The 72,089-nt window shown below is 34.0% G+C and overlaps 2 protein-coding genes, 1 long non-coding RNA gene and 1 pseudogene across 4 annotated transcripts; 3 read left to right on the forward strand and 1 right to left on the reverse strand.

Moving 5' to 3' along the window:
• Positions 1 to 7,089: 7,089 nt before the first annotated feature.
• LOC120139835 lies at positions 7,090 to 18,973 on the forward strand (annotated as a pseudogene).
• A 2,517-nt stretch (positions 18,974 to 21,490) lies between these two features.
• On the reverse strand, positions 21,491 to 24,279 carry LOC120139806 (auxilin-related protein 2-like). 2 transcript variants are annotated; one of them, XM_039154935.1, is made up of 8 exons: positions 24,117 to 24,245; positions 23,852 to 24,048; positions 23,624 to 23,759; positions 23,420 to 23,517; positions 22,523 to 22,588; positions 22,270 to 22,359; positions 21,956 to 22,132; positions 21,491 to 21,700 (listed from the first exon to the last, which is right to left on the reverse strand). In XM_039154935.1, exons 2-8 carry the CDS (start codon positions 23,999 to 24,001, stop codon positions 21,662 to 21,664), a joined length of 756 nt encoding a protein of 251 aa, XP_039010866.1. In that variant the 5' UTR covers positions 24,002 to 24,048; positions 24,117 to 24,245; the 3' UTR covers positions 21,491 to 21,661. The 2 variants fall into 2 exon arrangements, with proteins under 2 accessions (XP_039010866.1, XP_039010865.1); XM_039154934.1 differs by having other exon boundaries at positions 21,494 to 21,700; positions 24,147 to 24,279.
• Positions 22,556 to 23,044, forward strand: LOC120139807. Its single transcript, XR_005517672.1, has 2 exons — positions 22,556 to 22,688; positions 22,908 to 23,044. It is a non-coding gene; the product is annotated as an uncharacterized LOC120139807 (long non-coding RNA).
• A 20,630-nt stretch (positions 24,280 to 44,909) lies between the features above and the next one.
• LOC120139855 (LRR receptor-like serine/threonine-protein kinase EFR) lies at positions 44,910 to 48,533 on the forward strand. The gene is made up of 4 exons (XM_039154970.1): positions 44,910 to 45,791; positions 45,875 to 45,946; positions 46,025 to 48,019; positions 48,154 to 48,533. Exons 1-4 carry the CDS (start codon positions 45,074 to 45,076, stop codon positions 48,525 to 48,527), a joined length of 3,159 nt encoding a protein of 1,052 aa, XP_039010901.1. The 5' UTR covers positions 44,910 to 45,073; the 3' UTR covers positions 48,528 to 48,533.
• The last annotated feature ends 23,556 nt before the right edge of the window (positions 48,534 to 72,089 follow it).

Here is a 72,089-nt window from a genome sequence, read left to right on the forward strand (position 1 = left end):
CATTCACTTATCACATAACTTTTCACTTTTACTTGTATTCTTTTTCACATAGCTCATAGTTATGATTCTTATCTCATAACACATGTTCACATATACATATTCTTGCTTTCACATGGTCATGTATCTCATGTTAATTAATCATTTATATTCATATACCACCTTCATATCACATGATCTTATTTCATATAAACTTATATTCATATATATTATCATCACAGAATCCTACATCTTATTATCACATAAATCATGGCTATCAAATTTATCACACAATATACATTCATATAAATCATATATATATATACAGATGCAGTTAACTTCTAAATGCATATATGTATATCCATCTACTCATAAATATCTTATGCAACATGTTTGTATCTTTGTACTCATGTAATCTAATATCGGAATTAGACTCATCGCAAGTCTAAATTCCCTATCATAATATATACTTACTATCATATACTCACCTGATCACCAATAACACTACCAAGCTCTTTCTCTTTCTTGCGCATCTTACTCTGACGACCTATCTGAACTTTGCTTTCGATCGAATCTTAACTTGATAATCGTTCCAGAACTTGTTCGTGCTTGATATCTATATAATCGTACATTGATACATATCAGTATCCAATTGATATATTCTAATCTATCATTTCTTAGACCAAAAGAAATGTCTATTTCAATTTCCCCTTGAAGTGCATCGATACATTCTACAGTGCATCGATGCATTATTTAACATGTGCATCGATGCACTACCCATGCATCGATACACAAATTACCTTCAATATTTTCATTTTAAAGGGATGCATCGATGCACTCCTTATGCATCGATGCACCAATTGCATTCGATGTTTCTTCTTTAAAGAGTGCATCGATGCACATTGAATGTGCATCGATGCACCTTGCCCAGAATTTGCATTTTAAGCCCGAAAATCATCAATTCTTCATTCAATTCTTCTATTTTAAGGCCCTATTATGTCATTAAATTCAACTACCATTACTTAAACCAACATATATCCATGTAAACCATCTTTATCTTCCATATCTCATCATGATTCTTAAGACTTAAGAATCTTACTAAACTTTCAACTTTGTTATTAATCTTTCTAACTTCATATATCTCTTATTCTTAGTGATGACAAGTCAAATTCCTTCTCAAATTCCACTTATTAACTCTTTTCCAGAAATTCATCTAAAAACTCATTTTCTTTAATCTCTTCTATATCATTCATCTTGTTGTTTTAAAACAAATTAAGCTTTATTTAAGCTTAATTATCATCTAATGATCATAACCAACCTTAAAATTAATAATTAATCAACAAAAAAAGAAACTCACCTTTGAGTCAAGCCTTCACGTATGAAAAAGGAAGAAGAGAAAGGAAGAGAACTCTGGAAACCTCTAAACTTTGTTTCCTTCCACGTGTATCTATATATACCATTATTAAATATATTTTCTTTGCAATTGACCATACTATCCTTTCATTCCTCATTCTTTTTAATTTAATCATACATCACATTTCTCATATAAGCCTTTAAACCATTCAATTATTCTAATTAAAACTCCAAATTTTGAAATCTTACAATTTATTCACTAACCCGGTATTGAGGATGTTACAATGTCATGGGAATGGGATCGAAAAGTTCCTTTTCTCTTCTTGGTTCTTGTCTAGAAGATGGTACAGCTGCAATTGGGTTTTATTTGGAGATTGTAAAGCTTTTGCTAACGTTAAAAATGTTGATGATCTCTCCTTCTTTCTTCTTCAGGGGAGGCTTTCTACTCAACCTAACTCCTGGTTTAATTGTCGTTTCTACCATCTTTGTTTTGAATTCTTCACCAAATTTCAGAATGCAGTAATCATCTGAATTATTTTGAAGTCCTGGTCAGATTCTGAGTGAGACAGCCACTTGCGGGATAGGTGACATAGTTAACCCTTTCGATGAACCTGCCACAGGTGCACTTGTCTGATGTGGGCCAACTAACTTGGCAACGATCCGATCGACCAAGGACTCTTGACTTTTCATGATTGTATCTAATGCACTCTGGCTATTCTGATTTATCTTTTCTTCCAGATCCTTCTGTAACCTTAGCATGTTTTCTTCAAGTTGAGCAATTTTGGCTTCCATCTTTTTCTTTTTGAAGTGGGTGATATGTGGATGAGGTGTGTACAATGCCTGAGGTGGTATATCCAGTATTTGTTCCTTTTGATGAGACATGCTTTTGTTAGTTAATACTAATGTAAAGAAATGAAAAGAACAAAATGCAAAGTATGCTTAAATACATAATGCATGCAATGTTTGAGCCATTGATCCAAAAATGTGTCTGTTATTATAAATAATCCTTATTGGGGACAAAAGTGTTACGTCTTAGGACACAAAAAACATTTTGATGGTATAGATCTCGAATAACCTCTGGCAAGTTGATTCGTCTTCCTTCTTTTTTCTTTCACCGGTTGAATACCCTGTCAAACCATTTCGGCTCTTTTGGCTAAACTGTGCAAGTGACGAGTTGCTTTTGTACTTACCCCAAGAAGTCTCGAATGGTTGAATCTCTAGTTTTCACTCTCTGCTAAGTATGCCCTCAACGAAAGCGCCTTTGTAAGCCTCCATTGAAAGGAACTATCTGAAACTCACTTGTTTGCTTCTTGGATTTGTCAACAATGGCCTATTATCTTTGAAGAGACTCTCCAAGTCAATAACTTTTTTCTCGTCTTGCCCCTGCAACCTTTGACAGCATAAAAAGTAGACTTTTTGGTGTGCACAGTGTAAACCACGGTCCATTCTGAGTCCTTCACCATGCAACAAAGTGGCATACTCTTGGATTGCGGGCACTGCATTTTTTTGACATGAGTCTTTTCTGACCATAGTCGGACCTCAGAACTTTTCATCTCTTGTATTATAACCCTTTTGTCTATTAATACAAATTATTTACGTTTAACGAACACGTTTTTGTGGATCAACACCTCTTTTTAATGATGCAAATGATGAAAATTAAAATGAAAGGAAACAAGAATAAAAAAGAGTTAGTGAGGATAATAATCAAAATATTAATGAAAATAAAAGTCCTACCCCACATGATATCTACCACACATACTTATTAATCCTACCCATACTTATTAATCCTACCCTGACATGATCTCTATCCCACATATTAATTTTGAATCAGTCCTAACATATAAATCTCTAGTTCACATGCCTTGAATAGAAAAAATAAAGCAGGAATAATATCGAAGCAGCCTAGGGTTTGAAATAAGGTTTTGGGGTGGGCTCTAATTCCCTATAGTCTCCCGATTTAGGTTCTAAAAATGTACTCGAGTTCTCCTTGCTGGAGCCCCTTTGGCTTGCCAACCCTTAGTCCTAAGCCCATTACAAGCTTGTGTGGACAAAGTTAAACTCGAGAGGATACATTCTCTTATGCCTATGCGGTGAATAAATTCACACAAAGACATAAGGCATATGAATCCCGAAGGTTACTTGCTAGGCATGTGCTGAGAATAAATTCTCACGAAGGCGTTGCTTTTACCCCCACTTAAAAAGGGTTCAGAGCTCGGGTATAGAGATTGAGATGAAAATTTTGAAAAAATCTGAAATCATTGAGAAAAACGTCAGTGCAACTATTTATTTGAAAAATAATCAAAGATAAATAATTAGAATCGAATAAATAAATTAAAATTTAAACTTGTAATTTTCGTTCAAAAAGAAAACCGTAAATTAATTTCGGCATGTGTAACATCCTCAATACCGGGTTAATGACTAAATTATAAAATTTTAGAATTTGATGACTAAAACAAAATAATTGAATAGTATTGTAATTTGGTAAAGGGTTAAATTGCAAATAAGAAAGAATAGAATGATAGAATGGTCTTTTACGAGGAAAAATAATTAAAGAAGGGATTTATATATTAGCTCCACGTGGAAGAGAAGAAAGAAAAACAAGGTTCCAGAGTTCTCTTCTTCTCTTCTTTTCTCCTAAACGTAAAGAGGTCAAAACAAAGGTGAGATTTTTTATGAGTTAATTATTTGCCGAAATTTAAGTTTTGTTTTGATCCTTAGATGCTAATTAAGCTTAAGGAAAGCTTAATTTGCTTTAAAACAACAAGATGAAGGTGTAGGAAGAATTAAAGATTAGGAGTTCTTGAATGGAATTTTGAAATATAGTTCATATTTGAAATCGGAGGTTGAATTTGACTTGTCATCGACTTAATTAAGACATACGAAGTGTTAAAATTAGATTTATAACATGTTGGAAATTGAGGGAGATTCTTAAAATCTATGTGGAGGATTGGATTTTTAAGTTTAAGAGGTATTGAATGGGTATTAATTAGTTTAAGTAGGTATATGCAAGTTAAGGATATAAAAAGAAGGGAAATATAAAGTGTTGAGAAGATTATGAAGAGATTTTCGTGCTAAAATAACATTTCTGGGCTATGTGCATCGATGCACATTCAATGTGTATCGATGCATCAAGGGTAAAAACCCAGAAATTATTCAATGTGCATCGATGCACATGAAGTGTATCGATGCACTCCTTTAAAATAAAAACATCGAATGTCATCAGTGTATCGATGCAAAAGTGGTGCATCGATGCACCCCCTAAAATACAAACATCGAATGGGATTTATGTACCGATGCATAGTTAGTGCATCGATGCATAGTTAGTGCATCGATGCACCCGTTAAGGGATGCATCGATACATGATGTAGTGCATCGATGCATACCTTCATTAAAAGATAAGAATAGCTTTCTTTTTAGCCTAAGGAGTGATAGATTAGAATATATTAATTAGTATACTGATTAGTACCAATGTATTACCATGCAGATATAGAACGTAATTTCGTTCTAGAACAAACAAAGGAATAGGATCAAGTCAAAACAAGCAAGGCCAAGGTGAGTGCATATCCTATATGAAATGGAATTGAGATAAGACTTATGAAAGTCTATCACTTATCATTGAATTTATGATTCTATATTCATGCACATGCATACATATATAAATGTTAACGTTATAGTAATTTCATGCATTTTTCATTCATGATTAACATGATATTATATGAATGAATGCTATTATCAGAGAATTCTTCCAGGTATATGAAACAACGAAAATGATCATATGAAGTGACTTATGCGTTTACATGGACAGTGATGAAAGATATATAAAAGAGAAATGTATTTATAATGAAGCCCATGTTATTTAATATGAGAGCTGTAGGTATAATTGGTATGCCAAGAGTTGAGGGATTATCAGTGGTCCTTCGGGACATAGTGGTCCTTCGGGACAAATATTCAGTGCCCCTTGAGGGAATTATATGAGTTGTGGTGATAGCATAGTGCACAACCTCTATGTACTCACATACCTTTGTTCTCAATAACGTACATGGGAAATCTAAAGATAAATTAAAGTGAAATTAGCATAAAAATGTATGTTTTGTATGTACATGTTATCATCATATATGTTATAGTGTAATAAATATGCAAGTCCACATGTCATGATCAATGGTAAGAATGCATGTTTATAAATTCATTGTTATACATATGTATACATATAATTATGTTATGGCTCACTAAGTCTGTGACTTAGCGTGTAAGTGATTTACACGTAAGTACCAAGAATCAAGAAGAACAGAAATAAGAGTGGCAAGAACAGCAGCACTTCTAGAAGATCAGATCAGAAGTAAATGATAAAGTAGGTATTTTGTTGTGTATTGTGTGTTGGCATGTAAGAAAAGTATTAGTTACAAATGCTCTGATCAATTTTGTCTTGTTTTGGTTAACTTGTATAAAGTAACAATGTTATTTTAATGAAAAGTTTTAAATTTCCTTGATTTTTCGTCAAGAGTCAAAGTTTGAAAAGTCAATGTGACACCTAAGACTCATATCCGGGTCAGGTACGGGTTGAGGGTGTTACATTTAATGGTATCAGAGCTATGGTTTAGTCGATTCTCGGCATAAACCGAAGTCTAGAGTGTCCTATAAAGTATACATACCAACAAAATAGTGAAAACTTCTGATTTGATATAATAGTAAATATGTTGTTTTGATGATATAATGATATGAGTATGTTTTTATAGATGTTCGTACATGGTAGCTCTAGAAATGAAGCGGAAGATGATAGGCCTGCTGAAAGTAGTAATTCACCTACCTGGCCAGGCAGAGTGAAGATCAGGCACCCTCTAGAGTGCCTGTAAGTGACCAAAATGTGTTCTTAAAAACACTGGACGCGGTATTGGCGCGTTTCCAACCTTATGTTACTTCATCTCCAAGAATGAATGTTGCAAAGGAGTTGAAGGGTTTAGGAGCACCAGAGTTTGGAGGTGAAGCCGAAGAAGGTTCTGTTACTACAGACCTTTGGCTTAATGACGTAAAAATCATGCTTGAGGGACTTCATTGTTCCGATGCTGATAAGCTAGATGGAGTGGTTTCCTTGCTGAAAGGGCAAGCAAAGATTTGGTGGACCAACGTTACATTGAGAATGGCTAGTGATCAAGTAACATGGTCCTTGTTCTTAGAGGAATTTAAACATAAATACATCGGAGATCAATTCATCCGACAAATGAAGAAAGAGTTCATGAACTTGAAGCAATGGAATCGTACAGTGTATGAGTACGAATGTGAATTCAACAAGTTGAGTCGCTTCGCTGCTGAGTTAATTCCTACAGAAAAGGATGTTTGTGTTTAGTTCGTGGAAGGTTTACGTCCAAGATTGAAGAAAATGTTAATTTTGTTAAATCGATCCTCATTTCAAGAAGTGGTAACCGTGCTAAAGCTTTAGAAAGAGCTCAGAATGAAAGGTTCAAAGATTCTCGGGCTCAGACATCAAAAATAACATGTGCATCATCGAGTTCGGCACCATCAAAAAAGAGCTGAGATGCTAGTCCTCGACCCTAAGCGAGAACAGAGTCAGTTGTATCCTCTGCAAGAGGATCAAATCAGATTAGGGGTCGACAGACACAATCAGTGGGATCTGGAGCTGGGAGATCTAACCCGAGCCAAGTCAAACAATGTCCACATTGTGGAAGGAATTCGGGGATATGCAGGATGATTTTTGGAGCCTGTTTTAAATGTGGGGACACCAGACATTTTGTTCGGGATTGTCCCATGATAGTGGGTGAATCTGCTCAGCCAGAGAGGTCTGCCTCGGCTACCCAGAGGGGAAGAGGTAGAAGAAGAGGAATAAGTCAATCAGAGTCATCAGCTCCACAAGAAATACGTTCTACAGCTCGTGTGTATAGTCTCAAGACTAGCGAGGATAGAGATGACCCAGAGATAATAGCATGTATCTTCTAATTATATGACAAAAATGTGTTTGTATTGATTGATTTGGGTCTATATATTCTTATATTTGCAGTAAGTTAGTGAAAGAATTGAATATTCAGTTAGAATCTACTAGCAGTGAGGTGATAGTGACTAATCTGTTAGGACGCAGTGCTCGAGTCAATATGGTGTGTCGAGGGTGTCCCATACAGATTCAGAGAATTGAATTCCTTGCTAATCTGATGGAATTACCTTTTGACGAATTTGAGGTGATACTGGGAATGACCTGGTTATATCGTTACTATGTTAATGTTTATTGTAGACTGAAAAGAGTAACGTTGAGAAGTCCAGAAGGGGTAAAAGTTGTTGTATTTAGTAAAGGATGGAACCCGTTGGCTAATGTAATATCAGTGATGTCGGCAAAGAAGTTATTGCTACAGGGATGTCAAGGGTTTATTGCAAGTGTTCTGGATGTGAGAGCAAAAGAGAAAGGGATTAAGGAAATTCTTATAGTCAGAGAGTTTTCTGACGTTTTCCTATAGAGTTATCGGGTTTGCCTCCAGATAGAGAGGTAGAATTTCAAAATGAAGTAATGTCGGGAAATGCATCTATTGCCATGTCACCATACAGAATAGCCCCAAAAGAGTTACAAGAATTAAAGATCTAATTGCAAGAATTACTGGATAAAGGGTTTATCAGACTGAGTGTTTCACCATGGGGAGCCCAGTTTTGTTTGTTAAAAAGAATGATGGATTCATGCGTCTTAATATTGATTATAGGCAACTCAATAAAGTGACCATCAAAAATAAGTATCCCCTCCCTCGAATTGATTATTTGTTTGATCAGTTAAAGGGAGCTTCAGTGTTTTGAAGATTGATTTACGTTCTGGGTACCATCAATTGAAGATTAAAGATAAAGATATTCCAAAGACAGCATTCAGAATGAGATATGGTCACTATGAGTTTATTGTAATATCGTTTGGAGTTATAAATGCTCCAGCTGCTTTCATGGATCTTATGAATCGAATATTTCAACCCTATTTAGATCGATTCGTTATGGTATTCATTGACGATATTTTAATGTATTTAAAGTCGGAAGAAGATAGTTCACATTTGAAGATCGTTCTACAGACTTTGAGAGAAAAGAAGCTTTATGCCAAACTCTCAAAATGTGAATTTTGGTTGAGGGAAGTGATGTTCTTGGACATTTGATTTCTAAAGAAGGAATTCGAATGGATCCTCAAAAGATTAAAGCCATTTTAGAGCGAGAAGTTCCAAAGAATGTGTCAGAAGTCCGGAGTTTCTGGGGTTAGCTGGTTATTACCGAAGCTTGTTAAAAACTTTTCGATAATAGCATTACCCCTAACTAAATTATTGATGAAAGAGGTAAAATTTGTGTGGACTCCGTAGCGCCAAGGAAGTTTTGAAAGGCTAAAGAAGGTCTTGACAAAAGCTCAAGTGTTGATTCAACATGAGTTTGGCAAGAACTTCGTAGCGTATAGTGATGCGTCTCATAATGGCTTGGGATGCGTGCTAATGCAAGAAAGTAAAGTGGTAGCTTATGCATCGAGGCAACTCAAATCGCATGAAAAGAATTATCCCACGCATGATCTAGAGATGGATGCAGTAGTATTTGCACTTAAGATCTGGCATCACTATTTGTATGGTGAAAAATGCTACTTGTATACAGATCACAAGAGTTTAAAGTACTTGATGACTCAGAAAGAGTTGAATTTAAGACAAAGGAGATGGGTGGAATTCTTAAAAGATTATGATGTAGTGATCAATTTTCATCCGGGGAAAGCGAATGTGATAGCGGATGCCTTAAGTCGAAAGACGTTGTAACCTTAAGAGCTTTGGATGCCAGGCTATCATTAAGAGGAGATGGTGCCATATGTGCATAATTGACTCTCAAGCCATTATGGCTAGATCGAATTAAAGAATACAAGCTAGAGATGAAAATGTTTAAAGAAGTTACAGTAGATAAGCAATGGAGAGGCTACGGATTGTGAAATAAAAGCTGATGGGAACCTATATTATCAAGGGAGGTTGGTGATTCAGATGATGATGAGTTGAAGAAAGACTTGTTAACGGAAGCTCATTGTAGTCCATTGACTATGCATCCGGGAGGAAATAAAATGTATATGGATCTCAAGAGTCGATATAGGTGGCCTGGAATGAAGAGAGACATTACGGAATTCGTATCCAAATGTTTGACGTGTCAGCAAGTCAAAGTTGAACATCAGATTCCGTCCGGACTGTTGCAACCTATGTCTATTGCTCAGTGGAAATGGAGAATGTAACAATGGATTTTGTAATGGGGTTACCTTTGACCCCAAATAAAAGAGATTCCATTTGGGTGATTATAGACAGATTGACTAAGTCAGCTCATTTTATTCTAGTACGAGTTGACTTTTTCATGGATAAGTATGATGAGTTATATATCAGGGAGATTATACGTCTAAATGGTGTACTGTTTCTATTATTTCGGATCGAGATCCTAGATTTACTTGATTGTTTTGGAAATCATTACATAAAGCGTTGGGAACTCGGTTGAACTTTAGTACAGCGTTTCATCCACAAACCGATGGGCAATCTGAGAGAACAATCTAAATTTTGGAGGATATGTTGAGAGCTTGTGTTATCGAGTTCAAAGGATCATGGGAAAGGTACATGCCTCTTGTTGAATTCGCGTACAACAATAGTTATCAATTAAGCATTAAAATGGCACCTTATGAAGCTCTTTATGGAAGAAGATGTCGTACGCCCCTAAATTAGTTCGAACTTAAAGACAAAGAAATTCTTGGTCCGGAGTTGATCCAGGAAGTGGAAGAAAAGGTTCAAGTAATTCAAAGTAAACTCAAAGCAACAGCTGATAAACAGAAATCATACGCGGATCTAAAGATAAATGAGATCAAATATCAAATAGGAGATAAAGTGTTTCTCAAAGTGTCCCCTTGGAAGAAGGTTTTGAGATTTGGTCAAAGAGGAAAGTTAAGTCCTGATTGTAACATCCTCAATACTGGGTTAGTGACTAAATTGTAAAAATTTAGAATTTGATGACTAAAACAGAATAATTGAATAGTATTGTAATTTGGTATAGGGTTAAATTGCAAAGAAGAAAGAATAGAAGGATAGAATGGTCTTTTGAAAGGAAAAATAATTAAAGAAGGGATTTATATATTAGCTCCACGTGGAAGAGAAAAAAGAAAAACATGGTTCCAGAGTTCTCTTCTTCTCTTCTTTTCTCCTAAACGTAAAGAGGTCAAACAAAGGTGAGATTTTTCATGAGTTAATTGTTTGCTGAAATTTAAGTTTTGTTTTGATCCTTAGATGCTAATTAAGCTTAAGGAAAGCTTAATTGCTTTAAAACAACAAGATGAAGGGTGTAGGAAGAATTAAAGATTAGGAGTTCTTGAATGGAATTTTGAAATATAGTTCATATTTGAAATCGGAGGTTGAATTTGACTTGTCATCGACTTAATTAAGACATACGAAGTGTTAAAATTAGATTTAGAACATGTTGGAAATTGAGGGAGATTCTTAAAATCTATGTGGAGGATTGGATTTTTAAGTTTAAGAGGTATTGAATGGGTATTAATTAGTTTAAGTAGGTATATGCAAGTTAAGGATATAAAAAGAAGGGAAATATAAAGTGTTGAGAAGATTATGAAGAGATTTTCGTGCTAAAATAACATTTTGGGCTATGTGCATCGATGCACATTCAATGTGTATCGATGCATCAAGGGTAAAAACCCAGAAATTGTTCAATGTGCATCGATGCACATGAAGTGTATCGATACACTCCTTTAAAATAAAAACATCAAATGTCATCAGTGAATCGATGCACAAGTGGTGTATCGATGCACCCCTAAAATACAAACATCGAATGGGATTTATGTACCGATGCATAGTTAGTGCATCGATGCACCCGATAAGGATGCATCGATACATGATGTAGTGCATCGATGCATACCTTCATTAAAAGATAAAAATAGCTTTCTTTTAGCCTAAGGAGTGATAGTTTAGAATATATTAATTAGTATACTGATTAGTACCAATGTATTACCATGCAGATATAGAACGTAATTTTGTTCTAGAACAAACAAAGGAATATGATCAAGTCAAAACAAGCAAGGCCAAGGTGAGTGCATATCCTAGATGAAATGGAATTGAGATCAGACTTGTGATAAGTCTATCTCTTATCATTGAATTTATGATTCTATATTCATGCACATGTATACATATATAAATGTTAACGTTATAGTGATTTCATGAATTTTCATTCATGATTAACATGATATTATATGAATGAATGTCATTATCAGAGAATTCTTCCAGGTATGTGAAATAACGAAAATGGTCATATGAAGTGACTTATGTGTTTACATGGACAGTGATGAAAGAGATATAAAATGAGAAATGTATTTATAATGATGCCCATGTTATTTAATATGAGAGTGTAGGTATAATTGGCATGCCAAGAGTCGAGGGATTATCAGTGGTTCTTCGGAATAATCAGTGGTCCTTCGGGACATAGTGTTCCTTCGGGACAAATATTCAGTGCCCCTTGAGGGAATTATACGAGCTGTGGTGACCACATATTGCACAACCTCTATGTACTCACATACCTTTGTTCTCAATAATGTACATGGGCAATCCAAAGATAAATTAAAGTGAATTAGCATAAAAATGTATGTTTATGTGGATGTTATCATCATATATGTTATAGTGTAATAAATATATGCAAGTCGACATGTCATGATCAATGGTAAGAATGCATGTTCATAAATTCATTTTATACATATATACATAATTATGTTATGCCTTACTAATTCTGTGACTTAGCGTGTAAGTGATTTACACATAAGTACCAAGAATCAAGAAGAACAGAAATAGGAGTGGCAAGAACAGCAGCACTGCTAGAAGATCATATCAGAAGTAACTGATAAAGTAGGTATTTTGTTGTGTATAGTGTGTTGGCATGTAAGAAAAGTGTTAGTTACAAATGCTCTGATCAGTTTTGTCTTGTTTTGGTTAACTTGTGTAAAGTAACAATGTTATTTTAATGAAAAGTTTAAATTTCCTTGATTTTTCGTCAAGAGTCAAAGTTTGAAAAGTCAATGTGACACCTCAGACTTGTATCCGGGTCAAGTACGGGTTGAGGGTGTTACAGCCTGACTCACTTACTTATCCCCAGCGGAGTCGCCAAGCTGTCGCGACCGTCTTTCGGTTGGGCCCGGAATTGGGCTTCGACTTGAATGAATTGGGTTAGAGTCGCCACGGATCACTTTAAAAAAAACATTTAGGTGGATCGGACACCATCTTACCTTATCTTCGTTTTATCGAAATGTGTCGGGTTCGGGAATCGGTTGCGGTCAAGAAAGGGTTAGCACCCTTGAACCGCCCTTTCGGTACCAATTAATTTTTCGGTTGTCTTTGATTGCGAAAATTGAAAATTTTAAATTGAAATTTAAAAATCTGATTCGAATTACTTACCTTTGATCGGTTGGAATTCTTCTAAAAAAAGGTCGAAAATGTTAGGAAAAAAAGAATAAATAAATCAAGGGAAAAAACATAAGAATGAAAATAAAAATAATAATAATAAATCAAAAGATGAAGAAAAAAAAACAATAAATAAATAATAATAATAAATCGAAAGGGAAAATAAAATAAAAATATATTAAATAAATCAAAAGAAAGAAAGAAATGTAAAAATAAAAAAAGAATAAAAGAATAAATCAAAAGGAGAAAAAAATTAAAAAGAAATAATAAAAAAGGAAAAAAAATCAAAGAAAAAAAATGAAATAAAACAAAACACAAAAAAATATAAAAATAAATCAAAGAAAAAATGAATAGTTATAAATTTAAAGGGCCAAATTGAAATAAATTGAAATTGATGGACTAAATTAATACTAAAAAATAATATGTGAGAGAAAAATAAAAAGTTAGGGGGGCCAATTCGAATAAAAATAAGGTAGGGACTAAAATGCAAAAATAATAAATTCAGGATTAAAATATTAAAAAATTAAATTCAGTGACTAAAATATAAAAAGTATAACTTACAGGGACTACGGGTATAATTTACCCATTCTTGAAATTACAAAAAAGATCCCTCTCCAAAACGACGTAGTTTTGGGAGGGTATAAATACCCCATTAAGCCCAAAATGTCACCACCCTCTCATTTTTACATTTTGCTTCTCAATCTAAGGAGAGAGAAGCTCTAACTTCTTTAGTTTCTCCTCACGGAGGGAAATCGTCCAACTGCCGGCCACCGTACGTCGTCGTTGCCGGCCACCGCGAAATTTAGAAAATGCACCAAATCGAAGATCTTACCATCCTAAAGCCAAATCCGGTGACCTTTTTTTCGTCGTAGATCTAAATTTTTACCTTTGATGTTTCGACTTCTCCGACGATGTTTGAAGTCTCCAACGGTCGTGGTAAGTCTCTCGTTCTCTACTTTCTATTTTCTGAGTATTTCTTGTATTTTCGTGTGTCATTCCTTGTGTGTTTGTACAAGTATTTATAGCCTCATGTTTGTTTGATTTAGAGTCCTATTATGGCTCAACCACTAATATGTTTTTTTGACTTGTTTATGCGCCGGAAAAATCGGAGTTGTTGGCTTTGTTGCCGTTGGAAGAGGGAGTCTCCAAGGTTTAACCGGTTTAAGTCAAGGATTGGGTCGGTTCGGGTCTCGGGTCAGCCTTGGGCAGAAAAGTGTGTCTACAGGTTAATCAGAAAATTTTCATGCTCAACTTCAAATTCACAATACCAACATACAAAAGATTAAGAAATTCAGATAACCATCTTTAGTCCCTCTAAAACATTAATACTTTAATTTAATCCCTTTTAAAATTTGTTAGATGGAAATTTTTTATTTTTGATCCCTATAAAGTTAAAATTTAAATTAAGTCATTTTAACAAGAATTTTATAACTTTATTTTGCACGATCTCTAAAATAAAATTCCAGACTTCGTCCCTGAATTCGGGCTTGAACAAAGTTTCAAAATCTTTTTAAGCTGCAAATTGGGTCCATGAATAGGTATACTTTCATATTCAATATACAAACAATCAATGGATATATATGAAAGAAAGTCATCTTTATCATCTAATATTATTGATCAATGTATTTAATTTAATTTTTTGTTAAACAAATTGATCGGTTGAATAACTGAATTTAGTTAATGGTTAGGTGCCAAACAGTATTCGAGACATACAGCAACAACATAACCTCAACACTGCCAAATTATTGTCAGGACAAATAATAGGCTTGTAAACGAACTGAATACACACGAACGGGTGTATGTTTATGTTTGTCATTTAATAAATAAACGAACATAAACGAACAAAAAAAATTTTGTTCATATTCGTTTATTAAGGAATATAGCTTGTTCATGTTCATTCATTTAAATGATAAACGAACATAAAAGAACGTAAACGAACACAAACGAACGAATATAAACGAACATAATAAAGGAACATAAACGAACAACACAAACACAAAAAATAAACTTATTCGAACACAACAAATGAATGTAAAAAAAACAACAAGAATAACAACTTAAAATTCAATAATATAACCTGCAACTTTAGAGTTAATTTGTTCGAATACGACAAAAACTTACATAAATCATAAATAAGCTATATGAACATAATAAATTCTTAAAGTTAATTTGTTCAACAAAACAATCTTCTTCAAATTCAAACAACTTCAATAATCTTCGTAACATGTTCAACTTGCCCTATGTTCGAACATAAATGAACGAACATATAATCAACATTCACGAACGTAAATGAACGAGCGAGCCCTTTGTTCGTGTTCGTTCATTTAATTAAACGAAAGCAAAATCTTATTCATGTTCGTTCATTTAATAAATAAACAAACTTCCCGTCGCATGGTTCATGAACGGTTCGATGAACGTTCAGTTCATTTACAGGCCTAACAAAAAATTCAAAAAAAATTAAAAATTAAATTAAATTAAATATAAAATATAAAATATAAAAATGAAATAAAAATATATTGTTATGAAATTTTATAATTTTACATAATATTTTTATAATATAAACTTGAAAAAAGAATATTATGAACAATTTTAAAAAAAATAAAAAAAAATGTTTATATATAAAAAATTAAAATGCATCGTTTTTTTTTTAATTTTTTTATTTAAACTTATAGAACCTTTTATATTTAAAATTTTCCAATTTGATTTTTTGTATTATCTAATTATTCCACTTTATAATAATTTGATAGTGTTGAAGTGGCATTTTTTCACTTTGGATACTGTTTTATAATCTCATCATTGACTAATGTTATTAGTGAAATGAATTAATATGTTTAATAGAGCGATTCTTAAGATGTCGACACAAACAAACAAAAGTAGCAAAATATGCATAACACTGACTAATTTTATGTATAACGATTAGATTTAAAAAAATATTATGTTTAAATAATAGTTTAGGTCATATACTATTCTAGGTGAATACATCAAACGATTTTGGTTAAAAATAATGTTGTTCTGTTTAAAAGTTCCGAATACGATCGGTGTTGAATCGAAAGAGTTAAGTGGGGTAGTCAAAGCTGGCAACTGTGTGTGATGCTTATGCTGAGTTCGTTATGTTGATCAATCTGTAACTCAAAAGTGGTTTCTTTTGGGGAACATATCACCTGGCCAACAAAGTAGAGCTTTTCCTTAATTGATATAAGCACGATGTTTGTTTTGGTTAATCTTTGACAAAAAGAGAAGTTAATAATGGGAATCCACATGCATGCTTGGTATTGCCCACTTGTTGCCTCTAAATCAATTATGCCCACTCTTTTCATTAATTAATTACTTTGATTCATGCTCTTGGAGGGACAAATAAGTGTAGGGATGTTCTTTTATTATTTTCAAGCTAAAAGAAATCACATGTTTTTTTCTCGATTCATTTTTTAATATTAATCATTGATATTTGATTTATTAATCAATTAATTTGATTCAAGTACCGTAAAGATTCATTTATGAGAACAATTATCCTAATCTAATTTACTCTATTCATGATATCAAGATTTAAATTCTAAAACGAATATTTACCCTTCATAATTACCATAAAAGAAGCATTTGACCGTCATTAGTTGATGTTCAATCCTTAAAGGAACCTTATTCCCATTCAAAATGGATGGAGGACAGAATTTTTTTTTAGAGAAAATAACCTCAGTGACTGAAAATTCCTTATAATATATGATTTTAATCAACTTTTTTACGATTTGCCAAAATGACCAACAAAATCACAATGCGATCTCTAAATCGCAACGCGATCTCCATTATCGCAATTCAGTTTCCAGATTTGCAACGCGATTTTGACTATCGTATTGCGATTTTCGAAATCCGCGTTGCGATTTTAGATAATCGCAATGCGAATATGTAAATCGCAATGCGAATATGTAAATCGCAACGCGATTCTGACTATCGCAACGCGATTCTGACATGATCGCAACGCGATTCTGACTATCGCAACGTGATTCTGACTAACGCATCACTGAATTTCAAATTCGCAACAGGTTTTAGTTTCGCAACACAAATGTGTATATAACTACTACGCGGCAGCATCAACTCATAATCTAAATCCCTAAATCGTAACTCATTCCATCTCCATCTATCACTCTCTCCGGCGACATCCGTTCCTATATCCAACGACATCCTTCCCCATCCGGCAACAGGTAACTTCACTTCCAGCAAGTTTTGGAACAACATCCCTTTGCTGTCTGTTTATGTCACTGTTTTTTCTTTGGCAGGAGCTGTATGGACAGCGAGTGCTCATATTATAACAGCTGTGATTGGTTCTGGTGTCCTGTCCCTGGCTTGGGCCACAGCTCAGCTCGGATGGATTGCTGCTCCGGCAGTCATGTTCTTGTTCTCTTTTGTAACTTACTACACCTCTACTCTTCTCGCTGCTTGTTACCGCTACGGTGACGACCCTGTCAATGGCAAGAGAAACTATACTTACATGGAAGCTGTCAGATCAAATCTTGGTACACCAAAAATAAACTTTTAATTGCATTAACAAATGTGCTTCTTACTTCTTCCTCAACTTCTAAACTTTAACCTTTTTTTTAAATAACTTTTTAGGTGGGTTTAAGGTCAAAATATGTGGGTGGGTTCAATACTTGAACCTTTTTGGAGTTGCCATTGGGTACACAATTGCATCATCAATTAGCATGATGTGAGTTTCTTAACACAATGATCCAGAGATGTTTGCTTTCTTCTTTAGTTTGTGTTTTCTGTAGTTGTTTGGGCTAACAGGTTTGAGGTTTTGAATGTATAACAGGGCTATCAAAAGGTCTAATTGCTTCCATGCCAGTGGTGGAAAAAACCCATGCCACATGAATAGCAACCCTTATATGATTGCTTTTGGCATTGTTGAAATCATTTTCTCTCAAATTCCTGACTTTGATCAATTATGGTGGCTTTCCATTGTTGCTGCTGTCATGTCCTTCACTTACTCGACCATTGGACTCGGACTCGGAATCGCTCAAGTTGCAGGTATTATTAAAAACTTCCTATACACACTTAAATATGCAACCTGGTATGATGTTGCTGATTTTCAGGTGTTTCTTTTGGTTAATTTACCAGCAAATGGGAAAATTAGGGGAAGGTTGACTGGGATAACTGTTGAAACTGTCACTCAAACACAAGATATGGAAGAGCTTCCAGGCACTTGGAGACATAGCTTTTGCCTTTTCTTACTCCCTTATATTCATTGAAATTCAGGTTAACAATTTGTTGAACTAGAATAACTTGTTTACTTGATAAGGCCATGAAGCATGAGGTTAACAATATGGTACTTTCGACAGGACACGCTTAAGTCTCCACCGGCAGAATCGAAAACGATGAAGAAGGCAACTCTGTTAAGTGTTGCAGTGACAACCGTCTTCTACATGTTGTGTGGTTGCATGGGATATGCTGCTTTCGGAGACTCGTCCCCCCCCCGGGAACCTTCTAACCGGTTTCGGATTCTATAATCCATTCTGGCTCCTTGACGTTGCTAATGCTGCCATTGTAATTCACCTCGTTGGTGCATACCAAGTTTACTGTCAACCCCTTTTCTCCTTCATTGAGAAATCGGCGGTGGAAAGGTTCCACGATAGAGAATTTGTTACCAAAGATATCAAGATACCTGTCCCCGGATTTCGCCCTTACAACCTCAACCTCTTCCGGTTGGTGTGGAGGACAGTTTTTGTGATATTAACAACTTTGATCTCCATGCTGCTTCCCTTCTTTAATGACATTGTTGGACTGCTTGGGGCTGTTGGATTCTGGCCACTCACAGTTTACTTCCCAGTAGAGATGTACATTTCTCAAAAGATGATACCAAAATGGAGCAAAAGATGGCTTTGCCTCCAAATCCTCAGCGTTGCTTGCCTTATAATCACCATAGCTGCCGCTGCAGGTTCCATTGCAGGGATTATGCTCGATCTCAAGTCGTATAAGCCGTTTTCGACCTCGTACTAGTTCGGTCGAATCAGACTCATATCCCATGGCTCATGGATGGTTCAAAAGGCAATGAAAACTAATCTCTAGTGTTAAAAAGACGTTCAAATGAAGGCAGAATTATTGTTGTTAAACTACCACTTACTGCTAAGCAGTTTCTTCTCGCTTTTTTTCCCTGTACTGTTCGACCATGTTTCACAGTTTCAACTTGTAACTTTTCCCCATCAGTCGATGCAAAATGAACAACTTTGAACATAAAACAGTATCAACTTTTTTCATACAAGCTAGCAATTTGGGGAAAAATTACTAAAAATAGAAAGCTGGAGAAACTAACCAGGATTTGTTTATCATGTAAAAGCTATATTCATGGAAGTAATTATTAGCCAAAGTATTTTATAGAACTGATTATTAAAGTCAACCTGTTGGTGATCAATATTTGCTTCAATTTCAAGGCTGAATAATTTTAGAACTGGCATCTCCTTTCAATCTTGTCTCCTGTTTCCTTCTAAAAGTTAAGTAGCAGCACAGGTGATAGAATGTGAAGTCCGTGTGGTTGTTGGAGATGGAAGTTAAGCGGCGGAGATAGCCGCCTAGGGACGCTTTAGGGCCTCCCCTTGAGTGGTAGGCCCGGGAAGAGTAGTGGGTTGAGAGTAGCCATTGGTTGGCCCTTTTGGGTGTTATTCCCACTTTGCCGGTAAAATCAGCTAATTAGTGAAGTGAGAATAAAAATTATCAAAATAATGATAGTCGAAGTTTATTTTTTCAAATAAGATTCTTTTTATAGGGCGTCGGAGAAGACGTAAGAGTTATAGATCGTCTTCGAGGAAGACGTCGAAATTACAAGGCCTCTTCTACACGTCTTTTACACGATAGCGACGGCTTGAGAAGTTTACGCTCATGCTAGGTCATGCATGAAGATTGAAAGACGTCATATTGTCCGGCCAAGCACATCCCAAAAGATGCCGCAGGTCGTATGCTATTTTTTAAAGTGTGACTCCTAAAATATTTTATAACAATGATTAATTTGTCAAATATGAAATTATAAAGGATCTATGAGGTATTTTTACCAAAATTTATCATGAAAACGATTAAAGATATTATCAAAATCTTCGTTTATAACTTTATGTATCACTTTCTTGATAACGAAACTGAAAATTTGTTTTCCCTTAGAACGAAAAATGTTGTTAGGACACAAATGTTATACATAGACAGGCTGAGTGCCATTCATGTGTGTGGCCCCAAATTTTAGAGCCATATGACGTGTTACATATCACATTTGTATATGAACAAGCCTACGTCTGGCCTTTTTTTTAAAAAAAAGGTCATATCATTTGATCGACTTCTTCGAATACTATTCACTTTGTTCTAATTGAGAAAATAAAAAATATATTATAATATACAGAAGAAAAAAATCAATGCCTTATCTGGGTACTTTTGCCCACTTTGCCGAATGACAGTAAAATGTAAAACTTTCATATTTTTAGTTAATTATTATATTCGATTTATTATTCAATTAATTTAAATTAAATACTATAGAGATTTATTATATAAACTTCTTTCTAATCTAATACATTTCATTTACAACATCGAATCTATGACCTTATTTAAAGAGTATACTGTTTTATTTAACTAAATTGTTGGTTGAAACTTCTTCAGATTCAGTTTAATATGATCACTTTATAAAGATAATTTGGGGGTTTTAGAGAAGAATCTCCAATGATAAGGGGGACTCGGGATGCTTTCACAAAAAGTAATTAATAATTTTGAGCAGAGAATTTAGGTATGCTTTTGATTGTTTTCTAACAAGATAAACCCTTGAAAATCATGGAGCTGCTGCAAATCAACTCATAATTCTTCGCCATTAAGGAAAAAAAATGGATTGAAATGGAACTAGAACCAATATTCCATGAAAAAAATTTGCATTTTGAGGTTTTTATTTTTAAAATTTTCCAAAATTTTTAATCTTCTTCCATGACTGATAATCTTTTTTATTCTCGTTTGATTGTCATTGGTCATCGTTTGTGACGTAATTAGTATCAAAATGTTTCTTTCTTTTCTCATCGTTTTATTAGTTTGACTTTTTTTAGAAATCCTCTTAAAATCAACAAAATTAAAATAAAATTTTTATTTTATTTTGATTTACAATCTCCATCGTTGTCATATGAAATCTGAATACATAAAAATTCTCCTTCTTAACCTTCTCACATTTTAATTTGAAAGAAAATGCTCTAATTCCATCATTTGAATTTGAAAGAAAATGCTTTCAATTTCATAGAATTTTAGGTGGAAAGTTTTAAGGGTCTTCTATCCATCAATCTGTCTATTTAGGTATAATTTAACGACGTTGAAGATCTATCTATCTATAATTTAACGACGTTGAAGATCTAATGACAGAGTGACCAAAATAAGTGAAATCTGAAAGCTTGACAATGAAATTAAAAAAACTAGTGCTCAAACCAAAACAAAAACAAAGTTGAATGACCAAAAGAGTAATTTATCTTTGTAAAAACAATGGGAGACATAATCATTCATATTTCAGCGATTTCTTTGAAATTTTGCTGATGCTATTATTCTATGAAGCTATTATTAATTTATTATAGTGTTGCTGCCTCTGGGTTAATATTCCATATTCGCTTTGCCTTGGTAATGAAACGAACGCAGAGATAATAAGGCAAACTAGTCTGCAAAAAAGAAGCCATTATTGCTTCCTGAAGATGCATTAAAATCTACAGTCATACATCTAAAGTTTTACTGCTAACCAAAAGCCTATCAGCTCTCCAAGTTCCATAACCAATGAAGGTGCTGTATGAACAGTGTCGTATACACAAATGACAACCATTAACACTTTGGGGGGGGGGTCTGTTCTTGAACTAACTTTTCTGAAACGAACCCGTATGAGTGCCAAGTACAAGTGGCTTGCTTCTTCGGATGGGGGTACATTCCTAGTTTTAAGAAAGTTCTTCCTTGTTGAACTTGTTCCAAGCTTCCTGTTTCCAAGCATATAAAACAGACTATGAGAGATTACATAACCATACCCATGTCTAAATATGTGTCGGGTATCGGACAATGATACTTTGGGGAAAATAAGGAGTCGGGGTAAAATAGAGTCCTGAACCCATCACACTAAAGATGAGTGCCGACCTATTACTTCATCGAGGACTGATGATGCGATGTGTTCAATATGGAAAGATCTCATATTAAATATATACTACCTTCCCATAGTAATGAGATTCATTCGGTACCTTGAGAATGTCGAAAACCTTTTCAGCAATATATTTCTGTTCAATGGTGGCACCTTTCTGCTGAACCTTATCAGGATGGACACACAATGTGGCCTTTCTATAAACCTTTTTAACAGATCCAGAGGTGATTAAATCCGTCAGCGAAACTGGCTCCCATCCACAGTCAGACCAAAGTACCTGTTAGTTTTAAGTAAATAGTTAGTGATGCAAGCTAATAAGCTACAAATTCTAGACATTCAATAATGATTCCAAATTCTTATTAGAGGTAAACACAGAGAATGTGAGAATTTGATAAAAAAAAAAACCCCACACACCTGTTGTAACGATGACAGAAGTGCACGCATATTACCTTCTTTCCCTGCAGCCCAGCGTTTTATCTCAAAATCCGTAGCTTCAGCGATCCTCTATGGAAATTAAGACCAAGTAAAATAACTAAGTAGACAAAATTAATAACTTATGAATACAGTTGGTCAAAGGCATGCAAAGTGAATTTAATCATGAAGAAGTAAAACTACCATCTGTATGTAATCCACAAGACTACGGTTAATACATCAGTGAACCACTTACATGCCTCTCTTCTTGCTCATTCTGTGATTGACGATCACGCTGGTTCATATCAGCAACTGCTCTTGCCTAGCACAAAAACAATCCAACTGTTGAACTATGCCTTGCAAAAAAGTATATGTATAATCTTTTTAATCTGAAACGAGAAGTGAGAAGGATATAAAGAATGGTGTGAGTAGAAGAGGTAATGAAAGAAAAATCTGATTATTGAATTTAGGAGATTACAATAGTTTTAAAAAAAACTAAGTTGCTGACTTCTAATAGGACTTTTCTGCTAAAGATAAAATTCTATCTAGAGATAGAAATTACAAAGACTACTAAGACTTATTAATTCTTATTATAAAAGACTCCTAAACAAACAAGACATCTACATAGCTGATTCTAACAGGTGCCAATAGAAGTGTTTTCCTGACAATTTTGCCTGGACATAATGCATGATTGAAATCAAGATGAAATGGGCAAGTCTCACCCACAATCCCAAAATGGTCAGGTCAGTTGCAATTCGGGTATCAAGCTTGATGATGATGAAAACAGTTTATGATAGAAATTAAGCATAGTGACAAACATCAAGGAAATCCGCATATTCAGGACACTACTTATATCTCATTTTATGACTACTAAAACTGCTTTAATCAACAGTCCATGGAAGATTTAAGATGCTAGTGTTTCCTTCAAATTTTGTTGCTGGCAACCTATTGGTGCCCATAGTTTGCACATTTATCACTTGAATGTGTCTATATTGAATAACTGAGAAAAGAAAAGAAATGTATACCAACATCGACTCCTATATGTACATTTTTCTCATCAACAAATTCCATTTCATACTTCTAATTTTATTTAAGCCTGTCAAACGAAGAATAAGAAATAAGATTAAAGTTATGTTAAGAAAACAATGCACACCACTCGATCTTGGGTCCTCTGATGACGTCCCAACCTAGCTCTTCGTCTTTCTCCACTTTCACCGTCAAGTTCCTCAAACTCTCCAAACATTGGGGCAGCTTTTGGGAAAAAAGATCATGAAAACATTAATATCAAAGAGATATGGTGGAAAGATAAGTTTCAGTACTAGGAAAAGACCATTTAAATATTTCATGAATTGTATACCTCCAAAAATAAAAGAAAGGTCATCTATTCCATTTGACATGGTAGCAGAAGAAGAAGAAGGCTTCTTTGCGGTGGATGATGCCCCTCCAGATGACTTTTGTTGTCTGTTCGGAATATTTACACCAAATATGGGATCCTGATCAGCACGCAAGAAAGGAAACAATATCAACACACAATTCTGCAGTTGCTAGAAAAGTGAGGGTAGTTTTTTATATCTGTGGTGCTCACCAAAGTTGTTTCCCTTTGCTTTGGAACACTACTGGATCTGGAACTTACACCAAAAAAGGCTTCAAGATCATCCCCTGTATTTTGTTGGGTCTTCTTTGTAGCATCATCAGCTCCTTCAGATCTACTAACCTTATTATGCATTCGCCCCATCGCGAAGTCCTCAAGTTCATCTATTGGAGATGCACCTGAACTCTTTACTGCATCATGAATCATCTCAATGTTAAAAAACTAATGATGGAAAGGCAAAAGAATAACGGATATTGACCTTTATTTTTGCTAATGGATGTAGAAGAACCTTTATCTTCCTTCAAAACTTGTGCTGGTTTTGGAGGAGGCTTCGATGATGGGGAAGCATTTGAAGAACCATGAAGTTTTGTTCCTTCAGATAGATTGAACAGGTTGGGTTCTTGTGGCGGTTCTGCGGGTGCTGTGAAGGAATCATATTCAGAGTCTGAAGCCGACTCTAATACTACAAAAGGTTCTTCTGTTGATTTGAAGGTTGATTTGGTTGCCTTAGTGTTAGTCCTTCATAGAAAAGTGAACTTTCAAACAAAGATTCAAACTTTTGCATGCGAATAACATAACCATATAAAAACAAACTGTCACAACATCCAACTGTAAATACCCAATATGGGTCCTTGCTGAAGGCAAATATATAATACTATAAGAAAATAATAGCTTCAAATATTTTCCTTCTAACCATGAGCACCACCTCACTTATTTACTATTGCAATATTTTCTATGGATGCAGCAATATCATGTAAAACATTGCAAATGGAAACAAATTTATGTTTCAGAAGACAAAACATAGTAGTCAAAGTTATGGGAGCATTTTTACATTTGCATTTTTTTATCATAATGTGATTCCAAGACCTTTACCCTGTTTGTACCAATAATTATACCCATCAAAGCAGTAGGTAAACTGAGTTCAGTTTCAATATTTGGAAATTTAAACAGTGTCAGCTCTAATTATATAAGTGGTAGACTTGTTAAAGACAGGCTCCAACCATAAACAATGGTTTATTCGCATTATTAATCCTCAAATGATTATTCTAGTCGCCCATTCAATTCCCTTGGCCTGATCCAAGTCAAATATGAAAGGAACAATACTTGACAAGAAAATATTAGAACTTGAGAATTTGGTTCAATAGTAGGTCCATGTAATGCGAAGCACAAGATGCGGATTTAATCCCCCATCCCCTAGAAGGAAAAAAAGAAAAAGGGAAACTTTATAACTTAAACAGTGATCAACTATGTTATGTTATTTGACACATTAATAGTGCAGAGTAACCTTCATGCACCCAAATCGTTTCAGAACAAAAAACCATTACTATATTTCATAGAGAGAGATAAATTAGAGCAAAATGAAATAAATATTTCCAAAAACGTCACCAATATTTATTTGCATCATAAAGAAATTCTACATACAGCCATAAAATAGTCTCTGTCTTGTGATATCTCACATTTAGAGATTTCAGAGCTACTTAATCCAAAACTAATCCGCCAAAGCATACAGTTTATATCAGAGAAAGGAACTCCCACAACTACGAAAAGAACTAGAACTATTATCTTACATTAATTCACGATTTCTTTAACTCTAAAATATCATTATTATTCAACTAAATTTTATCAAATACACAAATAAAACTTAGTCAAATAGCCAACAATTCAACTTAAATTTTAACACTGAAAGCAACAGTAACCAAGCAGCAAACTGTATCCACTTTCTATGAAAAATTCTGTAAGTGAATATGATGAGTACCTGTTAACCGGAGAACTGCTTTCACCAAACCCGGTATCAAATCATCAACATCGGCCTCATTTTCGGAATCCCACGAACCATTCCTGCTAGAACTCTTCAATTTCGCCGCCACATCACTAAAACCGCCCAACAAATCACCAACCGTACCCTTTTGCTTCGTGGATGAGGCAAAAAGTCTAAAACCGTCATCGTGACTTGCAGTTTGTGAGCCAGGCATTCCTCCAAATAAATCGTCAATGACGTATGAATTCGTGGAGGAAGATTTGGACCTGAATTCAACAGCACTGAAGCTAAATCAAATGAAGACCCATCACCACTATTATTACTCGTATTCGGTGGCTTTTTTGTGGGGTTTCCGAAACCGCCAAAATCAAAACCAGAATCGTCTCCGAAACCAAAAGAACTTTGGGAGTTTTGGTTGGGGAAAAAGTCGGTATCATCAAGGAAAGAGCCGTTGTTGGCAGTCGAATTGAAGGAAGATTTCGAAGAAAAGGACGTGGAGTTCCCAGTTAAACCTGAACTGAACCCAACAGTCTGACGAGTGGTTGCGGTGGCAGTGGCGGTGGATAGTTTGGCTTGTGACATTGGAACCGATTTTCCTTGGGGTTTTAAGCCATAATGCTCGGTTAAAACGCCAAATTCATCCATAATTGAGCGTCTTTATTTGAGGGGTTAGTAAAATCAAATCGGGTGAGGCAGGGTATATAATTCTGAGAGAGCGGAATTGGAAGAAGAAGAAGGTGGTGGTGTTCCGTATGACAGATGGTGTTGTTGTCGGTGAGAAGGTAACGTGGAACCCGCCACGATAAATAGCTGTGTTTGCTGGCCCATCATATCTGTCTTTTTCTTCTTTTCTTTCTCTCTCCATCTATAATTTGCTGCATTATGTTTTTTCCCAAAAACAAATTTATTCTATTTATTAAATAATAATAACTATAAACTGCGTCACTTATCTATTTATATAGTTCTTTTTTCGTCACTTAATTATTTTTTTAAATCATATCTAATGTTATATTTTTATTATTTTAAAAAATTAACGGTGATGTTGGCTTGTCGTCATAAGAGAATATTACGTCATCATTAAAAAAATAAAAATAATTATCACATTAATAATTATGTTAAGTTTTTAACGGTAGTAAATTAAAACGTAACATTAAATATGATTATTAAAAAAATAGTTAAATGACCAAAATAAAACATAAAAAATAGGTGGATGACTAAATATGTAGTTTACTCTAATAATAATTCAATAAAAGTTTATTAAATTATTAAAAAATTATATTTAGTATTATTTGATATATTTAAAGACAAAAAATGATAAGAGTGCTCTTAATTTAGTAAACAATTAACCAATTTTATAAGCTCTGAATATACATATTGTAAATTTAAATATTTAAAATAATTGTATTATTTGATAAGACTAAATATTTATATTTACTTTTTTTAACATAATTTTAGTCTTATTGTGTTTTATATTATTTTAAATATTTTTATATAAAAATAAATATAATAAATTAAACATTTATTGTTTTAAAAATAAAAGAATAATTTATTTTAGATATAAGACTTTTTACAATAAGAAGGGTGTATTGTGATTTGTGAGATTTATTAATTGATAAGTTGTCAAAAAAATATATTGTATATTTTATATGAGTTTGGATTTTGATATTTATTTTTTAAATATAATATATTTCTGTTTAATAAAACAATTGTATTATAATAATAAATTAATTTGAACATTTATTTATTGACAAAATAATAACTCATTTAACTCGTGCCACCCATGACCAAGCAATCATGTGACGCACAGCTGCAAGTGGAAGGTTGTTAGTAATTTTTTTATTCTTTATCGAAAATAAAAACAAAAAGTTTAAAACACACGTTTACAATTTGATTTACTTATTCCTTCAAAAATATATTTTTTACAGGATTAAAGTTGTTAGTTTTATTAAAAATATATATATATTAAAATTATAATAAAATTTTACAGTCATAATTATAAATTAAAACACATAATAAGAATTTTTTTTTATAATAATTAACATAATAAATTAAACACTTAAAATCATACAAAAACTATATAAGGAAAATGTTAAAAACTTAATCAAACAAACTCGAATAAAAGGTATATATAAATAGATCTGGTCGTATCGATAAAAAACTACAAAAAATGATCAAGCTATTAAAAGATTACCGACAAATCGTAAATCAAAATCGAGCGACGTGAGAAAATTAACCATGAACACAAATTGTGTATCTAAATCCAATCGAATGGTCCAAAGCGAAGATCATTATGACAACAAATAAAAATCATCTTAATTAATTGTGATGGTGTCAAATCTAACCCTAAACAAATTATAAACAAAAATTATGATCAAATAACTGAAAACATGTCAAAAATAGAAGAAATAAATCATAAATATAAAAAAATATGTCATAAAATAAAATTATTAAAAACTAAAAAATTAAAATATGACATAATAAAAAAAATAATGAATATCAATAATCTTATTACTAAAATTGATGCAATCATTGATTATAAAGATAAAAAAACTAATGACAATCCCTTCAAAATATAATTAAATAATTATATAAAATATTATATCATTAGTCATAGAAATAACAAAAGCCGAGGAAAAAGCAAATTAAAACTGACCCAACACCCAGATCTCGCAGATAATCAATGAAGCTGAGACGAAATCACACCTTAAATGCAATCAGTAAAGGCTAGGGTGTTCATTTTCGATTTAATCAAATTAATTAAATCAAAATTTAATTCGATTAATTAGTCAATTAATTTAATGTCAGATCAGTTGATATTTATGAATATCTGTATAATTTAATTAATAATTAATCTCGTTTAAAATCGATTAATTAACATCATTAGCTAAAATTATTAATTTAGAATAAGACATTAGATCTTCTAAGTAAAAATAATCGAATCATGACGTTTACGAATGGAACTTATTATATAAATATATATTCAGTTTAAACCCTTGAAAAACTACTATTCAGCTAGTTTTTAATCACACAAGACTTATTAAACTTTAAAGACTCAATCAAAATTTAACACAAATGAAAAAAAAAATACCTCTATTAAATTCAAAATAATATAACTAAAAAAATAAAAATAAAAATTGACCAATTCAATCACCGATAGAACTAACCGAACTTTATTTAATTCAGTTTATAATTTAAAAAATATGTTCGATTAACACTTAAAGGAGAAAAATTTTATTAATTCGATTCGATCGATGATTGAATTAATTGTTTGAACACCCATAGTAAAGGTGATATTCTTAAAGATGGGTCTTTTTGACAGATTGAGATGCCTCAATGCTGCAGCTAGACGTGGTGAAGCTTGCTCTCCCTTCGGGTTAAAGCTGTCGTGCTTCAAGATCTACCGGAGAGCTCCTTCTCTATGGTCAATCTTGTTTGGGATAATATTCTAAAAGACTATCCGATTAGTAGGAATGTTATGGATTGATGTTTGGAATTAGACCGGTTTAATTGTAGATTGAAGAGGAAGTCCTTGCTATCGCTCCTTTCGAAATTGACGTGAAATTATTGCATTGCTCATATTTAGAAGGAAAGAAACCGAAGATAGTTTTAACGTCTTGAACGATCCACTGCGAATATTTTGATGTTAAAAAATAACTTGTCTTAATCTGAGGTGAGAAGTGTAAATGGCACTTTTTGTGCAAATTGGAATCTTGATACTTAGGAGGTCTTAACTACTGCTGTTATTTGTTATTCTCTTGTCTCTGTCAAGAATATTCATCGGGGGGGGGGGGATAAGGCCTGAATAGCCACTCTTACCATTTTTTTTATCCAACAAAAAATGAACAATACAATCATTAATAAATAACCCAAACAGCCAAATATGTGAAGTAAGGCTACAAAAATACCCCAACATCAAATGTCACCTCTGAACAAAGGCTCTACTTTGGTCCCTTAAAACAGCTAAAAAAAAAGTGGTTTCAGTGTCTGATTGGGGTTGGGATTGACAGGAGTGTTGATGAAAAGTCAGCTTTGAAGCACACTTGGGACATTGCTCCACCAACATCATCTTTAACACGAGACTGCAATCACCCCAAGGCTTGTCCCCGTAAGGGACATGTTTACAAGATGGATGGAGATGGCGCTGTGTTCTTGGGTGGAAATGAGTCGGTTCCACTCACTGTTTTTGAACTGCGAAAAGGATTGCATTCGGCATACATACTGCTACAGAAGGAACCGATGTTGCAGACACAACAATCTCAGCTTCATCACAATCTCTGTTTGACCAACTCTTCTCAAAACGAAAATTAAAAGGTGAGCGGCAGGATTCGAACCTGCGCGGGTAGAGCCCACATGATTTCTAGTCGTCCACGTTATAGTGGCGCGGCTTTAGAAAGTGCAATTTCATGTTTTAATATTGAAAAAAAATTGAGTAACCAAAAATAGAATTACATGAATAGTTGAAACATTAAATACATATTTATCATTGTTTCTAATGTGCAAGAGAGTTCAATTAATTAACTTCAATCTGTTTTAGTGATATACGTTGTCATTTCTAACGCAAGGTTAATTAGTTTATATACAATTTTAATCTGCCTTCGATTTGGTGAAATAGTTAGGCCTTTTGACTTTTCCTTTTTTTTCATTTTGGTTATTTATTTTTTTTAAAAATTATTTTTATCATTCAACTTTCAAATTTCACCATTTTTAATCACTCGATCGTTAAGTCATTAAAAGTCAGCACCAAAATGCTTTGTTTCGAGTAGGGGTGTTCAAACGGTTAACTCGGTCACCGACCGAACTGAATTAACCGATTTTTTTTAACTATTAATCAAACTGAAATTTATTTAAAATTATTAATCGAATTAAATTCAGTTAATTTTTGAATTAACCGTAATTCATTAAAAATCTAATTCAAACGACAATGGAATATTTTTAATTCAAAAAAAACAGTTTATATCTAATACAAATTGACAATCTCTCTACCCAAAAGGAAATAATCTTCCGTGACACCAAAATCTTACTTAAATATTATTATTAACATTATTGTTTTCACATTTTAGACACCATCGCATTTAAAATCTTTCCTAAAAATATTAAGAAAGAATATTATTTACGAACATATAAAAAATATCTAACATTTACAAAATAGATGAAGAACTGAAGATGCTAAGAAGATTTGGAAGTTTCGAAAAAAAGTTTATCCTGAGATTTTGAGTGATTTAACGAAGAACAAACTAAGAAATGAGAAGTGAGAATGTTGGAGGACAGCATTTGGATATTTTATTAGGTTCAAAATTAATGGGTTTAGAGATAACATCTAGTTGGGTCTTAGTGTCTTAAATGGCTCTGGGCTAAACCTATACATAATATATATAATATTAATAATATTATATTTAATATTTTTGATTAATTCAATTAATTAATCATTTTCGAATTGAAATAATCGTTAACCAAATATTGAAAAAAAAAATGAATCATTCACTGACTGAACTAATTCGATGACCGACATTTTTAATCGAATTAATCCAGTTCGATCATTTAATTCGGTTAAAACCGATTAATGAACACCCCTAATTTCGAGGCCTTTGTTTTTTTTTAAATTAACCTAAACTTTTAATTTCTCCCCATAATCGATATCCTTCTCCACCACTATTCAACCGCCATCAGTCATCATTTGTTACGTCACTAGTATCCCGAACATTTCCCTTTCTCCTCTCTTTCTTCTTCATTATTTCATTTTTCAAAATTGACAAAACTCAAATCAAAACTTTGATCATAATTTCGCTTGATCTACAATCTTCATCGGCAGATTAATGCAGAATCAAGAGATATTGATTTTCTTTTCTTTCACTACCTTCACACAGTTATGACGTCAGTGAGTCAAAGGAAGTCTAAAAATCTATACTTGGCTGGAAAATTTTAAGGGTTTTTTTCCACAAATTTACCCCCCCCAAAAAAATAACATTGTTAGAGACTTAATAATCAAGTGACCAAAAAGAGCTAAATTCTTGAGTTGAGTGATGAAATTAAAATTTTAAAGTTGAGTGGCCAAAACAGAAATACAAGTAAAATTGAGTGACCAGAAACATAGTGTACCCAAAATGAAATGCACTAGATTAATTTGATCTCAATGTAAATTTGTCAAATTATTAATTACTTTAGAATTTCGAATTATCTATTAAATAAACTTCCAATAAATTCACGAATTTGAAAAACAATCATGAATAACTTTATTTATACTATTTATAAATCTAAATTTAAATTTTGATATCTAAAGGTTATAAAAAAAACCCCCAAATATTTTTACTCAAATATTTTTGTTATCCCCCGAGGTCCCGGATTCAAGTACCACGTATGCAGGGGTGTAAACATTCATTGTCAAGTAATTAAAAGTCTTTGAACGTATACTATCTTGTACTCCTCCAAGAATTATATAAAATAAATGTTAAAATCCATGAAAGTGTACTTTATATGGTTCTCTCAAGTAACAACACAAAAATAAGGGTAAACTACAAGATTGATCACTTTGTTTAAGTTTTGTATATTTTTCCTTATTGAATTGAAAAAACATAATATTTGGTCACTTTCGCTTTTATTTAATTAATATGTGATCGTGTTTATTTTTATTTAATTAAGATGTAATCACTTACTTTATCGACTTTTAAATGTTTAGTCACTAAAATTTTAACTGTCGTTAGTAAGAAAATTAAATAAAAATAACCGCGTTTTAATTAAATAAAACTAAAGTGATTAAATATTATATTTTTTGAATTTAATAAGAAAAAATATATAAAATTAAAACAAGAGTGATTAATCATATAGTTTATTAAAAAAATAATATAGAAAAAGCCCAACATACCTTTTTGTCCGATACAAATGGGTTTACCAAGCAAACCCATATACGCCCATATTTATAAATTGGCATCCGTTTGTAGCAGCTAGGGAAAATAGTCGATGCAAGCAGCAAAATTCGCACACCAAATTGATGTCACACTCAAATTTAACACATTTTGTCTATATTCGAATACTCGAATGAGAAAGACGGAACTCTGGTGATTGTTCTTTTCCAATAAAAAATAATAGCAAAGATCTTTCATATTTGTAAGAAAAAGGGAAAAAAGTTTTCATACTTATCAAAAGAAAAAGAAAAAAAGTTCAGAGCTTTCTGAGTTTAATATTGAAACTCACTGTTTACATTTAAAGAGTTGCTTTTCGGAAACCTATGTTTTAATCCCTATACTTTTATTTTCTTTCATTTTAGTCATGATATTGAAAAAAAAGAAGGAACAAAATCACCTTACCTATAGGACGGCTTTGCCCAAAGTAGTTGGGATTACATAATGATTTATCCGATCACTATAACATTCATACTAGATCATTAAATAGTTTCGGATCAACTTCATTTCTTTATTTTTATTTTTATCTAACAGCGATATTTCATAAATTTTACTTAAAATCGTATTAAAATTTTTAAAAAGTAGAGAATAAAAAATTTAAAATTAGAATTATATGGTCAACAGTCAATCACGTGTAATCAATAGTCGATAATCAAGGGTTGGTTGGGGTCGGAAGTGGGATTGGTAGTGGCGTCCAAAATAAATGCAAGAATGTATCGAGGTCCAAAGACTTGACGCGGTGATTAATGCACCTATAGCTATTGTGGAGTCGTTAAGACGTTAACCGTGGGCTAAATTACAGACACCGTTTGTTTTTAATTTTACTTTTCTAACACCGTTCGACCAATATTTCTAAAACTAGTACCCTTTCTGTTGAGTTGGCAAAGGCGCGTCCCCGGGGACGCGCCTTTGCCATATCAGCAGACACGTGTGGAAGGCGCATCCCCGGGGACGCGCCTTCCATTAAATGTCATAAATGCCCCATCCGTTTTTCCTAACTACCCCTCCTCCTCCCCTATATAAACCCCCTCAACCCTCACTCATTCTTCACACCAAAATCATCTTCTCCTCTCTTATATAACTCAAATTCTCCAACTATTTGAGTTTTAAATTTGTTATTAGTGGTAAGAAATTTATTTTTATGTTAGTATTTTTTTAAATAGTTATTATTTTTTATATTAATATATTTATGTAAATATTATTTTTTTATTAAATAATATTTATATAATTATTATTTATTTAGAATTATTAATTTTTTTGCTAATTATATTGTTTTGTCTACAGTTATAATGGAAAACGAAATGCTGTTGCGATTGGATATTGATCATATCTCCAGACATTTTAGCGATATGATAATTTTTTATAATTAATGTTAATATTTAAATTTATTTTTATTTTAAAGTTATTATGAATTTATATTAATTTTTACTTTTTATAATATATATTATTTAGGATGCTGATCGTATTTTAGAAACTTTTATTAAAAATCCACGTATACCGACACCGGAACGTATTTTGCCATATTTGGCTTCTGCTGGGTTCGGGTATATTGCAACAATTATAGGCGGTTGCAAACTCGAACCTGTCCTAATTTCTGCACTGATTGAGAGGTGGAGGCCCGAGACACACACTTTTCACCTTCCATGTGGAGAGGCAACAATTACATTGGAGGATGTCTCTATGCATCTGGGGCTTCCCGTCGACGGAAATATGATGTGTGGTATGACGGATGGTGATTGGCAATCAATGTGCATTGATTATCTTGGAGCTGCTCCGCCAGAGTTTAATGGAGGTAGAATAGCTTTATCTTGGTTGAAAGCTAATTTTGAGGTTTTAAATGAAAATGCTTCAGAGGATCAAGCAAAGGCATGTGCTCGGGCATATATTCTACGAATAATTGGAGGAATATTGATGCCTGACAAATCTCGCAACCAGGTGCATTGTATGTGGTTGCGGCATCTGATCGATTTTGATGAAGCTGGAAGATATAGTTGGGGTGCTGCAGTTTTGGCATTTCTCTTAGAGAAATGTGTCGGGCGACGAATTATAAGAAAACTGCTATCGGTGGATGTCTTCTGCTTCTACAATCATGGGCGTGGTTCCGCATGCCTTTCTTATGCCCGATCGTGAATGAACCATACGTATTCCCCTTATTGTTGAGGTAATTTTCGAACTAAATTTTGATTTAAATATTTTCAATTAATAGGGTGATATTTAGTTTATATTATATTCATAGGTGGTCGATGAAAAGAAAGGACCATAAAAGTATACCTACTGGGTTAGAGGAAATTCGTTTACTTATTGATACGAAAGCTGGGTCTGAGGTATGTTTTTAAATTTGTTTAATTATTAATATTTTAATTTAAAATATTAGATATAATTAGAATATTTTATTATTTGAATTGTATATTTATATTTCAGTTTCAGTGGATACCTTATGCGAGCGATGAAGTGAAAGCTTGCATCTCACCCCACCTTAGTGGGTCATTAGAGGTATGGATATCGGTTATACCTCTTATATGTTATGCTATTATTGAGTGGCATCCAGTTGATCGCGTGCTCCGTCAGTATGGTTGTACGCAATATATTCCTGGAGCTCCTAGAAATTTAGACGACGTGCATAACATAGATAGACGGGGAAAGAAAGATGTTAACTGGGTGGTGAGACACAGAGATTGGATTGCGCTTTGGGAGAACCGATATACACTGTTGGCCCCTCGACAATATTACGCTGAAACTGGTCATATGGTTACGGATAACTATATGGACTGGTTTAATGAAAATGGGAAGCCGCTTCTACTTTCGGTGGAAGCACGAGGGGTTAACATTCCTAGGCGCCGAGAAAGACGTCAACCGTCTCAATATCATCGTCCCCCAACGCGTGGACGGAGAGAAGGCGCTACCGGTTCTGCATCAGTCCCACCACAACATCCTTATTCGTCGATGCCGCAGGGGTACATGCCCAGCCCTTCACTTCATATGCCAAGCCCACCAGTTTATATGCCATCTCCGCAGGGTTACATTCCGAGCCCGCAGGGTTACATTCCTAGCCCGCCAGGTTACATGCCTAGCCCGCCAGGTTACATGCCTAGCCCGCAGGGTTTTATACCATATGGAGGTGCATATACGACTATGTTTAATGATCCAGCATATGCTTCATATGCATCTTATTTGGCTGGTGGTGCTTCTCCGCAGACACCTCAATCTTCATCTGGATCACATACATCGATGCCAATGTTTCCACAGTTTCCACAGTTCCCGGGGAGCGGTGGGATTGTTACTAGCACTCCTACAGGGTCGTTATTTTATACAGGCCCTTCAGCCCCTTCAGCGTCATCTACACCAAATGAAGAAAATGCTGCTGATGATGATAGTGAAGATGAGGAGACTGAAGAACAAGTTCCACGAAGAAATCCTCCACGAAATAGGCAACCACCGCCATGTGGAACTCATTCGAGAAGACGACATTGGTGATCCAATTATATTTAATGTTATTTAAATAATTAAATTTCAGAATTTTATGTAATTTGGTTATGTTATTTAAATGTTTCATGGTTGTTACATACATATTTTTTAATGTTATTTTTTATTCACATTTAACATTAAATGTTTGATAAATGTTTTTAAAATACAAATTATATTATTCGAAATTTAAAATAAAAATAAAAATAATATTATTCAAATTTAAATTTAAAATATAAATTATAGTATTCGAAATTTAACATTAAATTTCAACTTAATATTCCAATTGTATTCGAAATTAAAGTTATATTCCAATTATAGTTCACAATACTTAAATTGAAATTAATTTATCCATACATATGATTTTATCATTAACATATATATTAAAACGTATACATTAAAATCAACTTATGTTGAGTTCATCAATCGACGGAATCAACCAAGAGGGGGGTGAATTGGCAATTTATTCAATGTCACATTTCAATGCTCATTCCATACAATTTCAATGTCACAATCAACTTATCACTTCACATTTATTCAATTTATCCATAACATTTTATCTAATTTATTCAAACTTCACATAACGTTTTAATTTAAGTTATTTAACTTGTTGAACTTTCAAAAGAAGTTAAATTTAAGTTATTCCCCGAGGGACATGAGTGACATAATAGGGCAATGATAACATATTCTCTGACGAAATAATGGAAGGCGCGCCCCCGGGAACGCGCCTTCATGTGAATAGTGAAATAATATGTACTGATATATCTAGTGTCCCCGAGGGACATGAGTGACATAATAGGGCAATGATAATATTCTCTGACGAAATAATGGAAGGCGCGCCCCCGGGAACGCGCCTTCATGTGAATAGTGAAATAATAGGTACTGATATATCTAGTGTCCCCGAGGGACATGAGTGACATAATAGGGCAATGATAATATTCTCTGACGAAATAATAGAAGGCGCGCCCCCGGGAACGCGCCTTCATGTGAATAGTGACATAATAGGTACTGATATATCTAGTGTCCCCGAGGGACATGAATGACATAATAGGGCAATGATAATATTCTCTGACGAAATAATGGAAGGCGCGCCCCCGGGAACGCGCCTTCATGTGAATAGTGAACCGATTATAGACACTATTATATGCAACGTATTATAAACTTTCAAAACAAACTTCAGTTCACAATCTTTCAAATTCTCAAATTCCCAAACTCTAAATTCTCAAATTCTCTGAAAATGAGTCGTCTTTCTGCTGTTGTTTTGTATGATGGAGAAATTAAGGAAGCTGAAGAGGGGGTTGTTTTTGAGTCAGATCATTATATCCCCTTAACCTTGAAGAGAAACATCACAATTGAGGAGTTAATCACAAAAATTTCGTTAAAGATTCGTGTAGCAGGCCAGAGAAGACTATCTTCACTTCAATACAGATTTCCTACTGAACTTTTTCCGCTCACGTATACATCATTTCAGCTTTCAAACGATGATGATGTTTCTATGATGGTTGATGCTCATATGGGGAGTTCACAATCTCTTATTGAAATGTATGCCACTTTTATTGAGGTTCGTGTAACTCGTGGTCTCTCATATTCCTCTCACTTTGGCATTGCATATCAACTGATCAAGTTGATAGCCCGACACAACTTATCTGTAATGATTTCACATCATTAATGGCGGATCCAACGCCATATACCATGCCATCAAGTTCAATAGGAAGGCATTCATCTGCAACTGCTTATGATCTCAACCCACGTGGCTTCACCAATAATCCATATGGCAACATCTCTTCTACTTCAAGGGGCAGACATTCATCTGCCAATGTTTTCGACTTACATATGGAAATGCCAACGAGACGACAGTCTATTCACATCCCACATGATACAATGGCCTCAAGTTCAAGGGGAGGACACGCAAGCGGGAACTTATTTGACCTCAATATTGGATTATCGGAGGAACCCTCATCTCCACCAGAAGAACCTCTTCGGGAGCCATGTGCAGATGGTGCTGAAACGGGATTATTCGTTGAACCTGACTCACCACAGTTTAACGTACATTCTGATGATGACGAGGATGACGTTCCGATAAATACAACACCAGCCGAACTTCCTGCACATATGTATGAGGCTGATTATGATGCAATGTATGAGCCTGAATTTCCAGATCTTCCTGATGTTGGCAACTATGGACTTCAATCATCAGTCAATGACGGTAATTTACATATTGGAATGGAGTTCGCATCGAAGGAGGAAGCAATGATGGCAATAAAGAGTTACAATATTCGTAACTCAGTTCAGTCCCGAGTTGATCGATCTAACACGGAGAAATATGTCTGCTACTGCGTCCAACGTCACAACGGATGTCAATGGATGGTCCGTGTATCAAAGAGGAAGAGGAAGAACAACTTATGGGAACTAACCAGATACAACGGTCCTCATACATGTTGTGCAACAGGTATAAACCAGGATCATCCCAACTTGGACTCCAACATTATTTGTCAAGCAATCATGCCCATTGTGAAGCAAAGCTCTCATATAGCTGTTGCAGTGTTGATTTCTTCTATACATTCACAATATGGGTACACTGTCTCATATAAAAAAGCGTGGTTGGCAAAACAGAATGCCATTTGCAAACTTCATGGCGAATGGGATTCCTCTTACAACGAGCTGCCCAGTTGGTTTCATGTTGTGCAAAGACTTAATCCCGGGACAATTGTTGAGTTCGAAACTCAACATCATTACGTGAATGATCGAATGGTTCGCGATCGCTGCCAATTTTACCGAGTCTTTTGGACTTACCCTCAATGTATTAATGCAGTCAAGTACTGTAAACCAATTGTCCAAATTGATGGTACTTTCTTGTATGGGAAATACAAGCAAGTTTTATTATTGGCTGTGGTCCAAGATGGAAACCGCAATATTCTTCCTGTTGCGTTTGCCCTCGTTCAAGGAGAAGACACTGAGTCTTGGGCTTTTTTCCTTAAAAATTTACGTTTACATGTTGTCACCAGGGAACGACTATGCATTATTTCAGACCGAGGAGCCGGGATAAAAGCAGTAATGGACTCTTTGGGTACAATGTATAGACCTCTACATGTTCAACATCGTTATTGTGTCTGTCATATTGCTGCAAACTATTACGGAAAATACAAGAAGAACGATGAACGTCAGTTAGTCGTGCGGATGGGTATGTTACTTTTTCCCAATTTTTCTATCAATTTCTTATTACTTATTTATACTTCATATTAACTATTACATATTCCTAATGGCTTAGGTTACGAACTCTTACCTCAAAGGTTTGAGTCGATGCTACAAGAGCTGTTTGGCAAAAATAAGAAGGGGTGCGAGTACATTATGGACATCAGCAAAGAAATGTGGACAAATGCATATGACGGGGGGTATCGCTATGGTCATATGACAACAAACTTGGCTGAAGCAATAAATTCAACCTTAAAGGGGGCGCGTCATTTACCAGTCACGGCGTTGGTCAAAACGACTTATTTTCGTTTGGGTCAACTCTTTGCAAAACTCGGTGGACAAGCTCTTACTTGGATGCAAAACGGACATATTTACCACCCAAGACTAGTAGCTGATTTACAGAAAAAAGTGGCTACATCAAATGGGATGTTAGTTACAAATTTTTCTCGCACCCGTGAATTGTTTCGTGTAACCGAAATGCCACGTCCGCTGCAAGGGATTGAAGCTAACTCTTTCAGAGTTAATCTGCAAGAGAGGTGGTGCGATTGTGGTTTCTTTCAAGCACTCAAATATTCATGCTCTCATGTCATTGCTGCTTGCTCACATTCGCATTTGGACTACAAAAATTATGTTGATCCCGTATACCAACTTTCACAAGTTTTCAAGGTATATGAATTTGAGTTTCGCCCATAGGAAACGAAAGAGACCCAAATGAGATTCAAACTTGGCTTACAATTGTACCAGATCCATTGCTATTGAGGGACTCAGGTCGTCCAAAATCTACTAGAATACATTGTGATATGGATATTCGGGAGAAGTCAACAGAACAAAAACGATGTGAGCATTGTAGAAACATCGGGCACAATAGAAAAAAATGTACAGCTCTGTTATCATCATATAACAGTTAACTCTTATGTAATTAAAGTTTTTAAATGAATGTTTTTATTTCTAATAATTTAATGTTATTGCATTTATATAATTTGTCAATGTATGTACACCTAAATAATTTTTTTTAACTTTTAAATACATAAATATATTTAATATATTTATTTAATATAATATTTAATATTATTAGTTATAATTTTTTTAAAATATAATAATTCCACCTTCTAAGTAGAGAAAAATATTAAATTAAACAAATTAAAAGTTATTAAAAAATTTATGTATACGATGACACATTTCATGTTCTGATTAGAGGATTAAATTTATTAAATTAAATTTTCAATAAGACTAATTTTATAAAATATGTAAGTCTTGAAGATTAAATATGTAATTATACTAATTTATTAACTTATGCATCAATATTTTCGTTAAATATTGATATGAGATGACTAGATTGATTGATAACATTTTAATAATTAACTGATAAAATTAATAGATCGATAATCAAAATCAAAAATACTCGAAACTTGATAATTCTTACATTATAATCGAAACATTTTACATAATATATTATTAATTTATAATAATAATAAAAATAAACTATTTATTATATAATAAAATACGTGTCTGCTGAGTTGGCAAAGGCGCGTCCCCGGGGACGCGCCTTTCACACGTGGCATCCAACTCAGCGAAAAAACACGGGTAAAGCGCGCCCTCGGGAACGCGCCTTTACCAACTCAGCAGAAAGGGTGCTAGTTCTGAAAATATTGGTCAAACGATGTCAAAAAAGTAAAATTATAATCAAACGGTGTCAAAAACCCCAATGCCTGTGAGTCTGTCTGCAGACGCTGATTGAGGGGTGACCCAAAACTCGGCGCAGGACTCACTTCCTCTATTTGGATTTTTCGAGTCAACCAATGAATTTAAGGTGCAATTGGCTCAATACATACATATCATCGTCAAATGAAAAGACTTGCCACTGCCAAACCTAATACTGTGTAACAACATGAATAATGGAAAGTTGGGGAGAGATTTATTGTATCTATGGAAAATGGGCAAAATATCATGGAAATTTGGGGACCATACGTCTCCAACATGACATGACACGACACATTGTGGAAACGGGATTGGAAAAAAATTTAAGGTCGTTTTGTTGAATTTGAGTTTTTTTTTATCAAAATCAAATTTGTGATTTGATGAGTTGTCATTAATTTTTTTTTAAAGGGAACGTACTTTGTAACAAGGGGAATACAAAGCACAACACACCAAAGTCCACGTTTTGGTGTGACGCAACAACATAATTGCAGAATGAACATACATATCCTGCTTCAAGTGAACAATACTACTAAACAACCAAAACCACAACTCAAGACAGCAGACAACAAGAAAGAACATAGGACACAGCGGTGTCAAAGCAAGCGACCACCCCAGCTAGATTTCCTAGCAACAGCCGAAACCATCTATGCAGCACCAGGCATACACGAGAGCAAACAAGTAGCAACCCACCACAGAAAAATGTCCAGATCGGCGCACCCCCAGCTCTACACCGAACCACAACGAACAATCCAGCTAGCCACCGACCAGAGCTACGTCAACCACAACTGCCAACTAAAAATGCAGCCCCAACTAGACGCTGAGGCACCACAGCAAAACCACACAGGAAACAAGCAAATCACGACCCAAACGGCGAATACCACGAAACCCTAGAGAGCACTAAGATACTCCACAAAATTAACTGACTCTTATTTTCATATGTATTGGGGTAAGAGGAGGTAGAATAGTAAGCTACCTCCAACGCCAGGTTGAGAGCAGCTTCTATAGGAGACCTCTAAATTATGAATTGCCCACCGTGTGACTCGATCCCATGACCACAAGGTTAAGAGCCTTGTGCTGTACCAACTGAGCTGGTTAGACAATTAAGACACTGCACACTACCTAACAAAAATAAAAGACTCCGGGCCCTTTGAAAATCAAAAACATTTGAGAGCATATCAGGCCATTTCCAACAACACCACTGGTCAATTCTCAACACATCCAACTCAAACAACCTATCTTCACCTCCATGGCTCTTGTTGTCGTTAATTTTTTCAAGGGTGTAATTTGATCATTCAAAAAGATTTATTATTCTAATAAAATTTAATTTTTTATAGAAGTTATTGAAATAATAAATTTTAGATCTACGTATCAAAAAATGAGTTTGTGAGCCGATTACTTGTGAGAATGATTAGTATCCTCACAACGCTTTAAATTGATACATAATCGATTAATTCGTTGTCATTGTAATTTGAAAAAAAAAATATGAATTCAATTTTAATTTAATGACTAATCCCTACCAAATTCATGAATGTCATAATTATTAATTTGATAATTTAAAAAGGAAAATGATGATATTTCATTATTTCATATCATAGAGAAAAGATTTCCAGTATTTTTAGGACAATAATTTCTCTCTCCAACCAAAATAGAAAAATATCATTATCTTCAATCAAAATAAAAAATATCATTCTCTTAAAAAAATAATATTAACATATATTAGGATGAAATTTGAAAAAAATAAACAAAAAAAAATTATAGTTGCATATTCATTTAGGAAAGAAAAAGAATACATGTTTAGGATTAAACCGCTTTATAGCACTCCTTCAATTAAAGGGGGACAACTTGTTATACTTCCGAAGATCACCTTTGAAAACTATCAGTTCTCTGTCAACTGAGACATCTAGATAGATTTCTTCACTTGTCGGAGTTTCTAAGGAATCTATATCTTTCGAGCACATGAGTACCATAACCTCCGAGCCAGTTACAGTGCATAAACAAAGCATTTGATAGACTCATATGATCTATCAAAGCAAAATTCAAGATCTGACAAAAAAAATCTATTTAGCGCGCTAATATACAAGTAGTCATAATGATCTCGTGCCTGATATCATCAGTTAAGATCACTATAAATATCTCTCAGCCACGACCGAAAGGGATTCCTCTCCACTCTCATCCCCCTCCCCCTTGTACTTGCATCTTTTTTTATATAGGAACATTGACCAATTATTACCTCATTATATCTCTTCACACAAATCAAAAGAGGTAAACTATCAAATACCAAAGATACCAAACTATTACCGTCAACAAATTTGAATGTAAGAAATATATATAATATCGACCTTTACATACAAGTCTTTCTCAATTGTTAATGATGCAAAATTTCAAAAACCAAAGTTGAACGATCAGAAAAAGATAAGACTTTAGATTGCAAAACGATAGTAGAGCTGGATGGCCCCAAACCCAAACAAAGGGTAGGATGAAGAATAAATTTTGTACAACTGCTTATAAATGTAGTCTCTCTCAATTGGTCGTCTCAAATGAAGTAAACGAAGACGGTCAAACATTCATTATTTGGAAGAATTAAAAAAAAATTGCTCTATCTTAACCATCCTTAAAGTGGAGATCTTACATATAAAATCAAATTTAAAGATTATTAAATTATATTATTGTCTAACTTAATATCATAAGTTGATGGAATATTAGCCTATAAAGACAATATTAGAGAAGACTCACAATGGTCTTGGCCTTCTAAAATAGTAGCATTATGAATAAATTTCTCCAAAAATTATGAAATTATAATTTAATTTATTCTAAAACTATATTTTGACCCCTTCGTTCACGTTACGTTAACATGTTTATTGAGATATGATAGTTGTTTGAAATTCTGATATCATATTTATTATATTCCAGTAAGCATGTTAACGTTCACTTCAATTTGTCATATATTTTTAACAAAAATGACAAATTATGAACATATGAATAATCGAGTGACTCAACAAAGCAATACCCTATAGTAGGAAGACCATTTTGCAACTTTTAATACTCAAGAGACTTAACAAAACATCATTCTATAGTCAGGAGACTATTTATGTACTTTACCCCCTATGAAATTACGCATAATCTCCTCATATGCATTACTCTATAGTTGGAAACCATTTGTATACTTTACCCATATGAAATTACGTATAAATTTCTTAATATGTTTTTCTTTCTCTTGTAACAAAAGAAAAGTCCAGCTACCATTCGTCCACTAAACAAAATTGAAAGACTTTATTGCAAATATCCATATGTTTATGATGGTGAGCTGTTGATAGAAACCGATAGGACGAAGGGAAAAACTTTTGAGGAAAATATTGTTTTTTTTCTCAATAGTTTAACTTAATTTATAAAATAATATTAGTTCAGACTTTTTTTTTTTAAATTTATTGATAACATACATACCCTTTGTAGTTGCAGCTGCTCAAACCCGAATATTCTGCATTCAAAAAAGTTCAAAGAAAAAAAAAATCAGAAATAAGGGTTCTATTCTAGTTAGGGGTGAATGTTCGATCGAGTTGAGTCGAGTTAAAAAATACTTGAATTATTCTAGTTGACGAGTTTTATTTTATAACTCGAACTTGACTTGAAATTTTTCCAAGTTGAGTCGAGTTTTCGTTTAAATTTAATTGTAAATATTTATAATATTATGATATTATTTGATTCCAATTTAAATGATTTTTTATAATCATATACAATATATATATATATATATTTCTTCATATTTTTTAATATGTGATATACATATATTATAGAGAGTCGAGAAACTCAACTGAAACTTAAAAATCAATCCACTAGTTACTAAAATTTTTGAGTTATTCGAATTGTATTTTATAGCTCGATTTGAACTTGAATTTTTTTGAGTCGAGTCGAGTTTATGAAATTACAACTCGAAGTTAATTCGAGTCGAGTCTTTTCAAATCGGGACTAGTCACAAAATTGATTTTTCGAGTCGCTAGTGATATATAAAGGACGCCTAACCTATGCAACGATCTCACTTGTGCCTTTGTTCATACAAACTCCATTTCCAGTGTCTCAACACCCAAAATCAAATGGCCTACACTTTCTTCAACTTCGCTCTCCTCATCATCTTCCATTTCCCTATGCCTACTTTCTCTACGAAACTAACCACCTTACTAACGGACCAATCGGCTCTTCTTGCATTGAAACACAATGTCATCCACGATCCTGAAAAATGTTTTATCAATGAATTGGTCAGTTTCTGCCTCTGTTTGCAATTGGACCGGTGTCAGTTGCGGACCCAAACACCGCAGAGTCACAGCTCTAGACCTGACCGGATTCGGCCTCGTCGGTACCCTTCCACCCCACTTGGGAAACTTATCATTCCTTTATCTTCTTTACATAACAAACAATAGTTTTCATGGCACTTTACCTGTCCAATTATCCAAATTGCGACGGTTGAAACATATAAACTTTGGTAACAACAGTTTCAGTGGAGAAATCCCATCATGGTTGGGATCATTAACTAAGCTTCGAAGTTTGTTTCTATACCATAACAACTTCAACAGTTTCATCCCCTCCAACGTGTTCAATATATCTTCGTTGCAAGAGATTGATGTAAGAAACAACATGCTCTCTGGTTCCATACCCTCGGTCTCACGGAATTTGCTTTCGCTAGAACTGATCGATTTCACTTTTAATAATCTCACTGGTCCTATTCCGAAGGATATGTTTGATCATCTTCCGAATTTGAAGGAATTGCACTTGAGTTATAACCTGCTTTCTGGTAGAATTCCAACCAGTTTATGCAAGTGCAAAGAGTTACAATTTCTGTCTCTTGCCGTTAACCAATTGGAGGGAAGTCTGCCGGTAGATATCGGGAATTTGAGTAAGCTGCAAAAATTCAATATTGGTCGAAACCACTTTCAAGGTAATGTATACTAATCACTAATGGTACTATAATTTTTATTAGTGGAAGAATTTTGAATTTAATTTGTAAAGTTACTGTAACAGGTGAAATTCCACAGCAAATTGTGAATCTAACTCGTCTTGAAGGATTTGATTGTGGTCATAACAATTTCACAGGTGAAAAACTGCTACAAGTGAAACAGAAGATTTCCCCGTATTTGTCTGATATATTTGTTTGATAAAAATTTATGACAGGTTCAATACCAAATCAGATTGGCAACCTGAAGAATCTAGGATACTTGGTTCTGGGAGGTAACAACATTGCTGGTTCTATTCCTCCTGCAATATTTAATATTTCAACTTTGTACCAGATTGGTTTGGATGAAAATCACCTTTCTGGTCATCTTCCATCAAACATGGGCTTTTGGCTTCCAAACCTGGAAGAATTATATCTTGGGAATAATCAGCTCGTTGGTTCAATCCCAGTGTCTATTTCCAATGCCTCTCAGCTGACTCTTCTTGACATTCCATATAATTACTTGTCAGGCTCCATTCCTGACAATCTGGGCAATCTAAGATATCTCATGTTTCTCAACCTGGCTGTTAATAATTTAACTTCTTCAAGAATGAGCTTTCTCTCTTCTTTGACAAACTGTAGAGCCTTGGAAGCGTTGGATATGGGCGGCAACACGTTGATCGGAGGTAAACTTCCAGGTTTGGTGGGGAATCTCTCAAGTTCTCTCGTGGAGTTCTCTGCATATGCCTGCAACATCAGGGGTAGCATCCCGAGTGAAATTGGCAACTTAAGTCGCTTGATAAACATCGAGCTAGCAGGAAATGAGTTGACGGGAATGATTCCTGCTACAATTGGAGCATTAAAAGGGCTGCAGAGTGCTTCTCTTATGCAAAATAAGTTAGAAGGATCCATACCGTCTGAGTTATGTGATCTAAACAATTTGGCTTACTTAAACTTGACGATTAACAAATTGTCTGGACCGATACCTTCTTGCTTAGGTAACCTTAGTTCTCTAAGGAACCTATTGCTAGGCTCCAATATGTTTTCTTCCTCCATACCTTCAACCTTGACCAGGCTTACCGATCTCCTCTTCTTGAACTTGTCTTCAAATGCTCTAAGTGGTCCTCTTCCGATTGACATTGGAAATTGGAAGGTTTTGACTAGTATGGACTTGTCGAACAATCGTTTCTCCAGTGATATCCTGATCGGAGTTGCAGATCTCAAAGAACTCACTCAGTTTTCCTTATCCAATAATAGACTCGCAGGTTATATTCCTGAGTCATTTGGTGACATGTTGAGTTTGACGTTCTTGGACTTGTCGAGAAATAATCTATCCGGAGAGATTCCCAAGTCGTTCGAGAAACTTCGTTATCTCGAATATTTCAATGTCTCTTTCAATAGACTTGAAGGAGAAATTCCTAGAGGAGGATCATTTGGCAACTACTCGATTGAATCATTCAAGGGGAATAAAGCATTGTGTGGTGCACCACAACTTCATCTTCCAAGCTGCAAAACTAAACCTCTCAAGAATTCCAAGGCAAAGGCTAAGCTCATAATATATGTAGCACTGCCAATTGCCTCAACAATTTTGGTGATGGCTCTAATTATCATTACCTTGCAGAGTAGAAAGAGGAAGGACAAATTAACAACTCAGGAAGACTTGTTACCTTTAGGAACGTGGAGACGGATTTCGTACCATGAACTTCATCAAGCTACTGACGGATTTAGTGAAAGCAACTTGCTTGGTAATGGGAGTTATGGTTCTGTGTACCAAGGGATTCTCTCAGATGGGATGATATTTGCAGTAAAAGTCTTCAAGTTGGAATTAGAAGGAGCTTTTAAGAGCTTTGATGTTGAATGTGAAGTTCTCCGCAACATTCGTCACAGGAATTTAATCAGAATCATTAGTAGTTGCTCTAATGATCTCGATTTCAAAGCGTTAGTGCTCGAGTACATGCCTAATGGGAGCCTTGATGAATGGTTGTATTCTAGCAACCATTTTCTGGATATCTTACAAAGGTTAAACATAATAATAGATGTTGCATCCGCGCTGGAATATCTCCATCATGGTAATGTAACACCAGTGGTTCATTGTGATATAAAACCCAGCAATGTTCTATTGGATGAAGATATGGTTGCACATTTGAGTGATTTTGGCATTGCAAAACTCTTAAGTGAAGAGGATTCAATGATACAAACCTTGACTATAGCAACAATTGGGTACATGGCACCAGGTGATACTTGTTGAATTGCAGACCTATTGAATTCCACTTTTACATGCATATACATAACATGTTAGAAATTCTATAGCATTTCTTTTTGATTGTATCATTGAATATTGACGATGTTGCTGTAAATTTGTACACAGAGTACGGAATAGAAGGAATTGTCTCGACAAAAGGAGATGTGTATAGTTTCGGAATTCTTGTGATGGAAACCATCACAAGAAAGAAACCCACAGATGAAATGTTTGGTGGAGAAAGAAGCTTGAAGGGTTGGGTGAAAGAGTCAATATCATCTCCACTAAATCAAGTTATAGACAACAATTTGCTGAGCACTATTGGGGGAGAGCACGCAGCAGCCAATAATTGTGCCTCGTCCATTTTGCAAGTTGGCTTAGAATGTTCAGCAGAGTTACCAGATGAGAGGGTTGATATGAAAGAGATTGTTCCGAAGCTAAAGAAGATCAGAGACAAGTTTTTAAAGGATACTCAACGGGTTCGACCAAGGGACAACCGTTAATTTAAGTTGGGCTTAGCTTTGCAATTATTTGTAATACTTTTCATTGGTATTTATCAGCACTGCACCCTTGCATTCCATCTTGAATTTAAGTTTTGGCGTTTTGGTCTTTATATTTAGCATTGATGAAAATATTATTCGAGATTTAAATAAATGAAAAAGTGGCCACACTCACAAAAGACTTTATGATTTATTTTTCTAATTTATTTTTAGGATCCAAATCGATAAGAGTATCAGCATACCGATTTCGTAATTTTTGAACGGATAGAATTAGGGTGTTTATTGAACGAGTCGATCGCGAATTAGATAATGTTCGATTCGTGCTCATTAAAAAAATTTTGTTGTTCGACTCAACCCGTTATTCAATAAACTCGTTAAAATTTTCCTCGACTCGTACTCGTTAAAAGAATTTATTGCTCGTTAAGTTCACCATAATTTTTAAATAAGGTAAATATGGTTTGATATTTGAGTGTAATAAATTAATAATTTATATTTTTCTTATTGTTTATTAAAAAACTAACATATTAGTAAATTAGTAGTAATTATTATTTAATAATTTAACATCTTTCTTATTATCTATTATCTATTAGTAATTATTATTTAGATTTTTTAATGCAATAATTTTAAGGTAACTACTAAAAAGTTATCGATATTAACGAACTGCTCGTAAATTTATTGAGTCGAATTGGACCTTGCTCGACTCAACTCGTTAAGATCTCGAGTCGAGCTCGAGTTCGAACCAATTCAGCTCGAGTCGAGTATTAACCAAGTTTTAACCAAATCGAATTTGAACAACTTACGAGCAACTCGACTCATTAAACACCCGTAAATAAAACGTTAAATCGTATCCACGTTATCTCTTCTTAATTTCATCACTAAGAATCCTCAATCATCAAGAAATTTTATTGACAATTTAAGTTAATTATATATCTCAATGAAATTTTCTAATCTCGACGCGAATAAAAATTATTGAAAATTAAATTTATTTAATATAAACTAAATATTTAGTAGCTAAACTTTCGGTGAATTTTAGTTTTGATCATTGAATTGCATTTTTTTTTATCTCATTTTTAAACTTCTAGAATTATTCCTTAATCATTCATCTTTAGTTGGTCAACATAGTGATGATATGTCATTTTACTTTATTTTTCATACAGAATCATACAGTTCCTTCCAATCGTCATTGTCGTTCAAATGTTATCCACATTATTTCTGGCATAATTAACATCGATTTTTTTTCCTTTTTTTCTTTACAGTTTAGTTTTTCTCAAAACTTATTAAAAATATAGAAGATCAAGTCAAGTTTCAATTTACTTTAGTTTAATTTTGTTTTGTAATTTATATTCAAAATTTAAAATAACTTTTGTATCTACAAATTTAAAATAACTTTCATATCAATTATATATTTATTGAAATATTCTATATTTATATTTATTTCAGACTTAAATATACATTTGATACATGAATTAGGTATTTCTTTCAAATTAATATTTAAAGAATTTTTACTCTCAAGTTAACGGTGTTGACAAGATATGTCTAATTTAAACATTAACTTAATATTTTGATAAAGTACACAAATGGTTCCGACTACATGGCACTATTTTGTTGAGTCCCTCGATTATAGAGTGTTGCTTTGTTGAGTCTCTTAACTATTAAAAGTTACAAAATGGTCACCCGATTCATATGTTCCAAAATATCCTTTTCCGTTAGAAATTAACGGTCATTTGAGTTGGACGTTAACCTGTTGATTTAAGATATGATAAAATATGATCCTAAAATTGTTTGAGCTGCATAATTATTTGAGATTATGAGATCATATTTTATCATATCTGAATTAGGATATTAACTTCCAGCTCAAACTGTCAGCAATCTTTTAATGAAAAAGGATAAGTTTTGAACATATGAATAGTTTGGTGACCAATTCGTAACTTTTAATAGTCAGAGACTCAACAAAGCAAAAAAAATAATAGTCATGGAACTCAACAAATCATTATTCTATAATCGATTGACCATTTATGTATCTTATCTCGATAGTAAAGGAATTGTTGTTATTTCTTGAGGTCGCAGGTTCGAACACCATTAATGTCAAGGGTTTGAATATTCAATTTCAAAAAGTTGAGAGTTATACCAACGGGGTTGATTCAAGTGGTAAGCAGCTTGATATCGTTTAAGTAGGTCTTGAGTTTGAATCCTTGTGAACTGATATTACCTTCTTAATTATATCCCATATAAAAAATTATATCAATTTAAAAGATGATGTATACTTGAAATATCAAAATATATATTTAAACCTTTATTTTACTATTCATATAAATTGATTGTACCTCTCAAAATATATTTGTGCCTTGCGATGAGCACGTTACTAGCAACCCCACCACAGCAGCCAAACCATTTGGAAACTGAAGTGTACTCGAAATTGTGGGTTCAAATTTTGTGGGAGTCGATTTCAATCTGCAAAACATTATAAAATTCGAGTAGTAATCTATGATTGACGTATAATTTTATGTTAAGATAATAAATTTATAAAATTTTAAGGATATGAAAATATGATATCAATATAAAATATAAAAAATATTTAAAATATATAATAATTTAAAAAATTTAGAAAAATAACTACTTCCACCCATATCTCACTCGATGCATCCTCGATAATAATAACAATATATGAACAAATAAACCAGAAAACACTACCAAAAGGGGGAAAAAGGTAAAAGGACAAAGTGCTGGACAGTTCGTTACACATTGTGAAGATGAAATGATTAATTGAAAAACTAGTTTAGTATACCGGCAAGCTGTGGACTTCCTCTAGACTAATTTTTGAAACCATTTTCAGATAAATCGACAGCAATGTGTGGAAAGAAAGCAGAACGAGACAAATTGGCGGCTTTGAAATTTGGTGAAAATTGTAGTCAAAATTATTGAAAAGATACTCATAGTAAACGACAACAATGATAATATAATTAACGTGTTCATTTCATCTAGACGATGTGACAAAATATGCTTTCCATCTGTCAATTGTCATGTTGATCAAAAGCTGAGATTGTGAGACGGGTTTAGGAGCAAAACTCGTTTGCTTTCACACCTCTCTTTTATTTCTTTACCTTATTTTTGTTAAGACCCCCCCCCCCAAAAAAAAAACCAAACACACAGAATAATCTATTAGTAAAAATGGTTTGTCCAAAGTTCGATTTAGTCTATCAAAGTCAAAACTCTATTATTTTTTTTATTAATATGGGATAGATACACAAACTAACCTATTAGTAGAAAGATGGTTTGTCGAAGGTTCGATTTGGTTCATCAAATTCAAAAATCTATTATTTTTTATTAATCTAGGATAGATACAAGATAGATTGTTCAAAAAAAGTTAACTATTTGACATTAAACATTCATTCTCTTGATATACATGATCTTGAAATTAAGACCTGAAGTGAGAACAATAATCTCTTAATCATTGAGGTCACTTAGTTTATACATTTAAATTTATCATTATTGGTGAATTACACAAATGGTCTCCGAATATAGGGCGTTACTTTGTTGAGTCCTCTAGCTATTAAAAGTTATAAAATGATCCCCAACTATAGGGTGTTACTTTGTTGAGTCCTCCGATTATTAAAAGTTACAAAATTACCACCCGATTATTCATATGTTCCAAACTCGTCCTTTTTCGTTAAAAAATCGGTAGTCGTCTAAGATGGATGCTAACTTGTTGAGTGAGATATGATAAAATCTGATCATATAATCTTTTTAGCTATATTTTGTGGATCAAATCTCTATTTATATTATATCGTCGAACTACTGCTTGAAACATAATGTTGGGGAACTAGTACTTGAAAGCAACAACGGGGTCATTAGACATCATTAAAATTTAATTTTATCATATCTCAGTCAGCAGGTAAACGTCTAGTTCAGACGGACGTAAAAAATTTAACGGAAAATGATGATTTTGAAACATATGAATAATCGGCTAATCGTTTTTTTATCTTTTTAATAGTTGGGGACTCAACAAAACAATGTTTCGTAGTTGGGGATCGTTTTATAACTTTTAACAGTCAGGGGACTCAACAAAGTAATGCTCTATAGTCAGAGGATCATTGTGTACTTTACTCATTATTATTATACTAGTTATATGAGTTTTAAAATAGCACGTGTAATATAAATTTAAATTTGAAATTAGGGAGATGAGTAAAAACTCAAATAATAACTAATCACTACAACAAAATAGGTTTATAGCGGCGTTTAGTAAGTAAACGCCGCTAATTTTATACATATAGCAGCGTTTAATTGTCAAATGGCACAAATGGTAACATTAACAGTGTTTTTCTTAACATTAGCGGCCTTTTCCCAGAAACACCGCTATTGACTTATCTATTGTGGCGTTTTCTAAAAAACGCTACTAAAGACAAGAAACTTGGCTGTATTGTGAACAAGAAGGCCACTAAAGACAAGAGAATTAGCGGCATTTTTGGACAAAAATTCCACTATAAATCATAGCATATAGCGGCGTTTGAAAGAACAAATGTTGCTATATAACTCGACCTTTTGCAGCGTTTTAAGTTCACAAACGCTGCTAAATTTTGTGGCATTCGTTTTAGCTACGCTCTTACTAGCGCTGGCAGTGCTTTTAGCGGTATTTTTAGGACTAAAAAACACAACTAAAAACCTAGTGAATACATATTCAAAATAAGCAGTATATATTCTTTATCTTTATTTAAATTCAATTATGTGAGTGATCAAATATTATTTGATGAAAGTATCTTACCTTTAATTAATGTAAAAAAGCATTTTTTTTTAAAAAAAAAAATACTGTAACCAAACGTAGCATCAAATATATGTAAAACAAAGCTCAAACAAAGTGCACCAAAATAGTCTCTCTAAAACTCCCTCACTTGATAAATATAAGATGCCTTGATTTAAACTATCTTTACAATTTGATGTGTCTCCCTTTCTTGTTTGTTTGCTATTTTTCCTTTCTATCAGTCTGGCATTGCTTTTGCATCTGAAGAAAATGTTTTTTCACGCCATAAAAGTAATGTTAAACACTCCAAAATTAATCTTAAAGTCGTGATTGAGAAAGTGTTTTTTTATCGAACCTCAAAAGTTTTAATGTCAAAAATCATTTTTAGAATGAAATTACATTTTTATTTTTAATTATTTTTTTGGATTAAATATTATGCAAACGAAAAAAATTATAGTGTACGTCACATATCGAAACACACCACTAACTAAATTATCCTTATTAAGTAAATATTAAAAGGGTAAAGTACAAGTTTAGTGTCTAAATTATCACTTTTGTTTCGTTTTAGTACATAAACTTTATTTTTTTCAAAATCATACCTAACATTTATTTTAAATTTTATTTTGGTATGAAATGTCAATTTTTTATTTTTTTAAATTTAAACATCACCTCTCTCTTTGTTTGTCAGTATATTTTTAATTAATCTTATTCAACCAATTAGGTGCTGACATATGTCACTACCTATCAGGATAATTCTTGATCCCAACGATAAGTGAACTTGGGAAATTTGCATGAGATGGAAAAAAAATAAAAATTTCACACTAAGTTGAGTGGTTAAGCTTTCGGTAATTAATTTAAAGTGTCTTATATTTGTATCTTATAATCATCAAAAAATATTAATTTTATGGTGATACATTTATGTAAGCTAAATACAAAATTATGGTGAAATTAACCCAAATGACTAGCTTGCCTCAATAGTTGAGTGCTTGCATCTTATGCAAATGTCCTAGGTTTAATTAACACTAGGAGCAAGAATGATTTCGTTCATTTTATCCTCATAGATGGGGACATGTATCGCCACTTAATTAGTTGAATAAAATTAAGTAAAAAATATTAACAGAGAAAGAGAAAAGTGATGTGGAAATTAGAAAAATAAAAAAAAATAACATATCATGCCACATCAACAAAACCGTTAAGTTTTTAACGGTGGTGTACCAAATAAACTTAAACTAAATGTTAGGTATAGTTTTGAAAAAAAATAAAGTTTAGGAACTAAAACAAAATGAAAGAGATAGTTTAGGTACTAAATGTGTAATTTACCCTTTCAATATTTTCTTAGTAATGATAATTTAATTAGTGGATGTGTTTACAGTGAACGTTGCACACCGAAAGACATCACTAAAACACATTACTAACTAAATTGTATTTATTAAGTAAATATTAAAAAAATTCAATGACTAAACCATGAATAATTTATTTTAAGAATTTAATTATTTTTTTAAATTTGGACGTCATCTTTCTCTGTTAGTATTTTTAATTGAATTTATTCAACTAATTAGGTGGTGATACCTCACCATCTATGAAAATATTTTATCTTTTTAAACTCATTTTTTAACAATAATCTCAAATAATTAAATTTTATACTGATTTTAAAAATTTATTTCTATAACACTTCTAAAAGTAACTTTTCAAGAGCAATGTGAAATTGACCCTAAATATCACTTTTCAAAATCAATGTCCTTAGTAAACAATGACCACTGTCCATTTAATAAGTTCTTGATATATATATATATATATATATATAAAAAGATTGTTAATACTTTATGTTGTTGTTGAAAACATTTTGATATTTCGATATAACAAATTAAGATTGTTAACAATCTTTATTTATATATATATATATATAAAGATTGTTAATACTTTATGTTGTTGTTGAAAACATTTTGATATTTCGATATAACAAATTAAGATAAATGAATTTTAAGATTTTCCAAAAATATTTTCTAAGTATATTCGATATATTATTCGAATATCAAAATATTACTACAAATCTTTCAAAAGTCATTTTTAATCCTTACTCAAGTGTAAAATTAAGTTTTAATCTTAAAATTATTTCAAAATAATTTTACAAAGTATTTCGAACCGTTTCAAAGCCAAAAACTCCAGAATGTCCAGAGGGAACCGATTCCCCCCAAGGGGGTACCGATTCCCCCCTGAATGGTTTGGCTCCGAGAAAAACAGAATGCTCGGAGGGAACCGATTCCCTCCCAAGGGAGTACTGATTCCCCCTATTCAACGATCGAAATATTTGAATTTTACACTTAGGGAACTGATTCCCCATGAGGGGGTACCGATTCCCCCCACGCTCCAAGCTGTTTTATTAATTGATTTCACACTAAAACGGCTCTATTAACTCCACTAATCATCCCTAACATTCAGAATCATTTGAAGGTGTATTTAAACAAGCTTAGAAGCCATTGATCAAAAACAAGAAACAACAATCAACAAGAATCAAGAGAGAATCAAAGAGAAAGCATCAAACCTCAAGTTTGAGCATTTTCAAGCTTATTTCATTCAATATTTATTTTTGCTTTCAAGAAAACTTATTGTGCTCAATTTTATTATTCTTGAGTGTTCTTTTTTTGTTCTAGAATTGTGCAAACATCTTACCTTGTGAGGATTTTCTTGTAAGTTGCAAAATTTGTATTATTCTCTTTGGGAGAGAGTGTTCTCAAGAATTTGGGGTATAATTCTTGAGGGATTTGTAAGGTTACTCTTTGTCCTCAAAAGAAAGACAAATTAGTGAATTTGTGGAAAATCCTTAGTGTGGATAGCTAAGGTAGTGGACGTAGACTTTGGTTGAGAAAGTCGAACCACTCTAAATCGTTGTGCAAATCTTTTCAATTTTCTGCAAAACTTCCACCAAAATTTTTATTTACCAATTCACCCCCTCTTGGCCAACTCCATCGATCGATTAACTCAACAATTGGTATTAGAGCCTTACTCATTTGAAGGGTTAATCGCCTCTTGAGTCGATTCGGGAAGAATTACATCGATAATCAAGTCATCAATGGCCTCCGCTTCAAACTTCGACTCCGATCTCGATTCGATGCCCATCAACAAGCCTTCTTTCTTCAATGGAGCAAACTACGCCTATTGAAAGAGTAGGATGATGTATTTCATTCAAGCAAGTGACATGGGAGCGTGTAATATCGTAGAAGACGGATATATCAAACCTTCCACTCATCCAAGATCGTGGAGTGAAGGAGAGACGAGATTGTTCCAGCTCAACTCCAAAACCATCTATATTATTTTTTGTGCCCTTGGACAGGATGAATACGAAAGAGTTTCATCTTGTACAACCGCCAAAGAAATATGTGATAAACTTCAAGTCACACATGAAGGCACCGACGAGGTAAAATAATATAAAATTAGTCTTCTAACGCATATCTATGAGAATTTCAGGATGAAGCCGGATGAAGATATCAAAGCTATGACGGATAAATTTTCAACGATTGTCAATGGTCTTAAATCATATGGAGAGATCATTCCAAACGTAAAGCTTGTGAGAAAGTTAGTTTACTCTCTTCCAAAATCATGGCAATCAAAGAAAACAACAATCATCGAGGCTAAGAACCTAAAATCCTTAACTCTTGAAGAGCTAATCGGTTCCCTCCTCACTCATGAAATGATGCTTGAAAATGAGGTGGACCTCGATAAGATTGTCGAGACACCAAAGGAGAAGGAGAAGAAGAAAAACATTGGAGTTGCTCTCAAATCCACAAAGGATGAGAGTGATTCGGATGAAGATGACAATGACGAAGAAATGGCATTATTTGCCAAACGATTCAGAAAATTGATGAGGCCCGACCGAGGATGAAAATTCAAACGCAATGAAGGCTTCAAAACTGAATCGAAGGAGAAAGACCCGATCATTTGCTACGAATGCAAAAAACTGGGGCATGTCAAATACGATTGCCCTCAATTGAAGAAGAAGGGTCAATCCAAGAAGAAACACAAGGCTCATGTAGCTACATGGAGCGATGAATAAGGTTCCGATGAAGAGGAATAAGAAGTAGCTAACTTGTGTTTAATGGCCATCGGGGAAAATTCTCAGGTAACTTCTAACTCATTTGATTCAGATGAATTATCTTATGATGAGTTATTAGAGGATTATAATGGTTGGCTTCGGATTATAAGACTCTATTTTCAAATATAAAAATGATGTTTCAAAATTGAAAAATGAAAATAGTCTTATGTCCAAAACCAACAATGAGCTTGAAAGTAAGATTAAATAATTGCAAATCAAAATTGATGATTTTGAAAAGAAAAATAATGATTTGCATAACTTACTTTCAAAAGTTCATGATGATCATCAAAAAGAAATTGATGATCTTAAAGCTTCTTGTAATAAAGTTGGATCAAAACATTTTGAAAAAGGTAAAAATTCAAAATCCAACTTTGTTAGAAAAAGTTTTAGAAACTACAATCATAGAGGTCTTCAACGAACCTTGAATGGTAAAATCGTTAGGAGTATATGGGTTCCTAAAGAACTCATTACTACTAAAGATAAAGATATCCTTCATAAATTGATACCAAAGGGGACAAGGATTTTAGAAACTAATGAATATGAACCCAAAAGAAATTGGATACCAAAAAGTAGAAATTAATCTATGTTTCTAGGAAAATAAGCATTGCTACAAGGCACGAGAAACAAATCCAAACTCATGGTACCTTGATAGTGGATGCTCAAGACACATGACCGGAGATAAAAGCCGGTTCATTGAGCTTAACGCCAAAATGGAGGAGAAGTGACTTTTGGTGATAATTCAAAAGGTCACATTAAAGGTATAGGTACTGTAGGTAATACCTCTTCTATACAAATTAAGAATGTTTTATATGTGAATGGATTAAAGCATAATCTATTAAGTATTAGTCAATTATGCGATAAGGGATTCAATGTCATGTTTGAAACTAATGGTTGTAAAGTTATTGACATTGCATCTAATCGGATTATGCTTATTGGTCATAGAATAGGAAACATATACATGGTGCATTTAGATTCTATTGACATGACTAATTTATGCCTAGTAGTTAAGAATGAGCATGATAGTTGGTTATGGCATAGGAGACTAGGACATGCTAGTATGAGTATTTTGCAACGACTAATTCAAGGAGATTTAGTTCAAGTGTAACACCCCAATTTAGGGGCTAAATTTAAGAAATTATAAAGTGATGAATTTAATTGGTATTTTTGGAAGGAATCGGGTATTAAATTATAAGATTTCAAAGTTGGCAGACCGTTTTATGAAGTGCACAAAGTTCAGTGGCTAAACTCTTGGTTTACCCATTGTTTATATATGTTGAATTATAAATCTCTTCTCCCCGTGCGCAGATGCATATTTTCCAGTTTTCCCCTCTCCAACAACCCAACTTCCAACTCCGATCTACTCGTCGTCCGACCTCCAAACGACGAGCCGAAACCACCATCGTGTTCGTTGTCAACCGAGGAACAAAACCCCTCAAACCTTTCGTCGTGAATCATCGTCGTTCGTCGTGAATTTCAGTCGGAAGTATCGTCGGTAATAACTCGGTTTTAGTTGGTTTTTCATCGATTCACGACGATCGGGTCATCTGTTTACGACACCTCCCGCACCATCGTGTTCCTTGTGCCGTTCCGAGTCCACCGGTGTTCTCTTTTTTCTCTGGCGGCGGCGGCGCGTTGGGAGGTGAACTGGTCAAACTTCCCGATTAGTTGAAATCGAGCTCTCCGCCGTTCAAAATTGTGAACCGAGCTTTGTAAGTATCTCGAAATCGCTCAAAATAATTTTTAGAAATTTTTCCGGGATTTTATCACTGTTCACGCGCCCCCACGCGCCGCCACTGCGCGTGGGGAAGGGAAAGTGACCGGTTTGACCGGTTTTGGAACTGTTTTGACCGGTTTGACCGGTCACAACCCGACCCGACCCGTTGACCCGAACCGTTGACCCGACCCGACCCGTTGACCCGACCCGTTGACCCGACCCGTTGACCGTTGACCCGTTGACCGTTGACCGGAATTGACCACTGTTGACCAAAACTTTGACCGGCTTTGATCGGGCATTAAACGACCTTTGACTTCGACCGAGTATACCTATCCTGACATTTTTCGACGTTCCAAATCCGATTCCGCTGTTCGTTTTTCGAAATTCGAACCCGAAGGCCTCGAAATTACCGGTCAAACCCGTTGACTTTGATTTTTACCGAAATTCCAAATTTCCGAAAAGTCATATTTATGCTTTCGACGTCTTGAATCCGAATCCGAAGTCCGTTTCTCCAAATTCGAACCCGGTAAGCCGTCTTTCACTGATTTATCATCCGATTCGATTCGTTTATCGCAATTAAGCTCCGTTTTCTGATATAATTTATGTTGATATGTATCTGAGGAATTATTGGAAGTTGAATTGAAGATCAAAGGCGTTCGAATGGAATTTTTATGGTCGATCAGTATTGCACGGAAATCGAGGTAATACTTTACTACCTCTTTATGCTTTATGGAACATGTTGATATTGGTAAATGCATGAATAAGATAATGTTGGTCACTTTGGTGGAGTTAAATAAATTATACACTCGATATGAATGTGGTAGAAATTCTGTAACTGATTACGGATCGAATGATTAATATAAGAGATTGAGAAATTGTTAGATTAAATTACAAGTTTGTGATTGGTGATAAAGAAATCAGCCCTGTATCTGCAACTTATAATTTATTTCATCAAAGGTTAAATGCTAAAAGTACTTGGATGAGAAATTATGAGAATACTCCGGTAGGGTAAAAATTACGAAAATACCCTTACGTTATAAAAAGACAAGATTTGAATATGGAAGTTAGGTAAGAGGATTTTACAGACATATTGATCTGATAAAAATATTGATGTGCATAAGAAATGTTAGTTTTATTGGAAATTATGGATAACCGGTTTTAATCCTAGGAGAGTTTGTGAAGGATACTAGAAGTCTGTTAAGAGAACCGTTTCAAGATCAGAGAGTGTTAGAAGAGTTTGTGAAGGATACTAGAAGTCTGTTAAGAGAACCGTTTCAAGATCAGAGAGTGTTTAAGAAAGCAATTAATCATAGGATCTCTAAATTATATTATTTTCGTTAAGAGCTAATATCGAAAAAAATATTGGTTAAGAAATTATGGAAATGCCCTTAAGAGGTAGAATAGTCTGAGTTAACGCTGAATGAGAAAATACTTTGAGGATTCGTACTTAACTCGATTAAGTACGGATTTGATTGTTAAGATCCTGACTTAGTTCAGGAAAATTCCTGATTTTTCGTTTGTAAAATCTGAGAAGGCACTTGACCCGAAAATATCCGAGAAATGAGTAAATACCTGAAGAAAAATTTATCGGGGGTATTCTGCTGTCAGAATTATTCGAAAGGACTGAAACAAATGATGAGATTGAATTAAATAATAAGATCGGATGGAGGAAAAAGATATAAATTGGAATTAAATAATAAGACCGGATAGAGGAAAAAGATTGAAATACCGTGGATCTGTAAAATGACCAAAATACCCATGTAATGGAAATGACCCAAGAATATCACCAAGCTCAAGAATGATTGGATATCCTCAAGCTCTGAAATGAATGGAGTAAAACTGAACACCAAAATTACCAAAATACCCTCATGACCTATACCAAGTAAATGCCTTGGATTAATTAAGGAATCCAAATAAGCATAGGTATTGGCCTATCTTTAAAAGTAATGAAACACAATTTAAGTGAGTAGATTAACCCTAAAGCTATGTCAATACCTGAATGACATAAATATTACTGGAATGCGTGTTCGTCTTCTTAAGTTTGACTCGATGATAAATTTTGGAAGTATTCAACTTAGTTCAACTCTGGATCGCATTCAGTACTAAGAATTAGACGTTTGTTCGACAAATCAACCACGAAGACCAAATTGAATGGAACGGAAGTGCAACATGTGTCTAAAAATTAGGAACACTTGAATTACTCTATAAAATCCCGAAGTTTCTGGAATGAACTTGAATGCTAAAAAATTAAGTAACCACAAGGACTGCGGATTGAATAAGTGAGTTGGATAAGTGTGGAAACTCTGATGAGTTTACGTAGTGTACAATTACAATGGGTTATGAACTACAAATCAAGCATGTCAGTATGTCATGATATCGTGGAAGCTTGGAAACGAAATAAAGACCATTGGAAGATCTATTCAGCGATGATTCTGAAGATGATCTATGGACAAGAATTTGTGGTATTAACGAGAAAATACCCTGAAAGGAAAATGAATTGACCAGTCGACATAGATTATTAAGATTCTGAATCTTCGTTCTCAAGATTGTTCGATTATCCGATCAATTGACATAGATGTAAAGGATTCTGAATACCCTTCTGATTACGTACAACTTCTGAAACTGTCCGAATAAGATATGATCCTGATAATTCACATTTTGAATAACTGATGATTCCGTCAGTTATTGAACTTTTCCAATAGTGATTCTAAATTCCGACATTCTATCGGTATACTGAAAATCCGTGTTTCTCTGCCTGCTAAGATTATTTAGCATCTCTGAATAATATCTGTAAACTCTGGTGTGTTCCCTAATCATATAAATATTTTATCTGATTTCCGACTTGAATTCTGTTCTGATAAATGACCTGAATTCTGTTCTGATTTCTGATCTGGATTCTGTTCTGATATCTGTTCTGAATTCTGTTTTGATTTCTGATATCTTCGTTAAAGACGGAAAAATGTTTAATTGGGGGGTATTGTTGAAGGAAGAATTTCCGCAGGTACCTCGGCTTTGTGCTCAGGGCCTTATATGTTGTGTTGGGTTGGGTGTATGGTTCTGGGGAACCTACACATTATGTTGTGATGGGATGGGGGTATATATATATATATATGTTTTAAAAAGATCTGAAAAGTTACATGGTTTTTGGGAACACACTAGAAAACCTATTCTGATCTCCTGAACTTAGTCATCCGAAATATTTCTCTGAACTGAAAGCTCATTGTCCGTTACCATATGAAATATCAGTAGGATCTCTGTTCAGCATAAAAATCTGTAAATGTTCGGAAATAATAAGGATATGTATGTTTATCTATATATGCACGTTCTTCAGCATGATCTGGTAGTTCTGTATTACTGAGCTTTTCGAAGCTCACTCTATTACTCAACATTTCAGGTTAAAAGAATTGTACCAGTGCATCTATCGACTTCAGTAAGGGAGTTCGTCCGGCGTTGTTGCAGAGTATGGTACATGTGATTAGGGGGCATGTAATTGTATTTTGATTTACATACGAGTCTGAAAATCTGTTTTATTTCTGCACACTGACAAATGATTTTATAAGTTTACATGTTATGATAAAAAGTTTTAAATTTTCCGCTATTTTTACAGTGGGTCGCTCCGGTGGCCCTAATGTGACTTCCCGGATAGGATCGGGTTACCCGAATCGATCTGGGGGGCTACATTTAGTGGTATCAGAGCTATGGTTTGAGTCAAAATTTTCAAGTTAGACCGGCCGGTCGAATGTCAAAATATGTCTGATCAATACATGCCCCTAGACTGCAATCGTACCTCTGAGCTAGAACTCCAGGGCTGAGTCCCTATCTGTAACGAACAAACCGAAGTTTCTATCTGTTAAGGTTATATTTGTACAAAAAGGAATTCCAGTAACATCTGTTTAATCGCTTTAAAGTACCTCACGAGCCGTGTGTGAATTATTCATCTGAGAAATTCTGACTCGACTCCGGAAATGAATTTGGGATATGTTGTTGCTATGTGAGCCTATTCACGTAAACAAGGCTGAAATGATTTCTCAAGGAAATTTTCGTTCAGATTAATTTATAGAAATGAGGGAGAGTTCTAATAGGAATGTATACTCAACTGGTTAATGATTAGTGGAGGATCTGTATTTCTATAAGAGTTACATAAAAGATATGAAAGAACTGATGGAAGTTTATTTCTGCAATTATGTGACATGAGTGAATTTCGAGGACGAAATTCTTTTAAGGAGGGAAGAATTGTAACACCCCAATTTAGGGGCTAAATTTAAGAAATTATAAAGTGATGAATTTAATTGGTATTTTTGGAAGGAATCGGGTATTAAATTATAAGATTTCAAAGTTGGCAGACCGTTTTATGAAGTGCACAAAGTTCAGTGGCTAAACTCTTGGTTTACCCATTGTTTATATATGTTGAATTATAAATCTCTTCTCCCCGTGCGCAGATGCATATTTTCCAGTTTTCCCCTCTCCAACAACCCAACTTCCAACTCCGATCTACTCGTCGTCCGACCTCCAAACGACGAGCCGAAACCACCATCGTGTTCGTTGTCAACCAAGGAACAAAACCCCTCAAACCTTTCGTCGTGAATCATCGTCGTTCGTCGTGAATTTCAGTCGGAAGTATCGTCGGTAATAACTCGGTTTTAGTTGGTTTTTCATCGATTCACGACGATCGGGTCATCTGTTTACGACACCTCCCGCACCATCGTGTTCCTTGTGCCGTTCCGAGTCCACCGGTGTTCTCTTTTTTCTCTGGCGGCGGCGGCGCGTTGGGAGGTGAACTGGTCAAACTTCCCGATTAGTTGAAATCGAGCTCTCCGCCGTTCAAAATTGTGAACCGAGCTTTGTAAGTATCTCGAAATCGCTCAAAATAATTTTTAGAAATTTTTCCGGGATTTTATCACTGTTCACGCGCCCCCACGCGCCGCCACTGCGCGTGGGGAAGGGAAAAGTGACCGGTTTGACCGGTTTTGGAACTGTTTTGACCGGTTTGACCGGTCACAACCCGACCCGACCCGTTGACCCGAACCGTTGACCCGACCCGACCCGTTGACCCGACCCGTTGACCCGACCCGTTGACCGTTGACCCGTTGACCGTTGACCGGAATTGACCACTGTTGACCAAAACTTTGACCGGCTTTGATCGGGCATTAAACGACCTTTGACTTCGACCGAGTATACCTATCCTGACATTTTTCGACGTTCCAAATCCGATTCCGCTGTTCGTTTTTCGAAATTCGAACCCGAAGGCCTCGAAATTACCGGTCAAACCCGTTGACTTTGATTTTTACCGAAAATTCCAAATTTCCGAAAAGTCATATTTTATGCTTTCGACGTCTTGAATCCGAATCCGAAGTCCGTTTCTCCAAATTCGAACCCGGTAAGCCGTCTTTCACTGATTTATCATCCGATTCGATTCGTTTATCGCAATTAAGCTCCGTTTCTGATATAATTTATGTTGATATGTATCTGAGGAATTATTGGAAGTTGAATTGAAGATCAAAGGCGTTCGAATGGAATTTTTATGGTCGATCAGTATTGCACGGAAATCGAGGTAATACTTTACTACCTCTTTATGCTTTATGGAACATGTTGATATTGGTAAATGCATGAATAAGATAATGTTGGTCACTTTGGTGGAGTTAAATAAATTATACACTCGATATGAATGTGGTAGAAATTCTGTAACTGATTACGGATCGAATGATTAATATAAGAGATTGAGAAATTGTTAGATTAAATTACAAGTTTGTGATTGGTGATAAAGAAATCAGCCCTGTATCTGCAACTTATATTTATTTCATCAAAGGTTAAATGCTAAAAGTACTTGGATGAGAAATTATGAGAATACTCCGGTAGGGTAAAAATTACGAAAATACCCTTACGTATAAAAAGACAAGATTTGAATATGGAAGTTAGGTAAGAGGATTTTACAGACATATTGATCTGATAAAAATATTGATGTGCATAAGAATGTTAGTTTTATTTGGAAATTATGGATAACCGGTTTTAATCCTAGGAGAGTTTGTGAAGGATACTAGAAGTCTGTTAAGAGAACCGTTTCAAGATCAGAGAGTGTTAGAAGAGTTTGTGAAGGATACTAGAAGTCTGTTAAGAGAACCGTTTCAAGATCAGAGAGTGTTTAAGAAAGCAATTAATCATAGGATCTCTAAATTATATTATTTTCGTTAAGAGCTAATATCGAAAAAAATATTGGTTAAGAAATTATGGAAATGCCCTTAAGAGGTAGAATAGTCTGAGTTAACGCTGAATGAGAAAATACTTTGAGGATTCGTACTTAACTCGATTAAGTACGGATTTGATTGTTAAGATCCTGACTTAGTTCAGGAAAATTCCTGATTTTTCGTTTGTAAAATCTGAGAAGGCACTTGACCCGAAAATATCCGAGAAATGAGTAAATACCTGAAGAAAAATTTATCGGGGGTATTCTGCTGTCAGAATTATTCGAAAGGACTGAAACAAATGATGAGATTGAATTAAATAATAAGATCGGATAGAGGAAAAAGATATAAATTGGAATTAAATAATAAGACCGGATAGAGGAAAAAGATTGAAATACCGTGGATCTGTAAAATGACCAAAATACCCATGTAATGGAAATGACCCAAGAATATCACCAAGCTCAAGAATGATTGGATATCCTCAAGCTCTGAAATGAATGGAGTAAAACTGAACACCAAAATTACCAAAATACCCTCATGACCTATACCAAGTAAATGCCTTGGATTAATTAAGGAATCCAAATAAGCATAGGTATTGGCCTATCTTTAAAAGTAATGAAACACAATTTAAGTGAGTAGATTAACCCTAAAGCTATGTCAATACCTGAATGACATAAATATTACTGGAATGCGTGTTCGTCTTCTTAAGTTTGACTCGATGATAAATTTTGGAAGTATTCAACTTAGTTCAACTCTGGATCGCATTCAGTACTAAGAATTAGACGTTTGTTCGGCAAATCAACCACGAAGACCAAATTGAATGGAACGGAAGTGCAACATGTGTCTAAAAATTAGGAACACTTGAATTACTCTATAAAATCCCGAAGTTTCTGGAATGAACTTGAATGCTAAATAAATTAAGTAACCACAAGGACTGCGGATTGAATAAGTGAGTTGGATAAGTGTGGAAACTCTGATGAGTTTACGTAGTGTACAATTACAATGGGTTATGAACTACAAATCAAGCATGTCAGTATGTCATGATATCGTGGAAGCTTGGAAACGAAATAAAGACCATTGGAAGATCTATTCAGCGATGATTCTGAAGATGATCTATGGACAAGAATTTGTGGTATTAACGAGAAAATACCCTGAAAGGAAAATGAATTGACCAGTCGACATAGATTATTAAGATTCTGAATCTTCGTTCTCAAGATTGTTCGATTATCCGATCAATTGACATAGATGTAAAGGATTCTGAATACCCTTCTGATTACGTACAACTTCTGAAAACTGTCCGAATAAGATATGATCCTGATAATTCACATTTTGAATAACTGATGATTCCGTCAGTTATTGAACTTTTCCAATAGTGATTCTAAATTCCGACATTCTATCGGTATACTGAAAATCCGTGTTTCTCTGCCTGCTAAGATTATTTAGCATCTCTGAATAATATCTGTAAACTCTGGTGTGTTCCCTAATCATATAAATATTTTATCTGATTTCCGACTTGAATTCTGTTCTGATAAATGACCTGAATTCTGTTCTGATTTCTGATCTGGATTCTGTTCTGATATCTGTTCTGAATTCTGTTTTGATTTCTGATATCTTCGTTTAAAGACGGAAAAAATGTTTTAATTGGGGGGTATTGTTGAAGGAAGAATTTCCGCATGTACCTCGGCTTTGTGCTCAGGGCCTTATATGTTGTGTTGGGTTGGGTGTATGGTTCTGGGGAACCTACACATTATGTTGTGATGGGATGGGGGTATATATATATAAATGTTTTAAAAAGATCTGAAAAGTTACATGGTTTTTGGGAACACACTAGAAAACCTATTCTGATCTCCTGAACTTAGTCATCCGAAATATTTCTCTGAACTGAAAGCTCATTGTCCGTTACCATATGAAATATCAGTAGGATCTCTGTTCAGCATAAAAATCTGTAAATGTTCGGAAATAATAAGGATATGTATGTTTATCTATATATGCACGTTCTTCAGCATGATCTGGTAGTTCTGTATTACTGAGCTTTTCGAAGCTCACTCTATTACTCAACATTTCAGGTTAAAAGAATTGTACCAGTGCATCTATCGACTTCAGTAAGGGAGTTCGTCCGGCGTTGTTGCAGAGTATGGTACATGTGATTAGGGGGCATGTAATTGTATTTTGATTTACATACGAGTCTGAAAATCTGTTTTATTTCTGCACACTGACAAATGATTTTATAAGTTTACATGTTATGATAAAAAGTTTTAAATTTTCCGCTATTTTTACAGTGGGTCGCTCCGGTGGCCCTAATGTGACTTCCCGGATAGGATCGGGTTACCCGAATCGATCTGGGGGGTTACATCAAGGGTTGCCTAAGCTTAAATTTGATAATGATAAAATATGTGATGCTTGTGCTAAAGGAAAACAAAAGCGAGTTTCTTTTAAATCCATTAATGACGTATCAACTAGTAGAGTATTACAATTGATCCATATAGATCTTTTTGGGCCAACTAGGACTACTAGTTTGGGTGGAAAACAATATGCTTTTGTCTTGGTAGATGACTATTCTAGATATACTTGGGTTCTATTCTTAAGTATTAAAGATGAAGCATTAGAAAATTTCATCACATTTTCAAAAACAATCCAAAACGAAAAAGGTTACTCTATAACTACTGTTAGGAGTGATCATGGCACTGAATTTGAAAATCTTGGATTTACTGAGTTTTGTAATTCTACTGGTATTAGTCATAATTTTTCAGCACCTAGAAATCCTCAACAAAATGGAGTTGTTGAGAGAAAAAAATCGAACATTAGAAGAAATGGCTAGAACCATGCTTTGTGAAAACAATTTGCCAAAATATTTTTGGGCGGAAGCCACAAATACCGCTTGTTATATTATTAATCGAGTAATGATTAGGCCTATTTTGAAGAAAACTCCATATGAACTTTTTAAAAATAAAAAGCCTAACATTAGCTATTTTTATCATTTTGGATGTAAATGTTTTGTTTTAAATAACGGTAAAGACAATCTTGTCAAATTTGATGTTAAAAGTGATGAAGGAATTTTTCTGGGTTATTCCTTAAGTTCTAAAGCTTATCGAGTATTTAATAAAAGAACTTTAGTTGTAAAAGAGTCTATACATGTTGTTTTCGATGATAATCTCCTTCCGAGGAAGGATTCTTGCTTGAATGATGATGTAGGTATTATAAATACAAATGACGTTAGACATGACGTTGGAGAATCATCATCAAAGGAAGAAACGAAAGATGAGGAAACTCATGATCCTCTCGAGAATCGAACCATTGAAGAAAGGGAAGTATCTTACCCAAGAGTACAACTATGTCAGGATGGTGAAATCATAGGTGATCCATCCAAAGGGGTAACAACTCGATCTTCTCTTAGAAATATTTGTAATTATGTTGCATTTATCTCATGCATAGAGCCTAAGAATATTAAAGAAGCATTAAATGATGAACATTGGATTATGGCTATGCAAGAAGAGTTAAATCAATTTGAGAGAAGTAAAGTATGAACATTAGTTGAAAGGCCTAGTAATAAATCTACTGTAGGTACTAGATGGGTATTTAGGAATAAGCTTGATGAGAGTGGTAATATAGTGAGAAACAAGGCTAGACTTGTTGCTCAAGGGTATACTCAGAAGAGGGCATAGACTATGATGAAACATACGCTCCCGTAGCTAGGATGGAAGCAATTAGAATGTTATTAGCATTTGCATGTTTTCATGAATTTAAATTATATCAAATGGATGTTAAAAGTGCATTTTTAAATAATTTTATTAAAAAAGAATTGTATGTGGAACAACCTCCAGGTTTTGAAGATTCAAAATTTTCGGATCATGTTCTTAAATTGACAAAAGCACTTTATGGTTTAAAATAAGTTCCTAGAGCTTGTATGAAAGATTGTCAAACTTTTTAATTGAAAAAGGCTTTTCAAAAGGGAAGGTTGACACAACATTGTTTTTAAAGCATAAAGGTAAAGATTTATTAGTAGTTCAAATTTATGTTGATGATATAATATTTGGTTCTACTAATGATGTTCTTTGCCAAGAATTTTCTAAGCTAATGCAAAGCGAATTCGAGATGAGCATGATGGGGGAGCTCTAATTTTTCTTGGGACTCCAAATCAAGCAAAGAAAAGATGACATCTTCATCAATCAAGCTAAATACGTCAAAGATATGCTCAAAAAGTTTGGACTGGAAAATGGGAAACCTCGTGACACTCCAATGAGCTCTTCTACAAAGCTTGACTTGGATGAAGGAGGTAAATGTGTGGATGTTAAATTATATAGGTCAATGATTGGTTCTTTGCTTTATCTAACTGCAAGTAGACCGGACATTATGTTCAGTGTTTACTTATGTGCTAGATTTTAATAATGCCCTAAGGAATCACATTTACTAGCTGTTAAGAGAATCTTTAGATACCTTAAGGACACTCCTAGTTTAGGACTTTGGTATCCTAGAGACTCTAGCTTTAGCTTGCATGACTTTTCTGATGCGGATTATGGATGATGCAAATTAGATAGGAAAAGCACCTCCGGTACTTGCCAATTCCTTGGAAATATGTTGATTTCTTGGTTTTCAAAGAAACAAAATTGTGCTGCATTATCTACCACTGGAGCCGAATACATTTCAGCTGGTAGTTGTGCACAAGTTTTATGGATGAAACAACATATTTTTTATTATAGAATTGAAGTAGGTACCATTCCTATTAAGTGTGACAATACTAGTGATATTTGTCTCACTAAAAATCCCATCCAACACTCTAGAACTAAGCACATTGAAATAAGACATCACTTCATTAGAGATCATGTCACTAAGGAAGATGTAGTTCTAGAATTTGTTGATACTTTGCATCAATTAGCGGATATCTTTACAAAGCCTTTAGACAAGGAACATTTTTGGACACTTAGGAGAGAATTAGGTTTAACTAACCTATCTTCACTTAGTGCTTAAAATAATTTTAGCACTTTTAAGAATAAATGAAAATGCATATAATAGTAATTTTTGATTGTATTCATTGCTTTTAGTTAGGGGGAGTTTATGATTCTTGGTGAAAATTAACTTTATGTTCAAATAATTTTTAATGATAAATTTGATTGATTGAACATGATTAATTTTCAATATATGAGTTGCCAATACCACTAGAGAAAATTAATTTAGCTTTTTGAGTGTTTAAAATAAGATTTTATCAATTTTAGTGCTGAAGGAATCAATATCCCCTTGAAGGGGAACCGATTCCCCCTTTGAAGATGAACCGATTCCCCCTGTAGGGGAATCGATACCCCCCTGCAGGGGAATCGATACCCCCCTGGGATTCTGTTTTTAACACGGGCAGAATACCTATTAAACTCAAACCCTCTTTTCTTCTCTCTTCACGTCATTCTCCTCTATACTCTCTCCCTATCTCCATATTTCATCAAAACAACGTTTTTAATCAGAATTCTCTTCAAATATCATCTCCTAAACCTGTTGGAATCATAAAAAACGTGCAAATTCATCTAATCTCACTCAAATCCGAAATTCTTCAAGGTATTTTTCTAAAACTTATATTTCATCAATTTTTGAACATAGAACTAGTTTTAATTAGTTCTAGGTTGAACTTTAGATCAGGCATTGATTGTTTAGTGATTAGAAACTAGATTCTACAACTAATTTCATCAAAAACACAAGAATTTTCAAAGATTTTGAAAATTTTCGAAATTTAAAAAAAAAATTTAAATTGTTGTGTTTTGATTTAATTATGTTATTATTATGAAAACTATATGTATATTGATTCTCAAAACCTTATTTTTCAATAGTTTTCAAAAACTTTGTCCATTAAGATTGGTATAGAGAATATTGAAATATTGAGGACTCAATTGAGTTTTGGGATTGATTATTTTGCATACATGTGTTTTAAAATTACAGGTTATTCTTTCCATTCCGATTATCTTAAATCATGTCTCATAAACGTTCTAGAGCATCCTCTAGTCATTCTAGCCAACCTCCAAACTCACCTCCAAATCCTCCACCCATCCAACAAATTCCTAAACTTAATCCTGATGATCTAAACATGACCATTCGCAATTCTTGTTTTAATGAACCCGGTCAAAAACAAAATATCTACTTTAGGTTTTGTCAATACTTTGAGTCCTACAAAATCCGATAAGAACGAATCCATCTCTTCAAGCCATGTTAGACATAAATTTTCGTCATCTTCCTACTCTTCAAGAGTGGAAAATTGACAAACTTTTCGAGCTTGAACCAATTTTCTACCATCAACTTGTTCGTATCTTCTACTCTAATGTCATTTGCATTAAAAACCGAGAGAAAACCTTAACCATAGGGATCCGATCCTATCTTCTAAGACGATTCCTTCATCTTGACTCAGAATACATTGCCACCGCATTAGGATTAGATAATGACGGGTTAGATAATGAAAAACTTACGGTAGGATCTCAGTATAAACGAAGGGATAGTGCGAGTGTTTTAGATCTTCACGACCGTTTTCTTCACCTTATGATCTCTTGGTGGTTTTGACCATCTGGAGGTCGTACTCTACTCTTCGAGCCTTAGATTTATTTTAGCTACATTGTGTCCAAAATAATCTCAAATCAACCTTCCACAGATTATCTTTTCTGAACTTGTCGAAACCGTAAATCTTGTTCCCAATAAAAAAGTATGTTATTCTTTAGTTTACGATTGTATTCTTAGTAATCTATTTAAGAAGATTGGGCTTAGAGTTGGTCTTGATGCTTCCTTTCCCCTCAAAAACCAAATCAATATATTCTCTTTAACTAAATCGGGATGGAAGATCAATGAAGAAACTGGTCTTTAGGTTCGTACCGGTGAGCAA

The sequence above is a fragment of the Hibiscus syriacus genome, unplaced genomic scaffold, assembly GCF_006381635.1.
Source record: "Hibiscus syriacus cultivar Baekdansim isolate YM2019G1 unplaced genomic scaffold, ASM638163v2 tig00110776_pilon, whole genome shotgun sequence".
NCBI classification, from domain to species: Eukaryota; Viridiplantae; Streptophyta; class Magnoliopsida; order Malvales; family Malvaceae; genus Hibiscus; species Hibiscus syriacus.

What these genes read in the sequence shown, in the direction of transcription:
- LOC120139806 (XM_039154935.1), bottom strand. Translation starts at nt 24,001, where the DNA reads ATGGGGCGAATGCATAATAAGGTTAGTAGATCTGAAGGAGCTGATGAT. An exon ending in AGCAAAGGGAAACAACTTTG is followed by an intron (nt 23,760 to 23,851) that starts GTGAGCACCACA and finishes CGTGCTGATCAG; the next exon opens with GATCCCATATTTGGTGTAAA. An exon ending in AGAGGACCCAAGATCGAGTG is followed by an intron (nt 22,589 to 23,419) that starts GTGTGCATTGTT and finishes TTTTTGTGCTAG; the next exon opens with GCAAGAGCAGTTGCTGATAT.
- LOC120139855 (XM_039154970.1), top strand. Translation starts at nt 45,074, where the DNA reads ATGTCATCCACGATCCTGAAAAATGTTTTATCAATGAATTGGTCAGTT. An exon ending in TGGTCGAAACCACTTTCAAG is followed by an intron (nt 45,792 to 45,874) that starts GTAATGTATACT and finishes TTACTGTAACAG; the next exon opens with GTGAAATTCCACAGCAAATT. An exon ending in AATTGGGTACATGGCACCAG is followed by an intron (nt 48,020 to 48,153) that starts GTGATACTTGTT and finishes ATTTGTACACAG; the next exon opens with AGTACGGAATAGAAGGAATT.